General features: G+C 37.4%; 2 protein-coding genes and 1 non-coding gene across 3 annotated transcripts; all 3 read left to right on the top strand.

Annotated features, from left to right (window-relative positions):
- The first annotated feature begins 3153 nt into the window (after window positions 1-3153).
- LOC136053189 (interleukin-5 receptor subunit alpha-like) lies at window positions 3154-23088 on the top strand. Its single transcript, XM_065743886.1, has 10 exons — window positions 3154-3334; window positions 5626-5780; window positions 5914-6061; window positions 6619-6727; window positions 6881-7068; window positions 9855-9991; window positions 14008-14152; window positions 18481-18568; window positions 20268-20358; window positions 22511-23088. The coding sequence occupies exons 1-10, from the start codon at window positions 3235-3237 to the stop codon at window positions 22625-22627; spliced, it is 1278 nt and encodes a 425-aa protein (XP_065599958.1). The 5' UTR covers window positions 3154-3234; the 3' UTR covers window positions 22628-23088.
- Window positions 23089-31815: 8727 nt separating this feature from the next.
- On the top strand, window positions 31816-31979 carry LOC136053361 (U1 spliceosomal RNA). The gene has a single exon (XR_010622625.1). It is a non-coding gene; the product is annotated as a U1 spliceosomal RNA (small nuclear RNA).
- Window positions 31980-52798: 20819 nt separating this feature from the next.
- On the top strand, window positions 52799-65958 carry CRLF2 (cytokine receptor like factor 2). Its single transcript, XM_065743885.1, is given in 9 exon segments — window positions 52799-52850; window positions 53253-53348; window positions 57668-57779; window positions 58839-59011; window positions 60309-60448; window positions 61154-61316; window positions 63530-63644; window positions 64141-64225; window positions 65549-65958. Coding segments are annotated over 9 exon segments (1209 nt in total). The 3' UTR covers window positions 65822-65958.
- The last annotated feature ends 6131 nt before the right edge of the window (window positions 65959-72089 follow it).

Here is a 72089-nt window from a genome sequence, read left to right as displayed (position 1 = left end):
ATAACAGGACGAGAGGGAATGGTCACAAGTTGCGCCAGGGCAGATTTAGATTAGATTTGAGGAAACATTTTTTCTCTGAAAGAGTGGTCAGGCACTGGAATGGCCTGCCTAGGGAGGTGGTTGAGGCACCATCCCTAGCGCTGTTCAAGAAGCGTTTAGATGAGGTGCTAAGGGATTTGATTTACAAGTTTAGTGGGTAGGGATGGTGACAGGAGGATGGTTGGACTAGATGATCTTGTAGGTCCTTTCCAACCTAATGTATCTATGAATCTAGTGGATGAGGGATGTTGCCTACCTGGACTTGTGCATGGCCTTTGACATGATCCTACATCAGATCTTTATCTCTAAATTGGAGGTGTATGATTTTGAAGGCTGAACTATTAGGTAGACAAAGAATCGGTTGGATGGTCACAGCCAGAAATTTGTAGTTGTAGTCAATGGCACTGTGTCCAGGTGGAGGCTGGTCACAAGTGGAATCCCCCAGAGATTTATCTTGGGATCAGTGTTCTTCAACATCTTTATCAATAGCATAGACAGTGGGATTGAGTGCAGCCTCGGCAAGTTTGCTGATGACACCAAATTGAGTGATGCAGTTAACACAATAGAAGGGAGATATGCTGTCCAGAGAGACCTGCTCATAAAGTGGGCACGCAATAACCTAATGAGGTTCAACAAGGCCAACTGTGAAGTGTTTCACTTGAGCTGAGGCAGTCCCAGATATGTATGAGTACAGCCTGGGGGAAGAATTCATTGAAAGCAGCCCTGTGGAGAATGACATGGGAATCTTTGTAGACAAAAAGCTGGACATGATCCAGTAGTGTGTGCTCGCAGCCTGTAAGGCCAGCAGTATCCTGGGCTGCATCAAAAGAAGGGCAGCCAGCAGAGAGAGAGAGGGGATTGTTACCCTCAATTCTGCCCTTGTGAGGCTCCATCTGGAGCACTGTGTCCAAACCTGGGGGCTGCCAGTACTGTCAGAATGTGAAGCTGTTGAAGGAGGTCCAGATGAGGGCTATGAAGAGATGATCAAAGAGCTGGAGCACATCTCCTATGAAGAAAGGTTGAGGGAACTGTGCTTGTTTAGGCTGGAGAAGGCTCCTGGGAGACCTCATTGTGGCCTTCCTGTTCCTGAAGATTACAAGCCAGGGAGACCAACCTTTTACACAGTCAGAACAAGGAGAAATGTTTGTAACCTAAGAGAGGAGAAATTTAGGTTAGACGTTAGGAAGAATTTTTTTGCTCAGAGGCACTGGAACAGGTTGCTCAGAGAGGTTGTAGATGCCTCATCTCTGGAGGCATTCAAGGCTGAGATGGTTGAGATCCTACGCAGCTTGATCTGGTGGCTAGCAATCCTGTCTATGGCAGAGGGTTGGAGCTTGGTGGTATTTAAGGTCCCCTCCAACCTGAGCTATTCTGTGATACTTTGATTGTGTATAAACATTAAGATGTGACTTGTGGGTTCATCTCAGCATCCGCTATTGGTCTGCAGCAATGGCAATAGAAGGTACCACTCAGATATCACCCACAACACTGGCCAAATCTTGCACCCAGAGTTTCTGAATTAGAGATGTTAGAGTATATCTTCCAACTTTTTAAGTGTCTTTCCACAGACATGCTCTCCACAAGTTTACTTTGACCCGTCCTCAGCTTGTTGTTGTTGTCTACCATGATAGCTTCCATGGGATCAGATTGCTGGAGTTCATGGAGCTTAGAAATAGGGGATTGCCTTCAATGCCTTCAGTGCTGTACAAAAGGTACTCCTAGGATCAAGTTGCCTCTGGGAAACAGCAGTGCTTTTTTCTGAAATGCCCTATTTTTTGACTCAAACTGGTGGTTGTCTTTTGAAAAATCATTCTGATTTAGAAACCTTCCTCTCTACCACGGTTTCCTCTCTCTCTCTGAATTCAGTCAGTTATATTGCCTCACAGATTATTACTATTTTTGTTCTTAACACTGACATTTCCTTCTTCAAGATTTATTTTGTTCCTTTTCCTATTTTAAGTCTTTTCACTCACATTTTCCACAAATGTCATAGTTCAAATAGCTACAAATATTTTGTATTTTACTTTTTGGTGTATTTCACCCTATTTTTCCCTTTCTACTGATTTAAGTACATATATGTTCCCAGGAAAAGTTTTGTTTGCTTTATCACAGGATTGGATAAACAAAAGTGAGAACCTGAAAACTATACAATTCATTACATTGTTTACTGCAGTGTATCAAAATAACATTATAAATGTACCTATATGTGCATGTTTATGTATATATGTATATGTGTGCCCAGGTAACTTTATGTGTAAACATGTAAAATTTTTTGGACTGTGCTAAACATTCACACATATTCCTCTACACAGCCTGTGTGTCTTGTTAATCAATTTATTGAGAACATTGTGATAGACAATGGCTCCTGGAGTCCTTTTGGTATTTCTCAGGTGAAATATGTAAAGAATGAACGCTTATGGTTTTAGTACTGAAAAAAATCAAAGTCAAGATAAATGAGTTTGTTGGTGAATGAAAAATCCAGAACAAAGAGACTTGTGCTGTGGAGAACTGTCTGAGAACAGATTTTACATCGAGAGCCTTTGAATGAATATTTAGCTGTCTGAGCTGTCTGATTTATATATCTTTCTAAAACCAACTTTAACCAGTGCATAGTCTGTTTACCATATCCCTAAGTTAGCAAACATAGTACAATCTTCCTGATACTCACTTTTTCAAATGCCATGATAAATCTCTCAGATTGTTATAGTTACTTGGAATTGATAATATGAATTAAAACTCGGAAGTGATAGATGGTCTTCTCCTGTTAGAGGCTCGGTCACTCACACAAATAGAGCTGCTGGTTTTGTAGCTATCCAAAGTAATGTCAGGTTATTCCCACTCAAATTGTCTGCTATCAGGCACTATCAGTATTGTAATTTCTGTGATCTTAACATACAATCAATCCAACATTCCCAATTCAAAACCAGCTCAGAATGATACATGCCCTCTTTGACCATTGTGCACCAAGTACAGGTTTAAATACAAACATCCTAGTAATAGAAAGCACTGACGAGCAAGACTCATTAACAACATATCATTTCATGTTTAATTTCTAGGCTTCTGACATCACTTCAGTGGTTAAGTGACTGTTTCATATTATTTCACAGATGCAAAATGAAAACATCATGTTCTAAGTGAACCAAACTTGGAACTGAATTCTCAGTTTCTACAAATCTGCGACCCTAAGCACTTAATATGACACATGTTACATATGTTCCTGTTGTGCTGATCCTAAGCTTTTTCCAACATAAGATGTTTTCCACTGGTTTGTCAAGAAGACAACCAGATATAGTGGGTAAGTAAAAAATTAAGTAAAGTCTCATCCTGTGCTAGCCACCCCACTTGTCCAATCAGAACTTCTTGTCAAGTCTCTTTCTACAACCAATAAGGAAATTGTCCAAGACAGATAAAAATGAATTACCTAACATTTCAGGAGATGTAGATGGGTAAACATGAATCTCGCTATTAAAGTCACTCATAATGTTGAGTGTGACAACCTACTCTATGTGAGACCGGAGCTCCCAGGGAGAGCTGATGAATGTGAAGGCCTTACTGGGAGACAAATCCTTTGTGTATAGAATCATAGAATTTCTCAGGTTAGAAAAGATTTTCAAGATCATCAAGTCCAACTGCAACCAAACCATAGTGCCCTAACTCTAACAACCCACTGCTGAATCATGTCCCTGAGCACCACATCCAAATGTTTCTTAAATACATTCAGGGATGGTGACATAAACACATTCCTGGAGAGCCCATTCCAGTGCCTAGCCAACTTTTCTGTAAATAAGTTTTTCCTGATACCTAAACTCAACCTCCCCTGGCACAACTTGAGGCCATTTCCTCTTGTTCTGTCACCTGTTACCAGTGAAAAGTGAGCAATCCCACTCTCACTGCAATTATCTTGAAATTATCACTGAAATATCTTTCAAGTATTTGAAGGGAGCAATAAAGTATTCTCTGAGACTCCTCTTCCCCAGACTAAACAGACCCATTTTCTTCAGTCTCTCCTCATAGGGCATATTCTCCAGGCCCTTCTCAGTCTTGTTGCCCTTCTTTGGACCTGGTCCAGCACCTCAATGTCCTTTTTGTACTGGGTTGCCCAAAACTGAACACAGCACTTGAGGTGGGGCCTCACCAGTGCCAAGTACAGGGGAGGATAACTTCCCTAGTCCTGCTCACCACACCATTTCTGATACAGGCCAGGATGTTATCGGTCAGCTTGGCCACCTGGGCACACTGCTGGCTCACGTTCAGCCAACTGTCCATCAGCACACCAAGGTCCCTTTCTGTCAGGCAGCTTTCCAGCCACTCCTCCCCAAGCCTGAGGTTATTGTTATGAGGTTACTGGGCCCTATTGAAACCTTGGCCCATCAATTCAGTCTATCCAGGTCCCTCTGTAGTGACTTTCTACCTCTGGCAGACCAACACTCCCTCCCAGCTTGGTGTTGACTGCAAACTTACTGAGGGTGCACTCCATATCCTCACCAAGATCATTAATAAAAGTGAAGGTGCTTTGGAGTACAGTGACAAAAGCTTAATGAAGTCCAGGTAGATCGCATCAACAGCCTTGTCTTCATCCACTAAGCAGGTCACCTTCTCATAGAACAAAAACAATTTTGCCAAGCAGGATCTACCATTCATGAACCCATGCTGACTGGGCCTGATCCCATGGTTGGGATCCATAGCCTCTGGCACTAAAGTGTGACTGATAGGTCTGTAGCTACTAGGATCATCTTTCTGACTCTTTTTGAAGATGGACATCACATTTGCCAGTCTCCAGTCTACCTAGACACCCTGGCTAGCTAGGACTGTTGAAGGATGACAAAGAGTGGCTTGGCAACCATATCCACCAACTCCCTCAGCAATCTAGGGTGTAATCCATCTGGCCCCATGGACTTGTGAGTGTCTAGCTTTCAGAGCAGGTCCAAAACTATCTCATTATGAATTATGTAGGGCCTATTCTATTCCCAATCCCTATCTTCCAGCGCATGGGGCTGTGCCCAAGGACATACAATATATATATAATATTGTATATATACATTATATTGTATATATATATATATATATATATATATATATATGAGGGGTGAGGGGTCTGAAGCACAGACCTTATGAGAAGTGGCTGAGAGAGCTGAGACTGTTTAGTCTGGAGAAGAGGAGACTCAAGGCAGACCTTATTGCTCTCTGTAACTACCTGAAGGGAAATTATAGCGAGCTGGGGTTGGGCCTCCTCTCTTGTAACTAGTGACAGGATGAGAGTGAATGGCTTCAAATTGCAGCAGGGGAGATTCAGACTGGATGTTAGGAAATAGTTCTTCTCTGAAAGAGTGGTCAGGTTTTGGAATGGGCTGCCCAGGGAGGTGGTGGAGACACCTACCCTAGAGGTATGCAAGGGACATTTAGATGTTGTGTTGAGGAACGTGGTTTAGTGAGAACTATTGGTGATATGTGGATGGTTGGACTGGATGATCTTGTAGGCGTTTTCCAACCTTGGTGATTCTATGATTCTACAATTCTATACATATCCTTATATATTTATAGTCAGGGATCACTTTTCCTCTCTCTATAATGTCATTATAATTGCAGATGAATTTCGGCTACATAATGATCTGCAGGTTACCAAGAAAGAGTCACAAGTTATTCTGTACTGGAACAACAATCTGACAAAAGAAGAGACAGAGAAATACACTGTGAAGTATATTCTGAGTTACATGTTCTTTAATACATCTCAGGAAAGGAAAGTAAGTTGTTCAATGGTTACATGTAGTTTAAAGTGAAATCATACATTACTTCAATTGGTAGATGAATTTGCATAATTTGCCTTTCAGTCATTACTACTGTCTGTCTTCATGTAATTCCTTCTTCCTCTTTTAGGAAAGACTACAGGAAAAGAAAAAGAGAATACGTCTTGAGCTACATACTGGTTTTAAAGCTAAAGTTAAAACACAAGTTTTTATGAAAGAAACAGAAGACTTAATTAAGGAGAGTGGCTGGACAGAATGTACATACAGGTCTCCGCCAGGTCAGCTATTATTTGCGTGTCATTAGGACATACAAACATTCATTGTAATGTTCTGTCTTACTTGGATACTTACAGTTTTTAAAAGCTAATTTTTATCTTCTACCATTATTATTATTAGTAATTTTTACTATTCATTTATGGGAATGACATACAGCATCTTGGAATATTGGTAATTATTTAAGACATGTTCAGATTCAGCTCAGCTGACTGAGAAGTCAGAACAATGTTCCAAGTATCCATCCTCCCTAACTCCTGTCTCAGTTGAAGATTGCCTTTTCTATTATCTGGTTTCAGGAAATCTTAGGGCAGTAGAGTTCTTTAAATAGTATTCCAGAAATTTTTGTTCTTTTTAACTAATACAATTAAAGGCTTTTGTCTGTAGCATCAGAAGTGCTTCTCAGTTATTATTGCCCCAAATGGCCATTTGTTCTTACCCAAGACTTATCCACCCCTCTAAAAATAAGGATCCAAACAGGTTTTAATGTCATCCATTAGGTTCCTAAAAAATCTATGTAACAAATATCACACTTTCTTTTTTTCTCCATTCTTTGTTGCAGTATATATTCAAAATCTTTCATGTATCATATATAATATTTCTTTTTTCAATTGCACCTGGCATATTAAAGCAGAAGATCCTGCAGATGTCCAGTACTTTTTTTCATACAGGTAAGGATCTTGTGCAAAATTAGTAAATTAGCATGAAACTATTGTTTGTTTGTTTGTTTGTTTGTTTGTTTGTTTTTAAAGACTAAATTAATTATACCTTTTTCTAAAATCTATTATATGTTGATCTGAAAGACTCATATTTTCTTCCCAAAGACACACAGAAAAAGATTTCGAATGCCAGCAATATATAAAAAATACAAGGAATAAAAATATTGGATGCCACATGAAAGAAATATCTTTCCAACCACTGAGAAAAATCATTTTAAATATATCTGTAGTAGATCAGAGAAATAATTCAAGAAGACTGTCTTATTATAAAGGCTTTACACCTCAGAAAATAGGTAAGTATTGACTATTACTGCCTCTTATGAAAAACTCATTTATTGGTTATTTCACTGGTATGGGATTAAGGAAACAAAAGAAAGAAGTGTGATAAAGTAAAAATATTATTTCTAACTTGCTATACTTTTATATCCCTGGGAATTTTACATAAAGATTAAAAAAAAAAAAAGAGATTGATTCAAAAGCATTTAGTTTTATTCTTTGAAGTAATATCGTTGTTTATCTGTAATTGCCCTTTAGAAGATAATAGGATACTGTGAGAAAATATAAAGATTTGATTCCATGTAATTTTAAAAGCATTAGACTATACTTTCCTCCAGTTTTTCTCTTTGCCATCATTTCTTTCTCTCATTGTCCTGAATAAAACAAGTTAAAGTGGAGTATAAACACACATCTATCACTAATAACTGCATTTGAGAATATGAGTGTTCTGAAGCATTAATAACATCTCTATTTATTTATGAGGCCATTTTTAGTTAAAAGTATTTTGATAGTGATTTTTACCTTCTGACAGTCAAATGATTATATACATTTGTTTTTCCTTACTTGTCTGTGATGCTTGAATTAATCTCATTAGTAAGAAATTCTCCAGAGCTTTAGCGCAGATTACAGACTCAAATATATTTCAAATTATGAACATATTGGTCATATTCCAGACTTGTAACACAGGAATCAGGATAACTCAAGTGAAATCAAAAACTCAAACAGATTTATCAAAATTTTTTCTGAGCTAGATTTGATTTACTGAATTTTCATACATTAGAACTATTGGATTTACCTTAGTGTTTACACTGCAGTCAGAAGCAGTTAAAAGCAAGATGTTCTGTTTTAGCAAAATAAAGTATCTTCAATTTTTTTTTCCTGATAAAATAAATAAATAAATAAATAAAATTTCAGGAGGGGAGAACTAATCTGCAGGAACACTGTGCTAGGTGTTCCATAGCCAACCTGGCAGAGCTCACTGCCCAGCTGGCTGCTGAGTCCCTCCTCACACCAGGCCCTTCTGCAGAAAGCTGCCATGGTGCATCTGCTTGCAGCATCGCATGCTTCCCTGTTCTCTCCTCCCTCCTGTTCAGAGCTCCCTCCTGTTCAGTGCTATCACTACCCCCTCTTTTTACCCCGAGATCAAACAGTGAGAATGTCCTCTCTGCCCTTCCTGGTCTTTCCATTGAGCCACTGACCCAGCCAAATGCCAGCCACAGCTGGTTCAGCCAGCAGCTTCCCCTCCTGCCTCAGTGCCAAGAAGGAAACCGTCTTATTTCTAAAATGCACTGCAAAGGTTTCATGGCACACAGCAAACTTACCCTCAGCTTGGGTAAGCTGGAAAAGACCTCTAAGATCATCCTGTCCAAGCCTCAGTACACTCACAGCTGGGGGTTCATCCCCTGGAAATAATGTCTTAGAGGTGAAATATATGTCTTTACCACTTTAGAGGCTGAACACAAAGAGGATGTACTTACCATGCTCACCTTTCATGGCTTGTGGTGCACCTTGACCCATATGGTGAGCTCTGGTCACTGCCAATAGCATCAGATTTGGGGGCAGGACAACTTTACAAGGCTGAGGTTGGGATAGATGCTTTTGTTGACTTTGTGGAGCCTGCCAAGGGCTCGTTACCCAAAGATGAGACTCCTTGAGATGGGAAAGGCAAAAATAAAAGACAAAAAGGGAACCTCAGCACATACTTTCCAATAGAGCAAGACAGGGCCATGTAGCCACAGCTGCAGGAAAACACTCAACACCATATTACAGTCATACAGCCAGCCTATCCTCACTTTGTGGTGAATACTTCTCTGCTGGTAGGGCTGATGAGAGAACTACAACTGTGATTTGTCCCTTTGTGGCACTGCAACGTCAGCTGGGAATGGCTCCTGCTGCCTGAACACCCTGTGCACACCAGTATCCAGATCAGTGCCGCAGTGGATTCCATGCTAGAAAGTGGCTGTGAATTTGCTTATCTAAACCAAATCCTAAAACTCTTGGAACAAATGTCCCTTACTTCCAAACCAGTTCACTTTCCCTCTCTGAAAAAAACACATGGCCACTGCACACCTTGCACTTAGTGATGGGCACACAGTGTTTGCGGTGGTGGTATTGTTTGATCACCTAGTCCAACTCTACTGCAATGAACAGGGACACCTACAGCTACATCAGGGTGCTCAAAACCTTGTCCAGCCTAATCTTGAATGTCCCCAGGGATGGGCCATCCATACCTCTCTGGGCAACCTGTGCCAGTGCCTCACTACAGTTATTGTAAAAACTTCGTTATAACCAGTACAATTTTCTCCTCTTTTAGTTTGAAATCATTTGTCCTTGTCCTGTTACAAGAGGTCCATGTCCCTTTTTCATCTCCTAAGCTTGCATTGCTCCAAAGGAAAAACATTCCTCCATAGCAAGTTTTATTCTGCTCATTTGAAAGAAGAAACAGATGTTACAGTCATATGTAATGAACTTGAGAACATGTTGTCACCACTTCAGTATCTCGTGTGTGAGTGAGAACTGAAACTCCATTCTTTTCAAAATTATATCACTGTGTTCATAGACAGACCTGGGGTATCCCAGAAGATGCAGTGGAAATACTGAGAAGAAAAAATCTTTCCCTCTATTTTGAGGCAGAAATGAATGCCACTCAGAGAGTGACAATTTTAAAGAAAATGTCTCATTCATTGAGTATTTTCTTTGCAAGTGGTAACTCCAAAATAGTCAATTGTTTGTTTCGAGGACTGATGCACATAAATATGAGAGATAACACAAAGTGCAGAAACCTCTCTGTACTCATTTTCAGAGAAACTGAACCCACCGATCAACATCTCTGTTTCCCTTGAAAACAGAAGTATTAAAATTCACTGGAAACCCCCGCCTACCATTGGTTCAGGAGGAAAAAAATGCTTTAAGTATCAAGTGAAAATAACAGACAGAAAGGTAATCATATTTTTGGTAATGCGCTTACTCCACATAGCATAATTTATACAAAAACTAGGCATCTCTTGTGTTTTAAGGAATTAAAATTCAAATAAACTTTGAAGAAATCCCAAGGTCTTTCATAAATAATCCAAAATTTGTTGTCTTTCTCAACAACAAGAGAAAAACAGCATATTTTACCACTATTTCAGGATGATGCTTGCATTTAAGTGGGCTTTTTTGTTTGTTTTCTTTTTCATTAATTTGACTGTTACATTAACATCACTTAGATTTGTGACTTTTTATTATTGATAAGAGATTCTAACTTGTAAATATTGAGAAATGAAAGTAATGGTAGGAACCTATTTTTCAGAGAGACAGTTTTCAACTGGGAGAATATGTTATGAAAAATTTTCCAAGATTATTCTTTCTATATCTTTTCTTTCCAGAGGTAGGACTTTAACATTGAATTTTTTTCTTCCCTTAAGGAAAAACTGGATCATTACTGTTGCACTGTAAGGATACTATATGTTTTGCCAGGAAGATGCTGGCCTATATATATTGGGCAGATTTCATCTTACCATGTTTGTTTTGGATTTGAATTTATCTTCTTTTCTATAGAAATAATATATAGATTTATTTACCCTTTTCCTTGTATAAATACGCTCAGTTATTTTCAGAGTTGTTCAGAAGGAAATTAAAGATTTTAAAATGTTATCATACCTGAAGTATATGTTTGATGAAGACAGTTATTCCAACTAAAGAACACATTTTAAATCTAAAGCATGTACTGATTAAAACCAAAAGTAAAAAGGGAAAAACATTTATGTGAATTAAGGATGGTGATGAAGGATGAATTGGAGCACTTATGAGGGAACAGCTCAGAGTGCTGGAACTTTTTATCCTTAAGATGAGGAGGCTCAAGGAGGTTCTGTCAGTGTGTATAAATATCTGAAGGGAGGGTGCAAAGAGGACATGTCTAGCCTCATGTCAGTGGTGCCCAGTGCCAGGACAGGAGGGCATGGGCACAAACTGGCATGCAAGAGCTCCCTTTGAGCACCAGGAGCACTCCTGTGCTGTGCAGGTGATGGAGCAGTGGCACAGGATGCCCAGAGGCTGTGGGGTCTCCTCTTTAGGGATCTCCAGCAGCCGCCTGGATGTGGGCCTGAGCACCCTGCTCTGGGTGGCCCCACTGGAGCAGAGGCTGGGCCTGAGGGAGTGCTGCCCAACTCAGCCAACCTATTAGTCTTTGAAATTACTTTTTTTTTTTTAACTTGAATGTAAATAAAATTCTATCATACATAGAGCATTTTGAATCTATTTCTGCCTGGATAGTATCTCTTCCTTCTTGATGTCCCACATGAATTTTGAGATAACATGTAAAAGCATCGTATTAGAAAAATGCTTGTAGATGTATCAAAGCATTCTCTTTTCTAAACAGAAACTTAAAAAAAGCTTGATTTGAAATGTAGCTGGATAACCCTGCATTTTAGAAGGAAATTAATTAATTGTAGAAAGACAGTATTGATTAAAGCATGTGATTTTCTGCCATGGAAATAGAACTATGTCAGCTTTCAATGTACTCTTCAAAATTAATATATATATGCTAATTTAGATTGCAATATTAATTTGTTCCTGAAATTTGTAATCAGGCTTCAGCCTTGTAAAGATTTCTTCTCATACTTAATTCATGTCTTATTCAGTGAATAATTCATGTGAAATCCATGTGAATCCTTGCAGGATTGTGCTTACAATTTACATGTCAATATTGTTATTTCTACATACAGAAATAAAATAATCATTCCTGTTATTGGTATATATTATATATATTTAATAATCCTTCATAGTGTATCAGCAGCTTATTTGAACAGTAAAAATTAGAACAGTATTGTAGCTTAGCTTATGCAGCATGGTGGAAGTATGGTGACATTACCACCTGACAGTTTAAAATTATAATTTTAATAGTAGTAAGAGCTGAAATGTTTTCACACAGCTTCTTATTTACACTCCTGAAGAGTAGAAAGCCAAGCACTTAACTGAACATACGATACTGAGAAGTTCAGATGTGTGTTTGATTGGGAATTTTCTGAAACTTTGGTGTTCAAGCTGCTTTTAAGCTGTGTTTTCCTTGAAGCACCTATATCTTTGTTAACATACCTGAATGTTCAGTGCACTAGCAATAATTATCTCATCTACCTGCAAACAATTCAGAGACAATTAGAGTCTGAAATAAAATACGTCTAAATTAACATATATCCATTCTTTGACAGACACAGTAGAAAGAAATGCAATAAGATAGACACATCACTGGGCATATAATATCTTCATAAATTACAGCAGGGCTTACTAGTTCAGATGCAGTACTAATGCTGATAGACAGCTGCCAGAGTTACACTGGCTCTTCTTGTATCCCCCACTGAAACACATGGAAAAAGAGCTTGGGTCTCTAAGCGGATATGTCAAGGCTCCTCAGTCCTACTTTTTATTTTCCTGAAGACAGGTTGTTCCCTTCAAGGCCACCTCTGCATATAGATATCTTCTTAATCAATCAAAAGTGTAACACTTCAAAACCTGTGCTGGATACATCGAAGGCTAAAATTGTCCAGCATCTTTACTGACATGGAGTAAATCTCATCTGCTTCTCATCTCTTACAAAGCTCTTCATTTGTTTTGTATACAGCTGCAGGGTATAAATGTAGGAAAGGAAAATCTTCGGAGCATAGAAGTGATTTTTCTTAGATGGGATGGATGGGGAGATGGGGAAGTCAACTAACAATTCAAAAAATACATGTGAGAGCACTTGCTAAGTGAGGGAGCCTTAAGGTAAGTTTGAGGAGAATGAGCACCAAAGCTAGTAGTGATAAAGAGTAGTTATGTGGTTAAGGAGTACAGAATGAGAAGGTGAAGGTAAGGAAAAAAACAACAGTGATGATATGGGTAGAATAGGAGGGAGGAGAATGGAGCACAATTGAGGTTCTGTGTTAAGTGTTAAAAGGACATCCACAAGCAGAGTTATAGATATTTGTTGATAGACAAGAGGATTATGATCAAAATATGCGAGTCTATATTTACTTATTGTGAATACCAAAGAAAGTAACTACATGAATGCTCATGTGCACACATAATTATATTACAATGCAAACAGATAAAGCTTAAAAGTAGGGAGTAAAGTCTATAGATATCTGAAAGCTAGGAAGGGTTAGAAAGTAGTACAGAAAATAAGATTTGAATTTGAGATGATTAAATCTGAAATCAACAAGTCAAAATTCAGCAATAAGAACAACCCTATTTTTAGGAAGTATAGGTCAAATATACAAAATCCAAATGAGGAATTAATGTGTAGGCAGAAATGCAGAAGAAAAAAGTTCTGTGGATTACAGGGAACCACAAACTGAGTCAATAATTCCACTCTGTTGCATAAAGGTCAAATGTTGTTACAGTGTGCATGATAGGCATGTCATATGTAAGATGCAGATTATGACTAATTCACTCTTTTAGATACTAAGTTTGGCTCCAGTTTTTGTAGATGGTCTGAACAGTCTGTTATGGACACATCTTGTGTATTTTTTATCCTTTGAAATGACATACTTTCATTTGTAGGTGCAATTAAAGATGTTTCAAGATGTTTCAAGTCACTAAAGTAATGGAAAATCCTCAGCGTTAGACAGCTGTCATTTTTTTTCTACCAGAAAACCAAAGGCAACAACACTACCCACAAAAAAAACTAGGAACTTATGGTTCATCATTACTGTATTCACTCTACACTTGGCATGAGAAAAAAATGGAAGGGGAATCAATGCTTTTAAATACTTACCATTTGATCAGAGCTGATACGTCAATCTTATCAGTTCCAGCCTCTTCTTGATTTTCTTGAGTTTAAATGCACACTATCAAAAAGACAGAATCTGTCTGAATATAAACATTGTTTTCTGCAAATCTTTTTCTACTAGATTTGAAATATAAATAGTAGTATTTGTCATCTGTTTTGACTGCAATATGAAATCGCTAAAAATAACTCCCTAAAACTATCTTGATAGATTGTAGATGTCACTGAGGAGAAATATGAATATCCACTTCTTAGGCCAACAAAAAAATGTACAGCACAAGTGAGGGCCAAGAAAGAGGTATGCATAACAAACAAGATTTGGAGTGATTGGAGTGAACCAGTGATTATTTATGATGGTAAGTTATCACATATTTACTATTTGTAACTCTTATTACTATATATGTTAGTATCATTCAGCATATTTAATTTCTGTTCTTTGCTGCATTACTGTACTGTAGCAGTACAAAGAGATCCATGCCATGCACCAGGCCTCACGTCTCTATGTGCTGTGGGGAAAGAGAGTCCTTGATTTAATAGGTTGTATTTCCTTGCTCCTCAGTTTGGCACAGGGCTATTCTCTTAAGGCAACTCTTGACAGCTTTTAGAAGGTAAAAATAGCACACAACACCTACCTGTGTTTTCTGCAATGGACATTTTTACAAATGATTTCAGCTGGATTTGGTAAGCCAAGAAAATCATGAATATCATAATATTCATTAAATCACAGCCCTTAGGAACTAAATCTTAAATTTCTATTACTATATATTGTGAATATAATCTAGAGTATTGAGTCCAGTTCTGGGTCCCTCAGTTCAAGAGGGACAGGGAACTGCTGGAGAGAGTCCAGCACAGAGCCACAAAGATGACTGTGGAAGTGGAACATCTCCTTTACAAGGAAAGGTTGAGGAGGCTGGGAGACATTAGGTTGGAGAAGACTGAGGGGTGACATTAATGTTTATAAATATGTAAAGGGTGAGAATCAGAAGGATGGAGCCAGACTCTTCTTAATGATATCCATTGAGAGAACAAGAGGCAATAGGTGCAAGCTGGAACATATTGGACGTTCCGGATAAATATGAGAAAAAAATTCTTCATGGTGGGGGTAACAGAACACAGGAACAAGCTGCCCAGAGAGGTTGTGGGGTCCCCTTCTCTGGAGACACTCAAAACCCGCCTGGATGCATATCCGTGTGACTTAATCTAGGTGTTCCTGATCTGGCAGGGGGATTGGATTAGATGATCTTCCAAAGTCCCTTCCAATCCCTGGTATTATGTGATTCTGTGTTTCTGGGAATAGTTTCTCATCTGACAGAGATAAGAAATGTTTAAGCTCTAATTCAAGTACATGTGCTCTTGGATCCCACTGTTTGCTAAAGTAGAAATTAAACAAAAGCCATGATTTTTCCTTTGCCTCCTATGACTAGATTTTAACATCTGTATGCTAACAAGGGAAGCTGGTACTTTTAATGATTAGAAAAATGCCTCCACCTACAGTAGCTTCACGATGTCAGGTAGGGTAAAAGGGAAGTAGACAAGTCAGATGGATAGCACTCGATATTTAGGTAGAGAAAGTGGTGCATAGACTCATCCCTGAACGATGACATGTAAAAATGTTCAATACTATTGTTAATAAAACAATACAGTATAAATATTTAATACAACAGACTGTATTTTGGAATATGCCTTTCTGATCCATTAAGCTTCAGGTATGTGTTTATCTGAAGAGACAGAAAATGCAAGAGCAGGCACTGCTACATTTGCGATAGATTGAATGTAAATTCAGTTACACAGTTTATAGAATATTGCCTGCCTACTCTGTCAGATGCTTCACCATGTCCCACTGTTCTGTTGGCACCTCTCAGCTACCATCTCTGTTAGTCTAGATTCACTCACTTCATTTCAGAAGCACTTCACTTCTGAAATGCTTAGAGAAAGGAGCTTCATCTGCTCACTGTGCTGAAGGAGAGGACGTACTTCCACCTATCAGAGGTTTGAATTGTCCATCCGAAATTCTTACCTCTTCTCACTGAAGAGAAAATGAGCAGAGAGGTCTGCCTGGTGCCTTGTGCCTGGCTTGGTCCATCTGATCTGAAGTATAGATAGTGGAGGGAGGGGAAATTTTAAGGGCTTTTCCTAGTGGGAGATGTAGATTTACCCATTCCCTGCCAACCCCTCATCTGAAGAAGGAAATGGATTTGGGCAGTCACTCATCCTAATTCCAGCCTTCAATACCTTGCTTTCAGCAGCTGCAACCATCCTTCAACTGTTTACAAAACCAGTGCTTTCCCAACTGCTGTTGTCGGCGTTAACAATCACAACTTGTGTTCTCTACTTTGGAAAAGATCGTAGTAGACAGGACTGCCATTGCATATAATATGTCATATCTCCATGTATTTGGTGCAGTTGATTTACCTCTGGAGCATGTAACTGCAAAAGTTCATGTAAAACAGCAATTTCCCTTCTTCCTTCCTGTATTTGAAGAAGATGAGTGGCTTTTGTAATATGAATCTATGGAGTACATTAGACTGAGGGATCACAGACTCAGGCAAACATCTTTAAACAACTCCTTTGATGCTCAGAGAGGGTTTTCTGTCTGTTTTGTTTTGTATTCAGCTGAAATGGTTTTAGCTGTTTTTTACTGGGAAAATATATAATAAGTGGACATTATGAAGTATATTTTAATACTGCCTGGACTTTTTTTGAAGACTGTCATTAGTAGTATAATTCATGGTAATTTCATGGAAGCCCCATACCTAATTTTATAGACACAGTGATTTTAAAAGATTGAGACATTCTGTTGAGTAAATTGAAAGGAAAAAAAAAATACATTCATTCAGTATTTTTATTTCAGGATGTGTCAGTTTCTCTGCTGAAATCTTGAAGCAACATGAACTGACCTGCTTTTTTTTTCCTTTTATTTCAAGTGACATTCCAATGTTTCATCTAAAAAAACTACATTTCTTTGAGAATGCATTTTTCTTTCTCCATTTAAAAAACCTAATACATCAAAACGAAATAACATAATTCAAAACATAACTAAAATATTTGTTCTGAAATGTTCCTTTGACATGAAAAGAATTTGTTAATTTTCTCATGGGAAACATATTCATTTTCCACCAGAAAATTAGCATATGCCCTTGAAAAATAAGACAATTTAAACTGAACAGTATAGAAACTTTCAGCTAAAGGAGAAATGTTTGATCAGCTTTATTCATATATAAAAACTTGAAATAATTGGTCTAATTTTTGGAGCTTCTGAGCACTCATAGATCACTTTGAAGTTAATAACAATTCAGAGGTGTTCTGAAATTTGCAGACCAAGCCAATTGTTTCGGTTCAATTTACTGTTGTATGTGAGTTTAAAGAGTTGCATCTAAAACAAACAAACAAAAAATAACCCAAAAGAAAACTAAACCCCAAAGCATAAAATAACCTAACTAAAAGAATGTGTGCTTCTTTTTTTCCACCTGTCTGAAACATACGAGGTAAGAAAACGAGAAGACCAAAACAGTTTGTGGTTTGGCTGCCATAAAGACCACTGCTTCCTCTTGTCTTGAGTGTGTACGTGATATAGGATTAACAGCAGAAGGATGCAGAACAATCACCTCAAAATAAAGAATTAATACTGCATGGTCCAGAAATTGTTCAATACGTGTTTTCTGAGCACTCAACCTGAAAGACAGGGGAAAACTTCCTTTTCAGCTTAAAGTGAATGGAGAATAACTTTGTATTTTAGTATAATATAAAGGTTTTTCTGCTCAGGAGTCTGAGATAATTTTGTTCTGTTTTCACATTAATTTTGTGGAAAATGGGTTCAAAACATTTTGTTCTTTGAATTTTGTCTAGACTGGCCACAAAACCATTCTGACCTATGACTACTAACATTTTAAGAGCTGTTCCTGCTGGTCTTTCTCCGAATACTTAGTTCAAAGTCATGGTTATAAAGTTAGGAAATAAACAAAAACATAATGTGACAAAAAATACATTTTTTGATTGGGTTATCTCAGAGGAAAGAATACAAACTACAAAGAAGTAATATTTTCTGAATGGTATAAATAAGTATTTCAGAATGTTTGCTTGCATTTCTTTAGATAAGTCTAATGAAAAAAAATATGTTTCTTCTTGATTCAAAGACTGTGGTTTTTTTTTGTTGTTGTTTTTGGGGTTTTTTGGTTTTTTTTTTGGACAAAAAGATTTTGTTTTCATTTTGCCTTAAACCAGTTACAGCTGTGAAGGGGTGAGCAGGCAGAGGCTGGGGGTGTGTGGAGAAGAAAGGTGGCAACAACAGGAATCCAGAAGCAGCAGGAGCAGCAGCAGGAGCATTAGCAACAGACAAAAGAGCCTGATATCCAGGATGGATGGAAGCATGTAGTGAAATGACTGGCCATACCCAGCATAGGAGAGCAGAAATCCAGGGAAAGGAGCTAATGGAATCCACTGGTGCAGAGGAAGATGGGGAAAGTGAGGGATTAAGGTAGCAGCAAGGCTGAGGGCTAAAAGGAGAAGGAAAGAACAGTGTTGAAGTCAGAAGCCCCACTTTCCCCTAAAAAGCTTGGTGAAAAGATTCTTTAAATCTGTAGCAGCTCAGGAATGATGAAATATTTATGAGTCATTAATATATAATTCATCAATTTATGAACTACCCTTTCCCATATTATTAACATTATCATCTCTTCTTTTTAAGAAAGATCTGTGGACAGCATAGTGCTAAGCCTCACATTGTTTGGCGTTCCGGTTTTCCTTGGAATTTTGCTGATATGTGCGTGTAGAAGGTAATATACATCTCTGAAAGATAATATACATTTTTGGTGCAAGAAAGGTCAGGAAAGAAGAAAGCTGGCTGTGCGTATCAACAAACCACACAATGGATTAAAGCAGAATACCAGTATTTTCAAATGAAGTATTATTTACAAAATTCAGTTAGTTGTTCAGTAACAGCTATTGCTTTATCAGAGGTGTGCTCGAGGTAAGACACTATTACTGAGCACCTCACAGATCCCTTCACTGTCTCTGGAGCTCCAGCCTCATAAGATGCACTCAGCTGTATCTCTGCCACTAACATGACTGCTGCCTCTCAGTATGGTTTTGCACCGTGGCTTTGTGGATTCTGCATTCAGAGCTACCAACAATAATCACACCAATGATGAATTGCATTTCCCATGTTGCCCAACTTCATTTCATAATTCATGGGTATTGCCTAAAGCACTCCTTTCCTCTAAGACAGACAGCTTACATGAAATAAGTAAAAAAATGAAAGCCAGGCTGAGAGAAGGAATTTGCTTTGCAGTACCATTAGTGTCCCTACACCCACCATAAATTAATGCAGCCAAATGACTCCATACCATTACTTTTCTGCTCAGCTACTTATCTCTCCTATTGACATAGCACAGAAGGCTTTCTTGAACAGGAAAAAGAATAAATCAGGATAAGCTGATATCTCAAGATGCCTTAGTATTTGGAATGTGTGATACAAAATGGGAGTCATGTTAAATGTAAATTAATTAATTAATTGAAAACTAAATAGAAGTTCCTGTTTGTGATAAAAGAAATTGCCATACACTATATTTTATTTTGTCAAACAAGAACACAGGGAACTCTGGATATGAAACTGTTAAATACAGCATAAAATGCTTCCCCTGGCACAAGGAAAGCAATTAAAAGCCGTTGCATCTAAACATAAAATAATAAGATGTGCTTCTGGTCTCAGTTGGTAGATCTCTTCTGTGGTAAATTTACATAGTACTGAAAACCAACATATAACCATTTGTGACAGCATAAAATGTTTTCATGGTTCTATGCAGACCTCACTCTCACTCTACTTGAATTGTCCTAGATTTCAGTAAAGGAATTAAAAGACATTTCTGACCCTATGCCTGCCCCTGTCCTCTATGTTTGTTCCTATGATGGTCACATTTTATATGTAGTAATTTTACTTAGTAAAACAGGAACATTTTTCCAGCTATAAGTATGGTAGCATGCCACAGACTCTTGTTTTTGTTGGAATTCAAATGCATGAGCATATCCAATATAATGGTTTTAAAACTCTAGTGCTAAAGTTAAAACTGGTGAGGTGAAAGAAGAGCTGAGAAGAATGCTGAGCAAAATGTCTGTAATGGAACTAAAGAGTGTAGAATAGCTTTAGAAATGGAAGACGTGCATCTAATGCAAACACCTAACTTGTTATTTTTTTGGCACCTACAGAGACGATCTCCACTGAAGTGTCTGAGATGCCTTTCTAGTCAGTGGAAAGAGCTCAGCATCTCTGGAGGCTATAAGGGAGCTTCTGACCACCCAAATTTAGATGTGGTTGTTGCATTCATACAATCTTTCACACAGACCACAGATCCTCTCTAAGTTTCTTACTCAGTTAAATTGCTACCTGGTGTCTGTTTCAGATGAATCTATTCAAAGTATAATCACATAATTTGTTCCTGCAGGTATTCTAGAGTTCTGTGTCTGTCTCTCTTGTAGGTATAGATTCCTGGAAGTTGTAACCGTGCCCTTTCCCAGTCCTACAGATAAACTCACAACTTGGTTAGCTACAGATGAGACTCAAAACCAGGTAGAGTGTTTTTTTTCTCTCACTTCAGTGAAATGTATAATTATTACCTGCCACAATTTTTATGCAGTGGATCAGTTTTAAGAACTGGGAAAAGGGTATGCAGAGTGTCTTTAGTGAAGCCAAAAGAGAACAGAGTGTTTGTGGAAAATACAGGACAATGATTTTCTTAGAAAGGATAGAGACAATCATCAGGAAATTATTACCTTAAGTGTGTCTCAGAGAGAAAGTGTTTCAGCATTTTTACACTCAGTGAACCACTCTTTCAAGGAACAATCATGACTCCCTCCAGAATAATCAGTTCTATGGTCTTACAGGTATAAGCATGTGGGAAAGTTAGGAAAGGGAATTTCTTTGAGAAGTGCAAGTCATTAGTTATTCTGTAGTAATCATACACATATTTAGAGCAGCTAAGAGGAAGCTCAGCAATACATGAAACGTAAGCTACCACAACAGTGCATCTGCTGCAAGACAAAATCATTAACAGAATTTTTATTTTGGAAAATATGATATGTGACATAAAATTCAGATTCTGACATCTCCTAGCAAGTTACAAATCTTAAATCAACCGGACAAAACAAAAAATAAATATTTCCAATGTTTGTGTGGCTTTTCTTAATAGAGCTCCATGCCTAACATATTCAGTGCTTCTTAATGCTACATGTGGTTGTGAGTTGGAGGAAAATGTGCTCTGGTCAGGCAGTACTCTAGATTCTTATATATCCAGTGGAGCTACACAATGAACTGCTCTCCAGAAAGCAGCAAGATTTTCTCTTATCTGGTTCTTCTACAGCACGTGATGAAAAGATGGTGTTCCCAAACAGTGATTTTTGGGGAGACGTAATTGAAAAAGAAAATATCCTATGTATTTAAAACATTTGTTGGAGAGCCTTTGTTTCATTCATTTTTCTCTAATTACTCAACTCTGTTGCTGTATACTTATGCTACAGTATCTAAACATCTTCTGCAAGTGCATTCACTATTGTGACTGACAGTTGCCAATGAGAGCTATACCTCCCCTCCAGGGGAAAAGAAGTGTGCTTCTCAATGTTGTTTTGTTGTTTTTAATAAATATACGTACATAGCTGCAAACTCTGACAGCAACCATGGCCCATCAAAATTCATGAATCACAATTAGAATTTTGAGGCAAAGAGAGTGATTTTTTTTGTTTTGTTTGCTTTTACCTTCTTACAGACAAATTTATGGAGAAGCTGGTGTGCATATGCTACATGCTATAATGATAACACAAAATGATGAGATTGATGGGATGTGTTTTGAACTTTCACTTTCATTCTTCAAGCCTTGTGCTGGTTCACAGAAATGTTCTGTGCTCATCTTATTTTATAGTTAACTTCTCAGAAAAGAAAATCCCAAGAGAGCTCCAAAAGTTATCTATATTATGCTAAATTATACTAAATATTTAACTTATCTATATTATACTGAAGTTATCTTTTATTGTCAAGATTTGGTCATTTCTATGACACATCTGGCCAAAAATATCAGACTGAATTTGACCTAAAGTTGTCATATTTGCAACCTCTTCTATGCAAAAATCTTTTGGCACCCTTTCCACCAATAATTTACTGATAACTACTTCAGTGACTTTTGAATCAGACTACTGGAATGTAAAAATAAATTATCATTAATCATATTCTCTGCATCTCCTAGCAACCTACAACTGCATTCTCTGCTATTCAGGTGTCCATTTTTATTCATTATATAGATAAAAATTTGCAACAATCAATGACTAAAAAATATATATTTGCATATTTTGGCAGATTTTGGTTTTGGACATACCATAAGAATTAAGAAGATTGGGAGGAATGGCACTGAAAAATAATCTGTTTTATCCAGCACATAAATGTAATGTTTGAAAGCTAGATTATTATTTTTATGTAAACTCTAGGTCAATATCCTGAAAGGCAACAAGCAAAAAAATATGGGGTCCAGAACAGTAATGTAAATATACTTGTGAGCACCTTTTAGAGGGAGAGAGTAACTAATGTGATCTCTGTATTGCAGTTATTAATATGGAGGAAGTAATCAGTATTAATCCTAGATACATCAAATAGATAGCATTCTTTTAATAAAATTCAGACAAGAATTTGTAATGACATCAAATGTAGATGTACCTAATGCATTTTTTTTTAACAGAAACAAAATTCAGTGCAAATGGAAATACCGTCAGAGATCATTCTGAAAATATCAGAAGATAGTGGAGATGAAGACATTCAGCAACCTAGACATTTGAAAGAATCTGAAGACCTGTAGGAGTGTTATGTTTTTCTTTATTTTTTGTCTTCGTGAAAGGTCTAACTTTTTGTTAACTGAGCTCCCACTGGTCCAAGAAAGGGTGATACTGGATTTTTGTCCGACCCAAATGGTCTGAAATATTTTGAGTTCTGACATTGTGCAACTATTAAAATGAGCTTTGGATCAAATACTATATTGCAGTCTGTCTCTAACTACTACTGATCTTCAGCCCAGTAAAAGCACAGCAGATCAGGCAATATAACTGAATGTTTGAATCTACTTGGGTCAAGATGGAGCTAGAGTTAGTACTGCATTAGCTTCCAAATAACATCCACTAGATCAATAACTTCGAAGACATGCTCTTTATACAAATACTGTACTACCTATTCAATATCTGATTAAAGTAATAAGTGATGGAAAAAAAAACATTTCTGGAAACTGCAGCAGAAGCTTTAAAAATCATCATACATTGTGTGAATAGGTATTAACTAGAGTGAGTTACATGTGAAGACATAAAGTCTTTTAATGTTACAGACCTATCCTTTTGCATTTAGGGAGGGGAGGAAACCTTATACAATGTAAAAAAGACTGTTTTTTAACCTATTGTTATTTAAATAAGTATAACTCAGAGAAGGTACAGCTTTGAACTGAACAACTATTGTTATTTAATTTTTCCTATCTTTGTGAAGAAATCTTCCTCTCTATTTCCATTGACTAGCAATCCATACAAGTTCATACATACAAGTTCATTCATAGTGTAGAAAGGATGACCAATGGAAATACTACCTCTTAGCCTTATCTCTGTGCCCGGGAAGATCATGGAACAGATCCTCTTGGAACCTATGCTAAGGCACATGTAAGAGAGGGAGGTGATGTGGGGACAACCAGCATGGCATCACCAAGGGCAAGTCCTGTCTGACTGAATTAGTTACCTTCTATGTAAGTGTATCTACATCAGTGGACAAGTTAAAAGCCACTGATGTATTCTATCTGAACTTCAGTAAGCCCTTGGACACTGTCCACCACAACACCCTTCTCTTCAAACTGGAAAAATATATTAGGTAGACTGTCTGATGGACAAGAAACTGATTGCAGGACCATACTCAGAGAGCGATGGTCAATGGCTCAATTGTATGGATGGAGACAGGTGACAAGTGGTGTCTCTCAGGGGTCATTACTCGGTCCAATACTGTTTAATACCTTTATCAATAACACTGATAGTGGGATCAAATGCACCCTTGGCAAGTTTATGGAAGACACCAAGCTGTGTGGAGAAGTCCACATGCTGGGTGGATGGGAAGCCATCCAGAAGCCTGGACAGGCTAAAGCAATGGGCCTGGGTGCACTTCCTAAGTTTCAATAAATCCAAGTGCAAAGTTTTCCACCTGCATAATGGCAACCCCTGCTCACAATACAAGCTGAGAGTTGTAAGGACGAAGCACAGCCCTTCTGAAAAGAACTTGGGGCTACTGGTGGATGGCAAGCTGGATACAAACCAGCAACGTGCCTACTGTATCCTGGGCTGCATCAAAAAAAGCATGGCCAGCAGGTTGAGTGACCCTGCTTCTCTGCTCTGTGCTGGTGAGGCCTCACCTAGGGTACTGCGTTCATATATAGAGTCCTCCATATTGGAGAGATGTGAACCTGTTAGAGCATGTCCAGAGGAGGGCCACATAAACGATTCAAGGGATGAAACACCTCCACTACAAGGACAGGCTGAGAGAGCTGGGGCTGTTCAGCCTGGAGAAGAGAAAGCTCTGGGGAGACCTTTCAGTATACAAAGGGGAGCTATAAGAAAGAAGGGGACAGGCTCTTTAGCAAGGTCTGTTGTGATAAGACAAGAAGAAACGGCTTCAAACTAAAAGTGGGGAGTTTTAGATTGAATTCTTCTTTATGGAAGAATTTTTTTATGATAAAGGTAGTGAGGTGCTAGAACATGCTGCCCAGAGATCTGGATGCACTATCCTTGAAGATTTCAAGATTAGTCTTTACAGGTCCTTGCACCGCCTGATCTACCTGTAGATATTCCTGTTCATCGCACAAGAGTGGGACTAGATGAACTTTAAGGGTCTCTTCCAACTCAAACAATTCTAGGATTCTATTTTGAGTTATTCAACCAATGTAGACTATTCTAACTGCTAGCTGAGACAAAGGAAGGAATATAGGGCCTTGATTTTGCAAGGAAGGCATATTTCAGTAGATTTTTTCTATAGCAGAGCAATACAAGGTACAGATGGATTTAATTTTATGAAGGGATAGGATGAAACCTAAAAAATCCATGGTTTCTCTCATGTCCCACTCAGTGTGTATCAAGGGAAGTGAATCTTTTTCTGCCTCCTGAGCCACATCTTCCCTAACCAGCAGAGGTCACTACTATGACAGAGTCATCCAAGACTCTGAGGAATTATACAAATCAATTTACTGAGATCTTTCTAATAACAAATACTATACTACTTGGAGGTAAAATTGGCTAATTGGCTACTAACAATTTATAAGCATTACAGGTAGGAGTATCTTGGTGCAGGAGTTATTTCTGTGCTAAAAGTTCTAAGACAATATTGGACAACAGCTGCTACAAGGAATGAAAAATGAAAGAATATAAAGAGAAAAGGTAGAAAATGGGAAAAGAGAGACAGATGGACAGATATACAGACATGCACAAACACAGCAAGACAAAAACAGTTCACAATTCCTTGATGCAGTGATGTCTTGATGTTAGGGGATGCTGATCTTTAGTTGTGGATTGTCCAAGATGTGATGATCATTTAATGACAACAATAAACACACAAGTTCTCTTACTTATAGTCCAGAGCGGTTGAGATGGCTTCTTGGAGTGACAGCTTCTGGCTTCTGGGCTCTCAGCAGGAACTCTTTTGTTCCTGTCTTCTAGGCCTTGCCAATTTAAATCAGCAGAGATAAGAGAAAGCAGGGAGATGCCAGCTTGTATCTTGCCTTCACGGGATACAGTGACATTATCTAACTTCTTGCATCAAACTGAAAATATTTGCTTCCAGCCCAAGTCTTCAAACAGAAAACAGTCTTGGTCCTTCCATACAAAAGCATATATCCTGTGGCTCCATCCAAAGGAATGTTTTGAATGCAAAACTGTCCACAAGGTGTTACTGATTCTCTCATGTTAATTTCTGACAATGCATTCCTTACCAGCCTCACACGATCTCCTTTCTGGTAAAATTTCTTCGAGTTCAGAATAATTTTGGTTGAAGAAACTACTTAATTCCCCCTGAAATATCAAATTTTGTTTTACTGCAGGGAACAATGTCGAAATTTTATTTGCAATACCTGCCTCAGTTTCGTTTGTTTGTTTGTTTGTTTGTTCCAGAGAAGGGAAAGGTCACCTTACCTTTGAACATTAGTGCTCTTCCCCAGATAACTATGGAAATCAGCAGGGAGGAAATGAGTGGTAGATTTGAGGTACTAAACCAGGTTTCAGTACTGACTACTCCTATAATAACAACTCCTTCTCTTCCTGGAGTGCAAAGGAAAAAAAGAGCAATCGGTGTATCTGTTACACTCCTGGATGACTGGACACCTTGTCTGTAGGCAGTCAAGGCAGTTTATCCCATTAGCTGCGGTCTAGACCTGATTTCAGAAAAAGGGTGGGAAGAATTACTACCTCAGATAAAAGTTATTTCTGGAGTCAATTTAGAAAACATCAGTCAGGAACTTATAGATTCTTTAATTGATGAGAATATAGAACTGGTAAAAGATAAGAATCAGAACATATATTTACTGAGTGGGGTGGAGAATACCACATATTTACCAAACACATCTGGAATCCAGACTTCATATATTGAAATCAGGACATAGTGAGTATTATGCTGTTCTTTGAAATATATTTTATATACAAATTATTTATATAGTTTTAATTTCAGGCACTTGAAGCCAGCAGTCAGTGCCAGGATTTAAATTAAGATAGAGAACCTCTAGATTAAAGTAATTTACCTGAAAATAGAATAATCCTTTGAAATCAAAACTTCTGTACTTTCAAGAGGCCTCAGTCTTGGTCAAAACATACTTCACGCACATACATGTGTCAAAGCAAATTGGCACAATCAGATAATGAATACTAAAATATATACAAAATCTCTCTCAGCTGGATTGCTTCTGTGAATGAATTGGTTACCTTCATAAGACTACATGTTAGGCATTTAAGTAGCAGTACATGATGAGACAGCAGAAAGTGCATTGCACTTAGAGACGTCTCTCTTTCTCTCTGTTTTACATATGTAGAGCACTCTGGAGAAAAATATGTACTTATTTATTTATTTAGACTTGTAAAGCCCTGTGATTTATCATGAGTGGCTCTCCACTCCAAGTATTCACTTCAGCCAAGAGTACGTAGCACAAAGAGATTTAGAGCTAAACGCATTATCTTGCAGTTATGTTTCTTCCTGCACATCACTGACTTTGCAGATAATTTTTGTGTAGCTTTTGGAAGCACAGCTGTCTCTTCTCTTTGCTTTGATAGAAAGATAATTGCAAGATGGAAAGATGAATAAATAAAACAACCTTCAGATCTGAGACTTCCCATGAGAGCTGGTCATGTTGTCCACTGCTACTCTCTATAGTGCACATAACCTGATTTAAATGAGAAATATTCCTGAGAAGGAACTTTGAAAACACTTCTTAAACTCACCCAGTTTATCATCACTGTGAAAATGTGGGGAAATTCTATCAAACCTGGACTTCTGGTGATAGTACAAACATGGATTTATCCACATACGTAATTTCAGTAGCTTCTTGAACAAGAAGATGTTCTTTATAGAACAAAATATTTCATTTAAAATATACTGCATGGGAAAGATTTATACCTAATCCATTTTGGACATGTAATAAAAAGAAATAGTGATGCATATACCACAGACTATTCCAACATCTGGCAACAATAGAGAAAGGTGGATACAAGCAAAATTTTGCTCACTATCAACAGGCTGAGAAGAATTTACAGTAACATATATTCATTACATTGTGAATGAAGTCAGCTTTGATGCATTGTAAAGCTGTCCTGCTTGACTGAAGTCTGTGAAGTATGAGGTATTCAAAGCTATATAAAAACTGTAAGTTATCCTTACATTTCTCTATTTATTTAGTTATGAAAACCAATAAAGAATAAAATAACAGAACACCTGTTCCATATGTAGCATATATTCTGGATTCCTTTAGACAGTAAATTGTGTATGTTAAAGGGAAAGGCTCTTCTATTCTTGGCAGGCAGTCAGTCTTGGTAATTAGAAATTAAGATACTTCTCTTAATTTGAAATTAACCTACTTGGGGATATTATGTTTTTGATCCTGCAGAATTCCTAGCATACAGAGTCATACTAAATGTAATGAATCACTTTCTCAGCATTGGAAACTGGGGCACTGTGGCCCACGTGTACCCTGGGGATCTCCTGAGCACAGAAGTGCCAGAGACACTACTCTAACAGTGGTATATCTATTCATTCTCAGCTCTAGAGACACAGTTTAGTCTTAATAGCACAGGAAGGTCTGAGGTAGAGGCAATTCTGTTCAGAAGATGAAGTCAGGAAAAACATGGTGAATTTCAAGCCTTATTTTTGGCAATACAGTATATCTTTTTAAATGAAGCTTTTGTAGGGAACCTCGGCATTGGAGTGGTATTTTGAAATTACTGAGAGTTCTTTCTTCTCACTAAAATACCTTTTTTTGTTTGACTGATTGTTTTTATATACACTAGTGGGTTTTTTCATGTGAACAGGTTTAAACACTAGATGTCAGTCAATCACCTCACAAAAGCAAATTCTCAAGCCATAGCATGTTTATCTTTGGCAGCAAAAACATTTACAGGGAGTATTAACTATAATTAGACATCCAATAATAACTGCAGGATTGACAAATACAGTCACAGCAATTATCCCACAGGGCTGTTCAGCAGCCACAACTGCTGAGATTCCAGAGAAAGGGAATACAGAGAAAATTTATTTGCACACACAGTAGTGAGTACTCACACTGTCCTTGTGAAATCCTCATTAATCTGTCTAAAAGTCTAAAACTGCAGATGATTAACAAATTACCAGAGTAAAGCAGTCTACTTCAACTTCTGGAGCATTTGCAAAATGAGTGTTTCAAAAGAAAGGGCACCCATCAGCTAGGTTGAAGAACCAAGAAGCATTCTTATCTTCTGCATTTCCGGCTAGCTAAGACAAGACACTGGTGAGGGGCCATGGAAATGCTTTTCAAGAAGTTATGGACTCCTCTTGTTCTGACCTTTGGAGGTTGCTTCCCAACAGAGCTGCAGTGGCATACAGAAGCTGATGTCCACAGCCAAGCTACATCAGTTATGGCTTTGGTAACTGAGAGCTGCCTAAGCAAAATGCTTGCATTAACAATGGAGAACTTTTGCCAGATCATTTCCCTGGTGGTGAAGGACAACAGTGTGTCACTGGACTTTGTGAGTCAGGTCTCCTGGGTAGCTCAATGCTGAGGATCTTCAGTTTCGTGGCTCTGGATGTTAATGCTCTGGTACTGCAAGATACAAATAAACTGAATCTGTCTCCAAAGAATAATGATATACAAGGTTACCTGCTGACTTAAGTCCTGCTGCATGACTAGAAATAAACCATCCCACAACATGAATTCATATATCCTCACTGATCTCTCAGAAGGAATATGTGTGATGGGATCCTGTTGCCTCTCTGCTACGTGACTCAGGGACCCAGCTTTCCTTTTAGACTGTGTCATGGACCTGATTCAAACACTCACAGTTCCACTAGAATTTGGGATACATGCATCCTCTGAGGTATCTACTCAGTGTTTTAAGCTTAGCTTTATATCTACAGAGTTTTTTGTTATTCTTTTTATCTATCTTTTAATTCAGTAATCTCAGTAGGCCTCCAAAAATTACTTCTTCATTCTTGAAGAACTTTCAGACTGACTTTCTGTCATGGAATAATATATATGTAAGATTTTGAATACTCATCTACTCTTAAGACAATGCCACTGTGAATACTGAATGGAAACCTACCCCAGAGTGCATGAAAAAATATATTCTACAGTTTTGGTCTCTATGCTTTTATACATATATTTCAAATTACAGCATTTCAGTTGTGAGACGGAGGAGAAATGTCACATGCTGACTGCAAAGCAGCCAATTTTTTCATCCAGTCTATGAGGTTGCAGAGTCCTGGGGTGTGATACTTTTAACTATGCTATCCTAAAGTACTGCCAGTAGAGTTAGTGCAGCTGTTGCCACATGTCAGTCCATGGGAAGAAGGACCTCCTAGGACATATCATCAGAGGAGGCAGGTAACTGCTTTCAAGATAAATAACAGGGTTGGATTTTTCTCTGCTCTGTACATTGTGAGACAGAATACATCCATGTGCAGGCCTTCTCTGTGAGAGCAATTGTATTTCCACCCACTCTGCACTCATCTTGCCTGAGCATAGGTCACTGAAGAAGGTGAGGGGACTGGAGAGTCAGTCCTTTTGATCTCCAGATGATCATTTTATTTGGGTCTTTTAAATATTATTTAGTTGTTTGATCTCACATCAGGGCTCTGGTAATTTTTTTCCTGGTGATGGAAAGAAAGAACAGTGAATTAGTTCCTCATCTTTATACCTGTCTCTCTGCTGTGATCACTTGTCCATCCCCTCTTGTTCCCTTTACTTCAGTATAGTTTTACATGTGCGCATCATTGTTAAAGCCATGACAGCCCCTTAAACTGATAAAAGCAAGATATATTTGTATGGCAAGCCTTTTTACTGGGACAAAGGCTGCACTGTGTGCAACAATACCTTAAATACCTGGAACAATAGCTATATTTGAACTCAACCCACTTAAGTGTTGCGTCCTTGCTAAAAAAAAATAAAATAAAATAACAGAACCCTTCTGCAGCCCATGGAGAAAGACAGATATCTTGCACACATGGCTCATTCTACCTGAGAATATCTGTTTCCTTCTACTTTTTTTCCTTTGGTTGTAGAAAGATCGCAGTTTTACCACTGAACTCTAGTTCTATAAATAAAGTGAAATAAGGAAAAGACATCTGTGATATCAAAGATGGAAACTGTAGTTAAAAGTTGGAAAACGGAAAGATGGAGGAAAGTAGTATAGTGGTGAATGAAAAAATAGCTCTCAGATTTAATGCTTCTTCATACCTGCCATCAGAAGATAGCATGTCTTGGACATATATATCTGGTATTTTGAAACTTCTATCATTTTTGTGATTCTTCTTCCAGGAAGATACATGTGTGATTCAAGATTCAACCATTATTGAAAATGTCCTCCAAACTGTTTGAAATATCCATTTCTAGCTCCACCTACAGCCAGCTCAGAAAAGTGGGATGGATTTTGGATTTATCTGTCTGAAACCTAAGATTGACCTGGTGTCATCACTATCATCTCTGCCTGACTCAGAAACTGAGTTCAGAGCATGAAACATGTGATACTAAGTTGATTTGATCTGTGATAAATTTCCAGAAGATAAAGCTATGTTGTTTCAAATTATCTTCTGGGTCTTCTGTTGCAAACTAACCGTATGAAGTTGAATTTGGTGTTTTACTGCTAAAGTAAAAAAATGAGCAATGTAACAAAAGAAGTCTGTGTCCTTCACCTATGAGAATCCTTTGATGGCTTTAAAATTGTCAAAGATAGTCTGACACAGACTCTGCCTTCTCCCTTGATGACTACTTATTTAATGGCTGTGAAAATTGAATACTTATAAGACCTTTTACCTTTGGTAAAACTCTGAATCTGGCTAACAGGATTAGAAGGAAAAGGCAGGTTACCAACAGACAAACTCCATATACTACATCATGAAGCTGTCAAAGAAACTAAGTGAAATAAATGCTGATCTCTTTAGAAATAAATATGGGTTTATTTAATATCTGCTTTCAAAAGCATACAACCCATTTTTGTGTTTGCACACGTGCTAAAGATGTGTTCATTTCTCTCAGTCACTGACAAATAAATTTTGCGCTTGTGGTGAATGCAAGTCAAGTTATGTAAACTTCATGTGAGCATAGTAATCTTGTTCCCATTGTAATTAATACAAAAATTCTCATTGACTACAGGGACGTTTTAATTCTGTTGAAACAGTGGGAATTGTATGAAATTACTGCACAAAGCCTGACTGCTCACCACAGAAAAGCAGAGTCTGATTACACAGTTCAGCACCATCTGTAGAAAGAAGGAGAGGTAAAAAACTTTAGAGTGTCAACTCAAGATACTTACCTGGCAGGGGAGGCACCATGATCAGGCAGGTGGTTTTCCCAGGGTGAGGCTCATCCCCTGCACTCTGGGTGTGCTGACCCCTGTGATTTCCCCAAATGCGGGAAACTCGACTGCATAATTTGTGGTAGTGGGGGACTGTGTTCGCGCTCTCCCCCCATAAAATTTTCTGTTCAAGAAGCGTTTAGATGTGGTGCTAAAGGATTTAATTTAGTAGTTGGGTAGAGATAGTGATAGGAGGATGGTTGGACTAGATGATCTTATAGGTCCTTTCCAACCTTATAAACTTATGAACTTATGAAGGTATATTTTCCTTGCCTTAAGGAACCAGTATAAAAGTGCAAGCAACATATTTCATAACTAATTTGAGGCACCTGAAACAAATACGATTTCAATGCTGTAAACATTACATGGGAGTCAAGATTAAAACAAAATATATTTTTTGTTTATCTGTTTGGTTGGTTGATTGGGGTTTTGCTTTGTTTTAGTTTTGTTCCATATTTTTGTCAATGCTAGATGATACTTGATATAAAGCTGCAATTTCATTTTTGAATCATATCACAAACATCCTGTCGAGACAGTCAGATGGTTTATCTGTATTTTTTCCTGTATATTGTGTGAGTCTACTTCTTATCTATTTCTTGATTGGAGTAAATAGGAAGAGCACTGTAAAAATTCAGTGTTTTTCAGTGGCTCTACATGCAGTTTTAGTTGTTCCATCAAAAAAGAACATAGCAAATCTAGAAAGTCAACAGTGATAAAGGGCATGAAATGGCTTGCATCTGAGAAGGAATGAGGAGGACTAGGATCCTTCAGACTGGAACAGAAATAGCTAAGAGGGACGGTGATATTAGTCTATAAATATAGGAAATCAGATACACCTCTTCCAACTAAACTGCTAAAATGTGAAATCTTTACTGAAGTGTGCTATGGACACTGAAGTCAATATGACTGCAAAAGGTGATTTTAAAACCACACATAACAACTAAGTGTTCATCAAAAAACATTAAGCACACTTGTCCAACTCAGGAAGACCCTGAACTGCCGGATGAGGGAAGGTTGCCTTTTGTGTTTGCCCTCTCCTTACATTCCTCCTTTGGCCTCTTGCTGGAGGTGCTGATGGTGCAGTGTGCCCTCCTCACTTCCCCTGGGATGTCATCCTTGGCATGGTGCCTTCCAGGCTGGACTACTGATATTCTGCCATTCTGCCATTCTGTGTGGAGAGGAACAGGGTTTGGGAAGACCATGCCATGCCCTCCCACTCTCCCATGGAGGGAATACAGAGAAGATTTTGAGCTGAGCTCTCATATCTTATTTCTTGTGCATCTTCTGGTAAGGAGAAGAAAATAAATAAGACTTTGAAGCATAGATTAGTTATCATTGTTGATAAGGGCATGACCTTTATGGACCTTTTTTTTTTTCCTGGAATCTATTTGCTAAAGGCCTATAGAATGTTCCTAAAAATGGTGAACAAGCTCAGAATATAAGCAGACACAGTAACAACAAGCTGTTGAACATAAGCTGTAAGACTTTGGGCTGGGGCTTATGAATGCTGGGGCTGGGCTGTTACTGTGAGTTGTAGGAGTAATCACACTCCGGCTACAGAAGCTCACAACTCCACATGAAGACACATGTCATGCAAATGTGTCTCATCTACAACTGGTGGGTGTATTTCACATTTTGGCTCACTTCTCCACCTCCTTCCTTCCCCACCCCTACTGCAATGAAATATATTTACTCAAATGTGCTGCCTGAACAGAGATTATCCATTTTGTTCAAAGAAAAATTTAAACTTCCTCAGTTTAACTTGCTCTACTATCTCTGCTTTGTTGTTTGATGAAGGAGATAATGAAACTGGAGATAACAGAAAAAGGAAAAAGTGGCCTATCTTCATCTATTTTTTTTCCTTGTTAGTGCTCTGTGTTAGGTGCCACTATATTTTTTTCTTTAGCTTAATGTGAAGACATTTCTAGTCTCTTTTTTCATTTGTCCAGTTTGTCACCCTCACTAACTGGAATGTATTATTTCCTAATTTAAATTTGCATTTCATTGTAGAGTTGGGAAAGATTGCAAGCTTGACTGATGCTTAATTTGCTTCCCATGGCGAGAGGTATGACATGAATGGGCTGCAGCCTGGGCTGGCTCTGCTGGCACAGCTGTGGGCCTGCAGCTCTTCTTCTAGCAAGGGGTGGCTTTGACCCTCAGCAAGGGTGAGAGGAAAAACTCTTATGTCAAAGTTTCATGCCTGATAACAGACAGGTGGAGAAATAGTCTGAAAAACTTTTACATTACAGGTGTGCACTCAAGGCATCAATTAGCAGTAGGGAATAATGAGATAAAATCCAGTCATTTTCTTATAGTGTTCTTGTACATTCAAGCAGAAGAGCTGTGAATCAACACATTACGTGGCAGTCAGTACTCAGGCTGACCCTCTCAGCTGTGAGTAATGCTGTCCTGGTTTGGATCTCTTCAGAAATAAATGAACTAAGAAGCCTTCTGTTCTAAGAGCTGTGGAGTTCAAATTACGTTAATGAGTTTGTGTGGGAGTGGGAACAGTGGAGGTGGCAATCTTGTGGTTATTATTTCTTAATCATTTAAAATTAGAATTTTCTCCCTGTAGAAGCAAAGTGTTGATTTTTCTTTTCATCAGCAGTGCAAACCGATAGACATCACGGACCAACCTTTTCTAAGTGTGTGATCTCAGGAAGCATTTTTACTTAGATTCTCCTTGACTAGATTTTGTGAGTTCTCTGTATCTCTTAAGCACATTCTAGTGTAACCATGTAACTGAGGTTGGACAAGTATCAGACATTATTTTGCTGTATTGATCCATCAGATCCTGAAGTTCCATGGAGCTGAGTGGATTTCAGGGGAAAAAAAGAAAAAAGAGAAAAAAAAAACCACAGAATATAACTAGCTTTGAAATGTCAGTGCTGCATAAAAACTAGTTTGCTTACATTCATATGCACTGGGAATTTGTCATACCCAAACACTAAGTCAAAGAAGAATTTTTTCAGGGAAACCAGATACAATTTTTCAGCATAATTTTCCATATCAGTACCATATTTTAAATTGAAATAAGGAGAAAAGTACATCTTGAAGAGATGTTTGTTTAACAAAAGCAGAGTCCTCCTTTCCAACTCAAAAGCATTATCGTCTTTCCATGAGCCCTCACAGCCTTTACTTACACTCTCCAGACTTTTTTTTTTCTTTTTTTTTTTTGAGTACACTAAGAAAAAAAAGATCCCAAATTTTCTTCCCTTTTAGATCTAATTTGATAAACACTGCTACCCTCCATTCCCCAAATGCCTGCTGGTCATGGCCATCACAAAGTTAATACTGTTACAAGAAATGAGCTTAACTTAAAACATATGTTTGCTTGTACAACGGCATTTTAGAAAGCATGCTTATATTTCCCCATCCTCAACTTTTCTATGGTTTGTTTGTTTGAAAACATTTGAAATTCAATTACATTTACTACAATTCTGAGAAGGGCCCTTGTTTCCTTTTAAAAACAACTCACAGGAGAAAAGAAAATAGGGGCTATCAAGAAAAAGATCAAACTCTTGTAGGTGCAAGATACAGTCTAATTGACTGGCTTTTCACCCTTCTTCCTTTAAACGGATTTTTTTTCCTATTTAAGAACATAGTGCAACAGACTCACTTCCAACTAGTCTTACACTGAAAGATCCTCTCAGCAGTCAGTAATGACTGCAGCTGGATTGTAAGGAAGAAGGTACCCTGGATGAAGTTTCCCCCCCAAACCAGTATTAACAGCAGGTCAGTTGGCAATAGAACTGGAGTTGGCAGCTGGGTTTTGGGTTCTAACACCATGAGATCTTGTCTGAAGATCAGTCTCTGCTTAGGAGATGGAATGTACCTCATTAAGTTGGGCAAAGGCATTTTTGCCAATAAGTTGGTAAGCCTTATAAGGAGGACTTTATGCTAGGAAGGAGGGGAAGTGAAATGACAACCAGCAGCTCTGTAAAGGTGTGACACATAGGGCTCCTGAGAAAGGGATGTGGAATGATGTAGGAGGGAAGGTCTACCTCCAACACTTGCAGATCAGCAAAACAACGACTACATGACAGCTGTGCCGAGAAATCTCCCACTTTATAGCAACAGAAAGTTTGCCCCTTTAAAGTGTTTGTACGCCTACACATGCTCTATGTGTAATAAATATGTTAGAGATATGCATACTCCTGAAAGTAACTCCTGAAAGATGATAAATTCCATTTTGAAGTGATAGAACTAACAAGGAGAGGCTAGTTGGGAATATGGACATCAAATATATCTTTGGATATAGTGACTGAAATGGTGGAGTTCAAGATACTTAGGGCAGCAAAGAGATCACACAGCAAGATCACTGTTGGACTTCAGGGAGAGAACTTTGGGCTTTTCAAGGTTTTGCTTGGTAGAATTGCATGGTATAAAACCTGCAGGAAAGAAGAGAAGAATGCTGGATTCAAGGATCACTGCCTCCAAGCTCAAGTACGATGCATCCCAATAAAGAGAAAAGGAAGCAAAAACACTATTAAGCCTGTATGAATGAATTTGGAGCTCCTAGTCAAGCTCAAATACAGAAACAAAAGCCTAGAAATGATGAGAGCAATGACAGCGTACCTAGGAAGAGTACAGAGACATTGTCTGAGCAGGCAGAAATCAAGTAAGGATGGATAACTTGCCCAGATAGAACTGAACCTGGTATACAGCATTGTCTATTGAGTGTTGAGGCAGAACTGCTCATACTGAGACCCCAAAATTTTGGATGGTTGAACATGGTGTGGAAGTTCTTAGTAGGGCATGGTTAGTTAAATTGAGGATTTTCTACTATGCTAGAAAATAAGATAACTCAATCTTCATAAGTAAGTGTTTGAAAAAATATGTTTTGGAATGATTAAAATATCATGCATAAAGTACAAGTATTTTAGATCCTGTATGGACTTAAAGAAAAATGCTAACACTTTTATTGTGTAATAAAAGGAATAAAGAATGTAAAAGAAAATGATTCTGGCAGTGAATTTTTGTCACATTTTTCTTCTAAAAATCTGAATTTTGCTATAATGTATTAAACAAGCAAGCAAATAGTTCAAGTTAATATTAGTCTCTTTTGTTGTAATTGTTCAAAACTTAAACCAGAGAAAGACTGAATGAGTGAAGTTAATTTTCCACATGCAATTTTATTTTCATAATTTTTTGCATGCATGTGTTCACTTGATAACAGATGAAAGAAGTAAAACACCACAAGATCAACATAAATCAATGGAAATGTATTATCATTGGATAGTACATAGAAGAGATGTCTGTGATTTTCAAAGCTTCAGTACACTGAAAAACTTATTTTGCTACGCATAGTACTTTAAAACAATTTAGAGCTAAATAAAATATATGTCTATAAATAGAAACACTAATCAAAATTCTTCAGTAGAAGACAGATTGCTATTTATGCATAATCTTTGCAAATTATTATGAAAGTAGCTCAGGTGGGTTAACTTCTCCCCCCCAAAAAACAGTCTGAAAAAGATTTCAAATTATAAAACCAAAAACTATGTATTGATACAACAGAGAAGAGCTTTAAAAGTGTTTGTTAATGTTTTTTGGGCTGGTTGGGCCAGGTTCTGTAATGATTGGGGTGGAGGACCTGTGGACCCACACCCTGGGAAAGGGAAAAGGGAAAGGGAAAAAGGAGAAGGGAGATGAGCCTAAAAACAAAACAGCAGCAATGATCTGAGGAGAAAAGCTAATTTTCTAAATAAGATATCGGAATGCAAAATAACACAATATAATTGGAATTGGAGCTAATAAATCAAATAAAATGAGAGAGAGTGTCCAAAAACCGAAGGCCTTATGCTAAATGCTGAAGGCTAAATGGCTAGTGGGCCCCTGCTGCTGGGTCGATCCAAAAGGAAGGAGCCTGTTTCTCGGGACATGCAGTTTTTATCTTTCCCTCTGAGTGGAAAATGGAAAAATGCAAGGCAACACAAAGTCCTCTCAGGTACATATTTCTTCTCTTCTGAGACAGATATACCTGGAACCATCAATGATCCATGGAGCTGGAGCATTAACTCTTTAACTCACAATGCACTACACGATGTGGAATGCCAATAACAAAAATCATAAAACTGTAATAGTGTTGAAAAAAAAAGTCTGTAAATAGAACTTTCACATTTAAAAACTTTTTTTTTTTGAAAAATACACATCAGAACATTACAAAATGTTATTTAAAAAAATCCTTTTTCATTTTTTCATTATTTTTCTACAGAAAAAGCAAGCAAAATGACAGTTACCCACTAAAAAATTCCATCATAATCCTATTTTAATTAGGAAAATGTTACTGTTAAAAGCATTTAGTAAAGTGACAAAAAGTTTGCCAGGAAATATGTTTTAAGAAACTCACACATCTGGAAAAAAAAAAACCAAACGGAAAAAACACAGAAGCATAGATAGCTTTTGTGAGTCTGAAGTGGACACAACAATCTACAGGTGTGCAGAGGTGAAAAATTGCTATGGTTTTAAAGTATATTCATCAGAAATTTACAGTGAAAAGTGATCCATACACAGAGTAGAAGTGTCACAGGAGGAAGTGATAAGATCTTTAGCCTTCTGATAAAGAGAGCTGTTGTCAAATGTGTGCTTCAACAGATAAAACAGATTGACCATTGAAGGAACTCAAAATATATGACTGATCTGTTCTGAAAGCATAGTAAGGCAGTGTGAATCATTGTTTCCTTTATTTTGTATATGGATGAAATTAGGATTTGAGATAATGAGACCCAGCATATTTTTCTTAGGGGAGTGGGAAGGGAAGAAGAAAAAAAGAGGGAAATTTAAGTTATATTTTGAAGGGGCAACTGTTTTATTTTGCTTTTAAATAAAGAACTAGATTCTACCACATCTTTACAAGGCAACCAGTGTTCCAAATACAATTAATTTGAAAACAATGCTTCAACTTTCATTTCTCAAGTGTAGACATGATGAAGCATATGCTGTCAATACCTTGGGCAAAATGGAAGACAGCTAGATAATATACTTCAGTTCTCTTCTGTCCATGGTATATGAGTGCTTGTATGTTGGTTCTTATCAATATGTACTCTTCCTTTTACCAACTTCTAATAATTCTTAAATTGTAATGACCTTCAGATAATTTCCTAAAGATGTGACTTATCTTGCACAAATTGCCTTACAAGTGAAGCAGTTTCCATTAAAATTAATATTTACAGAGTGGGAAAAAATTGGGAATTTCAAAGTCTGCAAGAGTTGACTTGCCAGTTCTGTGGCCTTCATTCAAGAGTTCTTTAAATGGTACTGAATTTTCGTTTTTATTAGTTAAAATAGTTACAAAGTGAATTTGTCTAGATTTCCTCTTAATATTTACAACTATGTAAGAATTACTGATACCTAATAAGTATTGGGATTTCAGATAAAGCTACCATCAGGAAGAATTAGATACAAACTTTTGCTTTTCAAGTTGACCAAATTGTACCACAGTTTCATTTACAGCAAAAACTATAAACAAATTAAGATCTTACATGTCCATGACACTCTGAGACTTAGAAATCACTGTTGAGGTCTCCCAGAGCAGTCAGTGTTCAGAGCACTCTGAAGGACTATGAATTATGTGGGAGCTATCACTACAGTAAAGCACTGGTCCTGTGGCATCAGCTGGCAGCATGTCTCAGATTAGGCTTAAAAATGCAGTCTAGCAATCTGAAGATTGCTGTCAAACATCTGAAATAAGAAGGCATCAGCCATCACACTGACTAAAATTTAAGTTTCAGTATGTTAACTAACTAACTTCCTTCCGAAGTTTATCCAAGCTCAGCGATATTCACTCCTTCCTCTGCTGTGCAGTACTTGGGACTGCATACCCTGACAGTGGGGCAACTAAATTTCAGTTGAAAATAAAGAAGTGTCCACAGATAACTGTTTCTGCAAGATTCGTACACAAATCTTGAAGAGTGACAAAGAAATCCAAATAACTAATTATATGTTTAGCTAGGCACATGATTTACTGAGCTTATATCATTTTCTAAATCACTTTGGGGCATAAGCTAGTGTGAATGCAAGGAACTCATATAATGAAACAAGAATTTTATGCCTACAAAGAATGCCAAAATTCATAAACATTCCCCCAGCTAAATTCTCATTGCCTGATTTTCTGAATTAAGTGGTGGTAATTATATGCCTAATATACATTCCTAGTTAACATGCTTGTCTCTATGAATTCAACAATTGCTTATTCAAACAATACAACAGGCATGTAGCAGATAATTGACATACACAATTAACTAATTTGCATCAGCAGTTGCTGTAATTTCATGTCATTCTGATTATGCATGAAGTCATATGTGTATTTTTAAAGTAGCTGAAACACAAATGAAAAACACAGGCTCAACATAATCTTCTTATTTACACTTTCCTTCTCCCTCTAAAAATATTTTACTTTCACCACTATGGTCATTCTTGTGGTTTTACTTCAGTTTATTTATTTATTCTTTCCTTAGCCCATTGCCCTCTAACCAGGTCTGTAGAATTCTGTGAATAAATATCTCATGAGAAGGTCACCTCTGTCAGCTTAAGTATCCACCTGTGTTTGCTTAAGTAGTGCTTAAATTCTTTCATGAATGCTCAAAGAGGCCCTCAAATTTTTAGTAAGCATAGTCTGAATAATTTTTATTCAAGCATGGTTACCTTCTGAAAATGAAAGTTTTCTCTAAACAGCCTTGATGTTATTAATTACTGTCCATTTACTCCTCTGCATCAGCAATATTACTCTTACTGCTATTTTTGAATCCCAAAGCATTTTAAAATGTTTTTGCCATTTTGATTTTTTTTTTAATTGAAAGAAATTGGAACTTTGAGGAAATTGCAATCTTAGCATTTGAAAGTTTTACAATTGTTGATTTAAGTGCTTCAATAATTTAAATGTATCTAAGTTTAAATGATGTTTTCAGATGCATTTCTTGTACAAACTGAGTGAAATATTAAAATGGTAAAGAAGAAATTGAACTAATCCTTAGCTGATGGAATGTATTAAAGGAAAGTGTGCTCTGTTTTTCAGTGTGGAACGCAAAGCAGGTGGGAACAATTGAAGAAGTTTAAAAAGGTGAAACACAGATAGCCATGGCCTTGCCTGTGTCACTAGGGTGGGATAGCTGGAGCAGATTAGTTGTTCATGTGCCTTCAATTGACTGTGTCACAATTCTCGGCCCAGCTCTGCATGGGAGTTGAACTTAAAAGCTTAGCTTTAAAGTTTTAACATTTGGCTAGTTTTCAAGTTTTCACTGTCTCAGATATTCTAAGCCATTTTACTTCCTTATGTCCCCCAGAATATCTCCACTTTAGATTACCATGAAGCTACTACTTACCATCCTAACACCTTATCTACTGACAGCTTAGTAGTAACCTCAGTAGATGCAAATTTTTTAAGAAATCTTTGCAGGACTTCGCCCCCATACAATTCATCCATGTTTCACACCTGAAAAAGCACAATTTGCTGTGTTTTCCTGCAGAAGAAATTGCTGGTCAAAGCAACGTAGAGCTGCAGCTGAAGGGGTCCCAAGGAGAGATTCATAAAACATCTTCCTCTTTTTTGCCTGAAATCAAGTTGCAGAGTTTGATATGGAAGCTGTCAACTACTGGGTAGTAGTTTTGTCATATTTCTCACAAAAATTCCCTTTTAAAGGCTCATTTCGCACTGCTCTGTGCTGAAGGTGATCAGCACCAAGCAGGCTATCACACACAAAGAAAGGACTTTTCTATTGTCACAGAGTAGATGAAAATACTAAGAGTAAACTGTAGTGTTTTTCACTCAGTTGTGACAGCAAATTCCAGCTGTAGGTTGTAGGAGGCAGGATAAAACCTTAGAATAAGGTCTCCTATCACCTCAAGTAGAAACAATAATTAACAGGGGAAAATATTTTTACCAACACAGGAGTTTCTTCTTCATTGAATTCTCCTCAGGGTTATGCATGACTGGAGAAGTCAGAAGTAGCTCGATGCTTATACTCTGTAGAAGGAAAGATGGAAAGAATAATCTAAGTTGTATTGCAGAGGTGCTCTGCTAATACAAATAACATAAAAAGATATGACTTAAAGGAGGAACAATGACAAAATGACCAAATAATACTGCCATGATCTTGCTGCTATAACTGTTACTATGGAAGACTTTGGGATTATTTTTGATTAATTTTAGCAAATTTTACTAACTACATCAATTACTTATCTGAAAAAAGACAGTTTAAGAGATTATATTCAGACTTTGACCTCTTTAGTGTCAAAGAGACTCAAATTCCTTTTTTGTCAAAGGTTTTGCAAAAGATTTACTCTTAGATTTCAGGTGCTTCTGAGAAGACAGAGTTCTACATTTTATAATTCTTCTCTATTTACAGAATATGGTCACTGGATGCCCATCTTTGCTTATATGAATTACTACAAGGTAATGGATTTAGTAGAAAGCAAATCTTAAAACTAAAGAAATGGGTTGGGCAGTGACATCAACCAAAATCAAACAACACCGTCATTTTTTGCTGGATCAAGCTATACCACCACAGAAAACAAATTCTATGTATCTGCAATTGAAAAACTGTCTTGCCCCCAACACATCATCAGATTTGTGTTTGCAGTTTGGGAAATCTTAAAACACTCTGATTTTAACATTCTGGGGAAAAGTTATAAAAATACATCTATAAATAAAATATATTTATTTATATATTTATTGTTATTTATTTATTTATAAATAAAATATAAAAATACATCTATAAAAATACTTCACATGTTTATTTTTTGAAAATTAGATACTTCTAGTATTGTAGTTATTTTATGTCAAACCTGGTTGGCTTGTGAACTGAGTTTTCAGAGTGCCTCATTTCTTAAAAACACTTTGACATCCTTCAGAATTCAAACATGCTTCAATTCAGCACAACAAATGCTGGAAGATTTCCTTGGCTATTGGTTATCAGGAAGATAAGATTTCTCTTGATCTGTGCAATGCCTGCTCTCACACCAGTTTGCTCTCATAGAAGAGTACTGTTCTCCTCCATGAATAGCCCTAAGCAGTGCCTCAGAGAGCTGGACACTTGCTAGGCTGGGAATCACAGAACCATAGAATCATAGACTGTTTTGGGTTGTAAAGGATCCTTTAAGACCATCTAGTTCCAAATCCCGTGCTATAGGCAGGGGGACCCCCCTCTAAACCAGGTTGCTCAAAGCCCCATCCATCCTGCCCCCACATCTCCAGCCAACCTTTAGGGGCAATCTGTTCCAGTGTCTTATCCCCTTCACAGCAAAGAATTTCTTCCTTATATCTAGTATAAACCAACACTCTTCCAGTTTATAGTCCTTATCCTTTGTCCTGTTACTACATGCCTTTGTAAAAAAACCCTCCACAGCTTTCCTGTAGGTCCCTTCTGGTACTGGAGAACTTGTTAACTAGAAGAAATAAAGAAAATGAACAAGCAAACTTAAAACTTGAAGTCTGTTTATCTTTTCAGGTGTCGTGCTGCAGGTACTTTCTTGATCTGTTAGATCTGGCATCTACGTGCAGGGCATGTGTTGTCTACACCAAAAAATCTGTTTAAATTTTCTTGACACTGTGAAATGTGCAAATCAACCTCTGAGACTGAGATGTCTTCTTTTTTCTGATTGCAGCATCACCACATGGAGATTCTGCTCCCTCTGTATTTCCCCTTCATGGTCTCCCACTCTCATGCACTATCCTGGAGCTGTCCTAAATTTGTTTTTAATTTAAAACATATTTTAAATGAACACAATACTTGGCTTTAAGGACACGGAAAAGCTGTTCAAAATATCTTTGATGTTATCAGATTTTCTGCAAAATTTGAACTTGAGAGAACTGAAGTATGCTAAAACAACAATTGCATTATGGAATACTTCTAGTAAAGCATCAGAAAAAATGATGAAATGTAGGAGTTTTCAGAAACAGCAAATTTAGTTAGTTATGAGAGATTTAAAAAGTTATGAAGACTTCAATGAGAAGTTCAGAGAACCTCCATAGTGCTGAATTTCAGGTACTGGTGATGCAGATCTTACTCTGCTTTAATTTGCTCTTAACTGATCTCAAACTATAAATGTGGAAAGCAGTTAACTTGTTTCAACATCCCATCCATTGAGAAGCTGTTGAAACACTAACACCATTTCAGAAGTGAAACTTCCTTTTATTTATTTGTTTGATTGATTGATTGTTTATCCATTTGTTTTCTTCCATGGAAAGTCAGTGCAGGATGCAGAAGGAGCCCTATTTCATGAAGTTAATTCCCAGCTGGAAAGCACTGATTTTGCTATTGCTCCAGCTTGCACCATTGCAGTCATATAGATGCAGTACAAACCACCCGTCACTTGGTCTTTTTAAAAATAAAAGTTTCAGAAGACTGTAAATAACTAAACAGATTGATTTCATTAACATAATTTGACTCAGAATGTTAGCTTTGGCATTAGCAGTAGAAAAATCCAATAACTAAATTTTGTTATAACGTATGAAAGCAACAGCGTTCACAAGAAGTTGAAAGTAGCATGGAAAAAAAATAATTCTTAACATTCTTATCTTTGTTTCAGTATCTCCTGTACAAGTGCATATGCAGATGCTTCTCCGGAAGAGCTCTTTAACTGTGTCCTTATCTTGTCTCCATCAGTGTCTATAGCAGTGGAGTGGCGGGGGAGGGAAGCCTGCTGAAAATTCCAGGATGCATTTCTTATAGTTTCCCAGACCCAGTGGTCGCACAAGAACACGCAGAAGCCTGCAGTACCTTATGAAAGCACCACAATAAAAACAGCTCCTTCCCAAAGTCTGTTTTCTTTTTCCCTGCTAGCAATCTGCATTTAGCAGGCAAAATGTTCCTGGCTGCCAACCCAGCTTTCTTGCAGGTTCATCTCTCACTCATCATCTCTGGAGATGAGGGTCCCCTACAAATGTAGAAGCAAATCAAGACCAACTCAAATTCTTTCTCTCCTTTATCCTTGCTAACAACTTTTATTGAAGTTCCTTATCACATAACCAAATAGGAACTGAAAATGATTATACGAATCAATAAGGTTGGAAATGACCTTTAAGATATCTCATCCAACTGTCCACCTATCACCAATATTGCCCACTAACTATGTTCCTAAGTATTACATCTAAACATTTATTGAACACCTTTAGAGATGGTGTCTCAGTCATCTCTCTGTGTATCTTGTTGCAGGGCCTTACCACTCTTTGAGAAGAATTTGTTTCTAATATCCAATCCAAACCTCTGCTGGCACAACCAGACACTATTACCAGTCAATCACTATTATCTGGGAGAAGACGCCAACCCCCACCCCACCACAACCTCCATTCAGATCATTGTAGAGAGCAATAAGGTCTCCCCTTAGCCTCCTCTTCTGCAGACTGAACAATCACAGTTCCCTCAGTCACTTCCCATAAAAGCAGACCAGAATTACCAGACCCTTTTCCAGATCCATCACCCTTCTCTGAACACCCACCAGGGCCTCCATGTCTTTCTTGCAGTGAGGGGCCCAAAGCTGAATGCAGTACACTAGGTATGGTCTCAAAGAAGGTGAAACTGTGACAGTAACAGTTATGAACCTCTGTCTTAAGTGGGACAGTGAACTGTCTCCATATACTTGGGACAGAAAATCTTAATATTCACAACCAATGTTATTTCCTTCGCAACTTAAAGGACAGGTCAGGTTTTTGGTACTGCAACCCCAGCCACTGGATGACTTACAGGAGAGCTGATGAACTGACAAGACCTCACTCATCTGAAAACAGCTATTTAATTCATCTCATTTAATCTTGATTTCAGTCACGGTTCCTTGCAAGTATTTCAACTTAGTTTAGACCCTGGAAGATGAAATAGTGCTCTTACGTATCCTGATGTGATCTTCTGCCTAATCTAATCAAATACATGGGATGAAATAATTTTTCAATTGGCAAAGAAAAGATTATTGATTTTTTATTGGCTCTTCTTTTTGCACTGGAATCACTGGTGGCTAGTTTTAGACTGCTTATTATCTTTTTTTTTTTTCCAGTGTGGGAAAGGTACACAGAAAGATACAATCATTGTAATATATTTTCTTCACAGTTAAAAATGACTATTTATGTATATAGATACATAATTATTCTGCTGTATCCTACAGATTTTTTTATTGATCGTATGAAGAAAATCACATTGTCATCCTTTTAGTCTCAATGTGGAACTAGGACAGTTAAAATACTGTCAGTTGTAGTTGAAAGATCCTGCTTATGATATTAACATAGGTAGAGAAAAGAAAGAAAATAAAAAAGTGGCTGATGGTTAAATGTGTATTTGATGCAAAATACTTCAAAAATCTAAGATATCCCCAAAAGGCAACTTCTGAATTTATAATTCTATCCTTGTCTTTCCTGGAAAATAGAAAGATAATAATAAGAACAAAAAAACATGGTACTCATAACATATATTTTTAATGATACACATAGCAAAAATGAAATCTAACAAAATGATATGGTAGAAAGTGTGGAATACATGACTGAGTAGACTCATGGAAATAATTTTTTTAATTAAACTGGTAACCTTCTCTTCAATATGCTAAGTGGTCAGAACTTCCTATTTTATTTTGCTTACACTTTCTCCACTTTCTCATCATTTCACCACTTCATAACTTAAGCATCTCATTTTTTATTTTTTATTTTTTTTATGTTGAGTGCTTATTTGTGTCTGATTTATTCTTAAAGCTACTTCACAGAATCACAAAATTGCAGGAGTTGGAAGGGACCTTCAGAGATCACTGAGTCCAACCCCCTGCCAAAGCAGCTCCCTAGCCCAGGTTGCACAGGTAGGCGTCCAGGTGGGTCTTGAACGTCTCCAGAGAAGGAGACTCCACCACCTCTCTGTGCAGCTGTGCCACTGCTCCGTCACTGCACTGTGAAGAAGTTCCCATGCACAGTTCTTACCCCTCAATTTGTTACCATTTCCCCTTATCACCACACACCACTGAGAATATTTCAGTCTCATCCCTTTGCCTCCTGCTCCTTAGATATTTATAGATGTGGATCAGATCACCTCTGAGTCTTCATTTCTCAAGGCTGAACAGGTCGCTCAGCCTCTCCTCATAGGGGAGGTGTTCCACATCCTTTATCATCTTTGTAGCTCTCCACTGGGTTCTTTCCAGGAGATCTCTGTCTTTTTTTGTACCGAGGAGCCCAGAACTGGACACAGTACTCCAGGTGAGGCCTCACGAGGGCAGAGTAGAGGGGGAGGATCACATCCCTCGACCTGCTGGCCATGCTCTTTTTAATGCACCCCGGAATGCCATTGGCCTTCTTGGCCACCAGGGCACACTGCTGGCTCATGGCCAACCTATCATCCACCAGGACACCCAGGTCCCTCTCCTCAGAGCCCATCTCCAGCAGGTCATCCCCCAGCCTGTTCTGGTGCATGTGGTTATTCCTCCCTAGGTGCAAGACTGTATGCTTGCACTTGTTAAGCCTCATCTGGATCCTTTCTGCCTAACTCTCCAGCCTGTCCAGGTCTCACTGAACGGTAGCACAGCCTTCTGGCATGTCAGCTTAACTTCAACCATGGTGACCATTTAATTCAGTAAAGAGCCTTATTAAAATTATGAACTTGAAAACATAACATGTATCAGTCCAACTCTTCCCTAATTCTATACCACTGAAGTTAATTCTATGGATACCTTCTATGTTCTTTGGCATATAAAATGAGGTCTTAAATGTGGAAGAGTCCTTTACAATCCAGGTGTGATTCAAAGTAGCTTTTTTCTGCCTTTTGGACTCATATCTCTGTGATCAAGTTCTTTATCAGATGCACAGAAATGGAGATGAATAAATGGTTCGACTTATGCATCACTCTTCATTTGGATGCTTTCAAACTACTTTGGGATACTTTACTTTCCAAAACTAACAAGGATCTTCTACAATAATTTTTATGGTATGACTTCATCTACTGCTGCAGAACCTATGTACTTGTTCGGTGTTACACTTCTCCTGGTATAGGCATGGTCACCAGAAAAAAATAGTATGAGCCATGTATAATGCAGTGCTTAATGAGAATAACCTGGTAAAAATGACAGCTTTTGTGTATAGCTCTCTGCAGTGGTGAGTTCAAAGTTTTAACTACATGCTTACTGCAGCTACTACTAACTCAACAGGCAGTGCATGACAGTGAATGAAAGCTTAAAGTTTCCGATAAGTTCAGAAGGTAAGTGCCATTGAGCAGATAGTAATGATATCATTTAAATGAGTTCAAAGCAGCAGGAAACCTTCAGTGCTCTTCAGAGATACATCTCTGTAGAACAATCATGTATACAATCTGTAATTATGCTTGCTTGCATTTTAAAGTTAGAAAGACGGTATTCTCACACACAGATACACACCCTAATCTTTGCTTCATCTAGAACAACCTCACTATAGTTCTTCAGAGCAAATTCCTGCAACAGAGAGATCAGCCTGACAATCTAAGAGAAATGGATTTGACTCCCCATACAAAGTTCTTGGATGTAGCTGTTGCATATCAACACAGAGAAAGAAATAAGAAAAAGTTTGTTCAGATTTTGTGATTGAATATGACCACCTTGCCAGCACAGGATCGATGAGATTAAATTTACTGGTATTTTCACACGTGAAAAATCAGATTATTTGATCATAATCTGTTATTCTAACTCTAGGTCACATTTTGTGCAGTTTATTTTTCCTTCCTATCCATAATGATAAAAAATTCAAGTTCCTAATCATTCATCTTTTGATCGTCAGATCTTTTTTTTTTTTTTGAACTGAAAAGGTATTTTTCTCTCCTTCCTCTTTCATTCACCATCTACCTGCTTTTATTTCCTGCTTACTGTTGTTAGCTGTATCAACATTTCTAGATCTGACAAAAATATACTATCATTTGCAAAATTGCAACTTGATCCCCATGGAGCATAGACCATTGCTTAAAGATATATTTTCAGAAACAGTATTACCTGTTACTTCTAGGTATCTCATAACTGCATTTTTTAGGAAACCACAAGTAGTGAGAAAATGCAGTCGCTCCATCCTCGTTATTTATGAACTTATGGACCTTTATAAATTTTCCACCCAGCTGCCTTTTCTTCAAGTTGCAAAGCACCAGCCCCTTCAGTTTTAACTCCTACATATATTACTCCCTACCTCTGCTTTACCTTGTAGCTCTTCTCTCTTCTAGCTGTACAACATCCTTGGGAAATGGGGAAAAGGAAGGTACTAGAATCGCTCTGGAATTTCAAATATGCAAATTCAGAGGTGTGACATTGCCTGTTTTTTTCACAACACAAAATGATTGAAGTTGGACACGAATGCCTTGAAAACATTTTGTCCACCCCTCTGCACAATGGAATCCACAGCCCAGGACTGTGTCCCTTTGAGTTTTGAGCAACTTTGAATGTGGAGTCTCTACAACCTCCCTGGACGACTTAATCATGTTTTTTGACCGCCCTCACATTACAAAGTGTTTTATTCAGACTGAATTTCATATTTTCTTTCAGTTTGTATCCATTGCCTATTGTCCTGCTACTGGTCACCACTGAGAGGTTTGGCTCCATCTTCTTTACTTCCTCCATCAATTATTTTATCCACATGGCTAGGACCTCCCTGAGATCTCTCTACAATAAGTAGCCCCATATCTAAACCTTTTCATGTATGCTCCTGTCCTTTGTGACCTTGCACTGAACTTGATCCATTAAGTCTACATCTTTGATGCACTGGTAAGCTTAGAACTGGATCCATCACTCCAGATGTGTCTCACTGGATCTGAGACAAGAGGAAAGATCACCTTCCTCAGTCTGCTGGCAATACTCCACCTAGTACAGTATAGGAGATTATTGATCTTCTTTTCTGTGAAGGTGAATTACTGGCTCATTTTCATCTTTTTGTCTGTCAGGGCCCTCAAGTAGTTCATTCTCTGAATAAGGACAGCCAATCAGACCTCAACAGGTACTGATTCCCATTGTCGTGCATTCTCAGATGCAGGACTTTATATTTCATTTTCCTGAAGTTCATGAAATTCTCTGCCCAATTCTCCAGCTTCTCCAGGTCCTTCGGAATGGCTTCACCATCTGGTTTATCAGCCACTTCTACCAATTTCATATGGTCTGAATACTTGCTGAGGACGCAGTGACCTAGCATCAAGGTCATAAATAAAGATGTTAATCTATATTTGCCACATTATTGACTCCTGTGGTATACCATTATTTGCTGGCCTCCAACTGGACCTCATGCCATGAATCACAACCCTATGAGCCTTCTAGTTCAGCCAGTTTTCAATCTACCTCAACTTTGATCCAACCTAGGTACTGTCAATTTTCTAGTTATGATGTTACAGGAGATAGTGTTAAAGGTGTTACTAAAGTAAGTGCCCACTTCTTTCATCTTGCAGTAGAATGTCATCAGGACTGCTGAACATGATTTAATGTGTTTGGAAATGGTTTCCAGTTTTGGTGGTATAATTGTCTTTCCTGGCTGTATTTTCCCAGATCTTCATGCCCTATATTTGAAAATAGTGCCTCCTATTTACTTCCATGGAAACTACAACAAATACAAAGAACACAGTAACGCTATTTGATAGGGACTTCTCAGCTGCAAAACACTATTTGTTGACATAGTCACCACCATTTGCTATGCTTTTTCATCAGTGATGAGCAAGAGCCTGCATGCTTCACTCATACAAATCTCTCCAGCAGAGGTGACCCACAATTTCACAGCTGCTATGATGGCACCATTGCTAGTAAAGTGTTGCCTATACAATCCATCTTTCATTAACCCAAAGAGATGGAAGTAAGAAGGCTCCAAATCTAGACTATATGATGAGTGTGGTAGGGCAGCTCCGACTGGCAATGTGTGTCATGGTCTTCAAAGTGGTATGGGATATGGTATTATTGTGTTGCAAGAGAAAGGTTGTGTCTTTCTCTTGCCTAACTCTGGAAGTTCAATCATTTAGTTTAGTGTAATCATCACCACAGTGTGGTCACCACAGTGGTCAAAACTGATGGTTTATCCAGGTTCCAGGAAATCCAGAATGATCATCCTTTTCATATCCTGAAAGACAGCATACATCGCTTTACCAGCAGAGAGATGCATCTTGAACATTTTCTTCGATGGGGAGTTTACAAGTTGCTACTCAATAGATTACTTTTTTGACTCTTGATTCCACTACTTCCACACTTCCTTTTCAGATCTGAACTCAAATTAGGAGCTTCTTGCTCATTCACGCAGACCATCTTGCAATCTTGAAATGAGGGAAGTTTGTTAGTTTCCCCCATTGCTTTCCACTCACTCACAGAGAAGCCTAGGAAAGGCTAAGTTATGGTGATGCAAGAGGTAGCCAACAAGTGACATTTTCTGAAGTGATTGTACAGGAGCATGAATTTTTAGAATGCCAGAGACCTTTGACATTTAATTCCTTAAGCTTTCCCCATGAGTGGAAGATGGGCCCTGAAATGCACCATGGAAATCTCTACACATGCACACTTTGCAGCAGATTACCGAAGGAAACCAGATTCTGCTATGAGAATAAAAGGCTGATCTGACTATTGTGGACTGAGCTGATTTGTCATGGAGTGGTAGTATTCTCTGTTCTTTATTCCACAGACTCTAAACATGCTGGCATTATCTCCTGCTAATGTTAAAAATGAGAAGTGATCATCATTGTAAAAATGAGATTATCTATGTATTCCTAGTGTGTCATCTTGTGGACCAAGGCCAAGAGAAAGTAAATCATACTGAATGAAAGTTGTTCACAGGATATTGTTTGTTTAGGTTCTAGATGAAATGAGAAATAACTTGAGAAAAATTGCTTTGCTGAACTATGTGCTGATCAAAGACCTGTTTCACACTGCTGATGACCAAAGAAATGTAAAACTAGAAGGCATAAAAAGGAGGGAGGAAATGCATCTGAGAGCAGCTATCATGGATAGAGGACTCGTCAGAGGGTCAAGGGCTATTTGTGTAGTTTAATTCAAAGTCCAAAATGAAGACAAAAGCACTTCCTTTGTTTGGCTTGCAGAAGTTCTAGGTCAGGTCATAAACAAAAAAGCACCATCCTTCTCAGAGTGCATTCTTTGCAGTTGTCTCTACTGGCAGTCAAAATCACAATGATTGCAAATTAGCAGCTCTCTATCACTCTTTTGTTTCACCGTCTCTGAGTGAAGTTGCAGTATTAATATTTCTTCAGGCCAAACATGCCAATGCTGCATTGTGTAAGATCCATGAGGAGAATGCACAGCTCTGTAAACTCTGGCCTTGTCCTCACAGGAGCAGTGACCCTGAAAATGTGGTCAAGTTAATCAGTTACACATTTACAAACATAAACTAAGGGACAACAGAGCCTTTGGCTCATGGACAACATTTCAGTTTGCAGAATTGGAGAAAAATCACACCAGGTAATCAGAGATTTATTCAAGAAAGCAGAATCTATTTGGGCAAGTGGTTGGGCAACTTTCCTGGCATGAGAGTGAGCTAGGAGGTGCACAGACCCTGCTAGATTTTCCCATCAAGTTCCAAATCTGCTGTTTGTCAGCAGCTGCAGAAATAACTGAACCTAGTTCAGTATTTCAATTCTCTGTTTCTTACTACTTTCGTTCCAGGAATTAATGCCTCCTTAGAGGAACTTGATAAAAGCAGGAACAGGCAAAAGAGTACTGCATGTGTGTCAGACAGCAGTTTACAAGACTCACTGAAATTTGAACAGATCCTCCTGGCATGTGTAATGCATAAATGAGTGAAGAAATCCAACCGAAGAAAAGCAAGCAGTCAGATCAAAACTGGTACCACATCATCTGGCTGGGGGCTTTGCTGATGTGACAAAACTGATACGAGTCTATAGCAGCATATAGATGTCCAAGTAATACATCAGGAAACACATTCCTGTCCTACATCTTCTGTAACTGTCCTCATGCCTGGCTGCCCAGCTTTCCCTGTCACAGAAGACTCACTTCTGACTATAGTCTGTGGACAGAAATGGCTAATGCTATGTGAGGTGCACCAAGCATGTGGAGTGATATGAGCAGGTCTTATTAGTAAGGGGGAAGGCAGCAGGCTGCTTGTCCCTCACCTACCCTATGATCCCTGGGCACTATGAGGTCAGTGTGTTCACGTGTATGCTGTGGTCACAGCTCTTCACAGCCACTTAATCCTTGTCTGGATCGTGGTTGTCATCACCTGTGGTATCATTGTGATAAGATAAAGCAAAGCAAGTGCTGGTAAGATTGATAGTTTTGTTCTGTAAATTTATTCAATTATCATTATTACATAGCGCAAAGAAAGTGTGCATTCTGAAGTCCTACACTTCTGATTTGCTTGTTGCTAGAGACAGTCATTTTTTAATTTCCTGTAGTCATTTCCTCTAGTTCCCTCCTGCCCCTTGTATAAAGTGATCAAATAGTAAAGAACAAGGACTGCAATTATTCATCTCTTTACAGTCCATTGTGTCATTCAAACCATGAGACTCATCATTCAAGAATGTTCAGTGATCTTCACACTGGTAAACCTGGTGGGTTATCTATCACAATCACTTGGTAAGTTCAAATCCACTGATATTTATTTAAGAAATATATATATTAATTACTAATATTTCTATGATTATCCTATTACTTTTGTTGTTGTTGTTGTTTTTTTGTGTGTGTGAAAAGAATCAATGAAACAGAAACTGATATCCAAGAGAGGTAAATACGAATTCTTAGGAAAAAAAAAAACAACAAAACAATAATGATGATGAGAGTAAGAAAAATCTGCTCCATTTTCTAAATAAAAATAAAGAACTCTTATGTCTACTGCTAAAGAGACAAGTATTCAAATGTTTAAGAGGGAATTCCTTCTGTCCAAGGAATGCATAGATTCTGATAGAGAGGGCTGAATCTTAGACTACAATTTTCTCATTGAAAAAAGTTGGATAAAATGGATCCCAGTTAAGACTTCATCACTTACTATTCTGGAAGAATGAAAGGTTGGAAAATATTCAGCAGTATCTGTGCCTGTAAAAGCATCAAAGTAAAAATAGCTTTAGAAAGCAAAATTAACAAAAGCTTTTATGACTCGTCTACCTACATGCAAGAACATCTCTGTTTCATGTGTTTGATTGCAGTTCTGTTACGTATAGTTCACTAAACAGAATCTTGAATAAATTATTAAAAATCTTAAAAGATAGTCTGATAATTTAATATTCATTCTTCATTTTATCACAAGGTCCTCATCAATCAAGAACTCTAAAGCTATCCCCTCTACTTATCAGCCTATAAATAAACCCTGTTTACTGTTGTATGTATAAGTACTTTTTCAGCAGTGCATCACTGCTTAATTCTTCAGTGTTAATTGCTCCTGTGTCACTGACTTTCTTGAGAGGGGACATCATTCTGCCCTGAGATGTTATGACTTTGTAGGACAAAAGCTGAAAATTACCGTTCTGGTTCCTATTTAATGCAAAATATGGTGATGTCTATAGTTTGTCAAGCTTCTAGTAAAAACAAACATACAAATGAACGAACAAACAAACAAAAAAAGCCAAAAACACAAACCACAAAACTAACCCAATAACAACAACAACATCAAACACCAGACAAACAAACGAAAAACTCCTGCACTAATCAATATGATGAGATACAAGAATTATGCTATAAGGAGTATGCTTTGCTTCAAAATGTCTATCAAATGTTCTTTTACTGTCCTATTAATTCTATTAAAAATAAGTTTTCTACTCAGTCTCAGCCCTGAGCATGCATCTCAGCAACATTTAGTGCAAGGAGTTGCACTTTCACTTACATGTGTTCCAGTTAATGAAATGAAACCTTTCTCATATATGAGTAACTAGGCAGCAGGCTCAGTTTTGGGTGTTTCTCTGCATTTGTTTCTATATAGAGTAGTACTGCAATATGTGTAAGTTCAACATGTGGTTACTTATCAGGTTTCATCAGTGTGAGGAAATCAAAAGTGATTTTTCTTTTTTGTTTGGCTTCAGTGAAATTGCAGCTGTTCCTGTACATGTACATTCCACTGTTATCTTTGCAGATTTACATTCTTTTTCTTTTTTTTCCTTTTAGATCTGTTCCATGACATTTGGGCTTTTTACAAAGTTTCCCTTCAATAGTAAATTTTCTCTGCAATAAAGTTTGAAAAGTGGTTTGGAGGTGGAATGTAATTGCTCTTGTTCTTGCTCATGGTTGTGTCTGTATGATGTATTGCTCAAGGTGATTTCCCTTTTCTTCCTCTGTAATAGTATGTTTTGTACGCACTATAGCAGTATCTTCCATTCTTCTCTGTCCTGAGGAGCGCTGGGTGTCCAATAGTATATGTGAAGTTAAACCTAGTGTAGAGCGCTGCTATTTCCTCTCTGATTTTACTGAAAATTTAGACTTTGTTTATTCCTTCTGACTGTCATACTCAAGAATGATGCTATGTATTTATACTTCTGGAACATACTGTCATCTACTCAGCTGGACAGACTGAAAGGTCATCCTTGGACAGTTTCTGCCATCTCTCTTCAGACTCGGATGATACTTTCACTGTATTTTTGAACTTTCATCTATTATCATAACACAAAAAAATAATTATACATGATACTGTACTCCATAGGATCATGCTTTAAAATACTACAATTACTGTGAATGATCTGGCACATTAGCTGAGAACAATCCAGGTTATTACACACAGTTCTGATCATAAAGAGAGATGAATAGTCCTCTCTGCTCTTTTTCTCCGTATCTCTTTCCACTAACAAAAGGTGGAATGATTCTGCCTACTTAAGTGCAGGTGCTTAAAAATAACATAAAATAATAAAATGAAATAAAGAAATGAAAATCCTTTCCTGTTAAAGGCAAAGATCATCAGTAAGAAACATTACATGCAATCTGTCCATATTTTCTGAGTGCTTGAACTCAACTTAAACTAAACATTAAAAACCTTAATTAGGATTTGCATCTTTTCAAGTTAAAATATCAAGGAAATACAAATAATGCAACACCTACATGCTACCTTTTGAAAGGGTGCACATAAATATATATTGCTCACTGACACAAAAGGCATTTCATGCCACAATAATAAGACTACAAATCCCATTAAATTAGAAAGCATAGTAGAAAAATGGCACTATCTAGGGATGTGGAACCACAGATTTTAATAGTAACAGGTTTTTTTCAAAAACTTTTCTATATTATATAGCTGAACGCACTTCAGAATAAATAATGTCTACTGATTTCTGATGAAGTTATTTCAAGATAGAACTCAGGAAAAATATGTGTATATCACTAAGTGTTCACTACATTCTGAGTTCCATTTCTGGTAAATAATTATTTGTATTGTAAAGATATTCAGTAATGTTTTACTCTTCCATTTAATTACTGGAGTTTATATTTAAATGTTAAAATCTCAGAGTTCCAAATCATAATTTGCAACTTTTTTTTTGTTTGGCTTCATTTCGTATTTATTTTGAACAGAAAAATAATCTGACTTACAAAGATGGTTAAGCTGGTATGCACTGATTAATACTGTAGATGTGGACTACTCAGAAAGTGAGAAGCCTGTTCATAAATCACTGCTGGACTGGAGTCATACTGATATTCTCCTCTGTCATCCAGAAACATGCATTACAAATCCCACGAGTTACTGTTACATATAAAAATTAGTTCTGTACACTAACATTTCTATTCTGTTTATAGAACCAATTTTGTTTAATAGAGAATATGTAATTATATATTCAAATATGCTAAATATACATTTAGCTCTCTTTATAGAAAATCTGCATACAAATAGTCATTTCTTGATTTCTGTTACACTAATAATAACACTATACACTACATAGCACATACATATGCACACATGCTAAAATTTAGTTCATAAAAATTAAAACTTGTTAGTGTAGTTGTAGATGTCGGGCATTTTGACATCATATTGATGGCTTCAGTTAAAGACAAGATGATCTCTAAGACTTGCTGAGGGGTTTGGAGAGTAAGGAAACAAGGGCTAGTTTCTTGTACAGAGGTAAAGTTGTCTGGATAAAATCCATTTTAGGACAGCTTTCAAGGTTTTGAAGTTCTGTTTTGTTCAGTGCATTGACTACTCCATTCTTCAGAAAAACATGAAAGTTTTAGTTTGAGAAAACAATGTAGAACAAGTCTGTAGCCACTAGTTAGGAAACAGATGACTAATGTTCAAGACATTAACTTTCATAAGAGTACCATCTCTTTTGCTTAGAGCTCTGTGAGCTGCAAAACAGGAATCTGCAGCTAATATCTGCACAGTTGCTCTTGGATTTCTGTCACACCTGTTTCAAAAGAGATGTTGAGAAAATGATATTAGAACACAATGACACAATTTTTCCTGATCTGTGCTGGGATCCTGTGTATGTCTACCTTATCCATCTGATATCAACCTACGGCGTTAGCCCTTACTTCTTGATTAGGATTTACAAGCATGATCCATGTGCACTGGTCCACAAACAGTTCTCTTCAGCAGGAAAACCTTAACAAGTACTATAGAGAAAAGCTGTCTTCATTATCTAGGTCACATGCATGGCACACCAGTGAACCAATCGACACCTTTGGGCCCAGAAGTCATAGGATTCTTTCTGATGTTGCTGCACGTACTTTCCTTCTGCTCTTTTGAAATTCTAGTTTCAACTTCTCTAGGGTATTTTATTCTGTCTCCTTGCATTTTAGACATTTTTATGTCACATATATAATATGTACAAGTGTTATACAAATATATATACTATATATATTCTTATATATATATTATGATTATCTGAATCTATGGCATAGACATCTTTGAAACACCAATTAACTACAAATGTGGAGTTTCTCATACTCAGTGTTGAATTCAAATTCTCTGTAAATATACTGAACAGGTCAGAAAGATGCCATCAGTACCACAATAATCAATTTCAATAATGAGAAGATGGAGATCACATGGGCAACAAGCAAACTGTTCCCTGGCAAGAATGTGTCATTTTATTATACGTGAGTACTGATAATGCCTATGCTTCTCTTTCTAAATAATTTACTTTGAGAAGCTAAAATAGTGGAATTCATTTAAGTCACCTCTGAAATACACATTACACTTTGTTAAAATTTTTGTAATCACCCAAGATGGAACTCGTCTATATTTATATCCTTCTACAAGCTATGAAGTTCTACAAACCTGTAAACCTGATGAATAATCAGTTGTAATAGTTCACAGAATCATAGAATGGCTAGGGTTGGAGGGGACCTTAATGATCACTGAGTTTTAACCCCCTGCCATGGGCAGGGCTGCTGCTCACCAGCTCAGGCAGCTGAGGGCTCCATCCAACCCAGCCTTGAGCACCTCCAAAAATGGGACATCCACAGCTTCTCTGGGCAGCCTAAGCCACTGCCTCACCACCTTCTGACTAAAGAATTTTTTCCTAACATCTAACATAAGATTGCCATCTTATGGTTTAAAGCCATTATCTTTTGTGCTATCAGTATTAGATTGTGATAGATAATAGTTAGTAGATATGAAATCTTCATTTATTTTTTTTTGCTAAATGTTAATGTTAATTACACTGTTGAAAGTGTTTTTCTGCATATATTTTAGTATGCATATTATGCATGTTAAGTGATTATGTTTTTATATATTAAGTGGTGTTATTTATGTAACAGAAACTCAATATTTTGGTTGAACGTAGTTGTAGAGCTTCATGTTCTCTTTTTTTTTTTGGTTGATATAAATGAAGGAACTAACAGCACAGTCTTGAAAAAAGGTTTATGAATACAACTGTCTGAACAAGGCATTCTCTTTTTTAGAGAAAAACAAAATGAACAAACACAAAGGAAACTTGGTAGTTTCAGACTGGACCAAATCCAAGGACAGGAAAGTCACTAAGGTCATGTCAATGAATTGCTTCATACCATAATGAAATTTCCTTTTTCAAATTCCATATGCAGATTTATCTTTGTAGGACCACTGGAAACAAAACAAACCTAAAGATAGTTGCAAGAAGGATTTAGCTTTTACATACTGACATGACTGTTCATTAATAATGTTTTAATTTCTAGATTTGAAGAAGACAAGCAGAAATACTGGAAAACATGTCCCATGTACCTATTCACTCAAGGTTATATTTCTGGATGTCTTTTTAAGACAGAAGGACACAGCCTTGCCTTCTATATCATGAACAGCAATGGAAGTGAAGAGCTTTTTTCTAAAAGGCTGAAAACTGATTTCTATAGTAAGTATGTAAAATCACAATTACATATTTTGGTAGTTCTTGTGTCTCCATTTATTCACAATTTGAAATCATTTATCTGTCTGTATAAATACAATAAGCGAACTATCAGAATTTGGAATTATGGATGCTGATTTGCATCCCTTCCTGTCATCAGTAGTTAAATAGAATCATGTGCACCTTTAACTAGGTGGTATTACTTTGGGCAGTATGATTTGATCCAAAATGTAGTTTCAAGATTAGAATTAAAATAAAATGTATGGATATACTTGGCATATTATAGGTCTACTCAGTATTCATACCAGAAAACACATGCAACATGTTAATTTCAAGTCTTACTAGAAGAAATTTTATATTCCTGATTTTACATTTTCTGATACTATGCATAGTTACAGTGCTTAAAATGAAAGCTTTTTTTGTTTTTCTGATAAATATTAAGCAGAAAATTAGGCAGGCAGAAAGAATCTGGAAAAGTCATTATCTTTGAAATATATTTTTAGAGCTTATTGTGAATATTTTAGGGTAAAAGATTATTATAAAACCTGTTAAAATATTTAACTTTGAGAATACTTCTTGTATCTCATCTGGTTAACTATGGAAAATTGCAGCCTGGTTCCTGAATTTTTTCTATTCAACTCCCACTGCTACCAACATTAATCTTGAATGTATTGGATAACAAAACAGAAATAACAAAATACTGACATCAGTTTTGCAATTAGGAAGGCAAGGTTTCATAATATGAAAAGGAATCAAGAAGGACTGAGAAAGCAAGTAACGCTCTTCTCAACACTTTATTTCCCACTATTAAAGACTAATCAACTACACAGGTCAAACCACTGCATTCTCTTGGACCATCTGATAATAGCAAGGTATAGATTCAGTTGCACACAGGTAGACACCCAGTGTTTTAACCATATATCTCATCATAACCCACACTCCCTCCAGAAGATGAACATGTGTGTCTTGTAAGTTTCATGGTGCTGAATTTGTCAATCCCTTTCCAATACAGAGGTCTCTTCTTTTCTCTAGGCTAATGAACTGTAAGAAAATTAGAGTCCTTCTTTAAGTAATTTCAGTGGTTTCCTGCAGTAGGATGACATATTCCTTTGAATGTGGCACCTCCAATTGCAAGTAGTGTAATGGTTCGTTTTGACATTTAGTAAGGATGTTAGCTGCAAAAGTGCATCATGTAAGAAGAAATGTCCACCTTGCTACTCAGGGAAACGTGGAGAGATGGAAGGAATTAAAAAAATACTTATTTTTAAGAGGCTATTGCATGTTTTCTTTCTCTTTTCCTTAGTAAAGCCCAATCGACCAGAAAATGTGACCTTCTTCTGGAAGGATGACACTGTTACTGTTACATGTAATAAACCAGAAAGAGGCGTGAGGTGCTTGAGGCTTGAGCTTCAATACAAAAGCAAATTTGACAAAGGATGGCAAGTGAGTTGAATATGTGTTTGATCAATGTTGGAAGGAGCTGGAAATGGCATTTCCATAGAATATAATCTACAGTTGTTTTCTAATTGTTCTCCTCTCCCTCACATTCAAAATAGTTTGTAGGAGAACACTGTTGGATTTTTTTTTAATTGTAGAACCCCATCATACCAGAAGTCATTTAGTTTTTGATTTATATCTACTTGCTACACCATGAACTGAGGACAGTATAAGGGAAAGCTCATATATTCAAAATGGAGTATCCTTGGATGATGAAAGCAGAATGGAGTTAATAGAAAAACAGCATGAAATAAAAGGAAAGAAAAAAAGATGGCAGAGAATATTTATTCTGGCTAGTTGTTATCTAAATATATTTCACTGACTTAAATATTTCAAGTCATATATAACTTGTAAATATTTTTTGGAGTAAACTCTCCTTTTTGTATACTGTGAATAGCAACTGTAACCTAATACTCTGTATGATGACTGTTAAGCCCTTTAGCTCATCGTCAGATAATAACAGTGGGGATGAATAAGGAAGAATAAATAGGTCAAGAAGCAGAATTCCTCAGAATTCAGAGAAAACAGAATTTTATTTATGAGGTTTTGATTTTATCTACTCCTTGTCATAGTCATGATCATAATGGAGTGTAGCATTCTGAAGCTCTATCTTGAAAACTGGAATTAACAATTATACATCTTCCTTCTCAGTCCAGAACTTCTAAGTGTTGCAGAGTTGGAGAGCAAGGCTTTGATCCAAGGAAATGCTATTCTTTTCGGGTGAGACTGAAGAGGATAGTACCCTCTTGCAACGTAGTTGATTACAGCAGTGACTGGGAAGCAGAAACATTTTGGATGAATAGCACATTATTAGGTAACAGCTGTGCTATATTCATGTATTATAAGTGAAAAATGGTCAAAGGTGACTGCAAAAGAAGTTGAGAATGTGCTATTAGTTTTATGTTGCACTATCATGTTCCATCTTCTGTAATGAAAGAAACTTTGTACCTGATTACTCATAACACTAAAAATGCATGCAGTTGTCTATAAAGTTAAAAGTGTCCTTATTATTTGTGTTACAGTAGTATCTAGGATCTCTGAGTGACAGTGATGTGATGCATGTTGTTTAAATGTTTTGTATATATATATTTATATACACATATACACAAATACATGCAAATTTACATATTTATGCAAAACAAACATATGCAGGCACTCTGGTAACAGATGATGCATAAACATCAAAACTGAACTTTTAAGAAAAACGTTTATGCTCAATTCTTTATGACTGATTGCTTAAAATACATCCAGGAGAACTACAGAACCTGAGGTCATAACTGTCTGGTGCTCACATTTGCTGAAAATGAGGAAAATATAAAGTAGAAACAAAGCCAATATCAACATTGCTTTCCCATCAGGAAGACCCATGTAACCATGTATAATTGCCTTTAATTAAATCTATGATATAAACTACTTCTATTGGTTATCAGAACAAAAGAACAAATTGTAGAACAGACTGTACACTATCCCAAGGCAATACAGACTATCCAGGGAGTTGGTGGAGTGATAATTCCCAGAGGTGTTCAAGAAACATGTAGGTGTGGCTTCTGGGGACATGTTTTCTGGGCATGATGGGACTATGGCTGGAGTGGATGATCTTAGAGGTCTTTTCCAACTTAAATAATTCTATGATCAACTAACCACAGAATGCCACCCACTAGGCTTTGTTGGAATTATGAGATACCCAAATCACCATTCTACCCATATCTGAGTTTTCTATAATACAACTAACTCATCCAAAGAAAAAACAGTATACACAAAGCTAGGCTAAAATTCTGAAGCATAAGAATGTGCTGCTTGTGCACTAGTGGTAGGAGCAGTGCTGACCTTCAGAGAAGTCTATCGTGCCATGCATAATGTGAACCTGCTGTCCTCTGTTGTGGCTGGAGTGGTCTTTCAGAAACACAGAAGACAACGTGTAACTTTGAGAAGTGAGAACATGGCAGCTCTACCCACACCATTAGACCAGAGACTATCAGTAGGCATGTATGTGGATGGAAAGTGCAGAAGAGACAAATAGTTCAGTTGTTCTGACTGTCTCTCAATTACAAGTGACTTTGGCACAGCCCCTTCGATGGAGAAAACATTTCATTTCAGGACTTCAGAGAGTTATTGCCTCCATATCACAGGAAGGCATGATGAAAGCCATTCTTAAGAAATTTCATAATCTCTGAATGCCTCAATGGATGTTCACAACTTTTCTTATGGCTTTCTGGCAGGCTGAACAAACTGAACAAGTAATGGGCTGCCTCATGGAAAGGAGTGACTGTGGAGTGCTATTTATAAAGCCGTTGATCCTTTATGAATGATTACCTTAATTTTTCATAGTATTTATCTGAAGAGCAGAAGGTCAGTAGGAGAAAAAACAGTTCTGTGGTGTCCTTACAAAAGCTGCAGGAAAAACAGTGAGGAGAATACCAGAAGCTGCTAAAATTCATCAGTTCATATACATAACTGTTGAATTCTGTCACTGGTTACTATCCGGTTGTCAGCACTTATAGTTTGTGGACTTTTTGGTGTATAGGGTGAGGGATATCTTCTGTTTGTTTGTCTTATTGTGGGAAATTAGACATATAGGCTATGTGTAGTAGTCCACTTACAGCTTTTTATCTTAGGAAATAGGATGCTTAGTGCACATGTAAAATTAGTTGCAGCTCTGGTGACTGTAGGTAGGTGTATGTAAAACGGGCCTTAGCAGAGAACTGCTGTATCACCCTCAGTGCAGTGGGAGTGCACGAGAATCATCATTCTGAATGCTTCTATTCTTTGCACATATGCACCTTACTTTGTCTCGTAACAGGTCAGTTAAAACAAATAACACATGATTTTCTTTTGTTTCAAGGTTTCAGGAAAGTTAGCTTTTCTTTTCAGTTTCAATAGAAGAACTTATTTTTTCTCATTTGTTCCTAGTTCTTTATTTTATTTTTTCTTATTAATAAGAGAAGTCAATGTTCTAGCATGGTTAGGAATACTTGCTGTTAGAGCAAACAATAAGATTGTCACTTTCTTTCTTCTGATTATTCCTAGATTCATGTGAGGATGAAATAAAAGCCCAGTCCAACACAGTAATTCTTATAAGTTGTATGATGACACTACTTCTAATGATATTTACCCTCTTGATTCTTCTGTGTAAATGGCAGAGGTAACTATAATTTCACTGGTTATTCCTACTGTAGAATATATAACTTTTCAGATTATGAATTCTTTTTTTTTTCCTCTCCATATTTCTATGTTTACATTTTTATTCACTAACTCAGCCAGAACATCCAGGTTGATTTGCCACCTTCCCCATCCTAAAGAATGTAGCCAAGAGAATGTAAAGCTTTGACAACTACATAGAGCAGAACACTGCCTGCTGACCAGCTGCAAGTTTGCATGCATTCCAGATTTTATTAGTCTGAGTAGCTGAAAATCCATCAGAAAAATATCATTTTTAGCTTGATGGCCTTATCATTTTGTTTTACTGTACTAATGTAGCAATACCGCCTTCTGACTTTAACATGTATTTAAAAGAAATCAAGCTGAGAGTATTGGCTTGCAGGTCTTATTTGTGGCTTCAGCAAGGTATTGAAGTAGGTGTTTGAATGAATGACATCATAACAAAACACTTCTTTTGCATTTTTCTTTTCTCTTTGTAGACTTCAAAAATCTGTCATGCCTACTATACCAGATCCAAAATATATATTTACTGATCTCTTCAGTGATCATAATGGAAACTTCCAGGTAAACATTTACTTCATAGCAAACAAGTCTATGAACTTGGCAATACTGTGAATAATCTGAAAGCACCTATTAACACTTGTTCTGTGTTGGTGTCACTGCAGATGTCCTCTGACCCAAGAGAAAAGCCCTTCCCACTATGTAGCATCAACAGATCAGCGTTATAGCTTTGTCACAGCGTAAGAGGAATTGATGTAGAAAGTAACAGAAAAAAATCAAGAGAAAAATTTAAGGATGTTGAGAGGGTCAACATCTGGAGAGATGCCAGTGTGGTATTTGCATCAGTTCCCTCTAATGACAGCTTTAATCCACCGTGAAACTTTAATCCACAATGCTAATGTTGCATAAATCTTCATGTAAACTAATTTTGAATTTAGATTCAATCAGGACTTGGGTCAAAGAATGTGTGAATCTACCAAGGAAAGAACATAGGTTATGTTATACATCCCAGCTTTTCCAAAGGCACTATGCTCTGCTCTCTGGTGACAGGACTCGAGGGAATAGCATGGATCTGTGTCAGGGTAGGATCCAGATGGGGGTTAGGAAATGGTTCTTCACCAGAGAGTGGTGAGCATGGGACAGGCTCTCCAGTGCATGCCCTCAGGCTGCTGGAATTCAATATGTCTTTTTGTAGTACTCTCAGAAACACTGTTTGAGTCCTGGGTGGTCCTCTGTGGAGCCAGGAGTTGATAAGATAGTGGGTGACTTCCATTATCAGTACAAGCTGGGGTATGTAAAGATAGAGCACAGCCTTCTGAGGAGGGCTTGGAGGTACTAGTGGATGGCAAGGTGAACATGAGCCAGCACTAAATTGGATATAAGGAAGAAGCTTTTTACAATAAGGGCGATGAGGCACTGGCACTGGTTGCCCAGAGAAGTGGCGAATGCCCCATACTTGAATACATTCAAAATCAGTCAGGATGGGGTTCTGAATATCCTGATCTAGCTTTGAATGTCTCTGTTCATTGCAGGGGAGTTGGACTACATGACCTTTAAACACCCCTTATATCTCAAGCAAGTCTATGTTCTGTGATTCTACTCTATTCCCTTCTAACCCAGGTTATTCTATGATTCTATTATTTCATGATTTAATGGGTTCTCTGTAAGTCACAGGATCTTGAATGCACTCATGGAAACCTGTCTTCCTTACTATCTGTTCCTTGCACTATATTTTCTGCTTGCATGTGTTACTCCCTTTTCATCTTTTCCATTGTGTCTGTCCCTGGAATGATGCCATTGCTTAAAGGAAAATCCATGTCTATGCAGACAGATTTCTTCTGATTGACCACTTAGAACCTGCCACTATCAACCTTTTCGTTCTCCTAGGAATGGATAGATAAAACTGATCATGTAGTGGTGCAAAGCAAATTAGAATATGAAGAGCTAGAATGCATCATTGAGGAGGAAAATCAGCAAATAGAGAAGAAGAAAAGTGACAAGCAGGAACCTAGGGAAAAAATCTTCAGCTTTTCAGGAGCAACTGAAAATAACCATTCCAAAGCAGCTCAGAATGCCTGCCTGATGCCAACATTCAGTACTATGGTTTCCTTTGCTGGCCTCCAGAATGTAGCAAATGATGACATGTATGTCATGTTATAAAACCAGCATAATTCAGAAGGTGTGAAGAAATAATATGTAAGAACCTGATGAGTTTAGCAGAGAGGCTGAATAGAAATTATCATAACAAGTAGATATAAAGATACAAGTCTGTGTCATCTGGTTCTGTACTTTCCAAGGACTTAAGAGCTGACTCAACATTTGTCATAACTGTCTAACCATTTGCAGAGTTAAGATTTGGAATTCTAGTTGGTTTTTATCTGTATGATTTAACTAGGCCCCATTTTCATGTTATGACCAGGAGAGAACAAGAGCTGTTCCATGGTACAATTTCAACAGTCAAGAATTGGCTCTTGTGCTTATGTAGTGCAAACTACATCATTCTTCACAAATGAAGAGAGAAAAACAAAGTGTTAATCTTCTAATGGCCCTTTTTTTACAAAGGCCAGATCATGTGCTGTCCATTTTCGTCGGGATAACATACTGCTTTACTATATGTATCTCCTAATATTAGAAGTGCTTGCTTTTGTAAGCTGCTTCTCCAGTTGTGAATTATTTTTCGTGGCACACATCAACGGTTTTAGAAGAGAAAGAATAGGTCATGTGTCTATGAACAGAAAATGGAGGATGTACAGTGCTGAGTTACAATTTATCATTTAAGTAGCTCCAGAATAGCAAAGATTTATGGTCTGAGATCAGATCCTCATTATCTTAGTGTCTCAATATGACTATGCATCTTCTTGTAGAAATCAGTTTCATTTTGTGCAAAATTTATATTTAACTAAGGTTCTTTTATTTCAAACTATTTTTAACATAATGAAGTAGGATTTTAAACTGTAAATAAAAACTTTTTTCTCAAATTCTGTTCTAATGTTTTCTAAAACTTTTTGATGTCTAATTTTTTCTTAAAATGCTGCATACTACAGAGTCAGATCTCATAAACAAAATCTTAACTATTCTGTAAATTACCCTGTAACACCTAAGCTACATTTGACTTCAAAATAAATTTTGTAAAGATGCTAAGTGCTAAAATATCTGTGGTATATCTAAGGTCTTGTAGATATATTGTAATTATATGAGGAAATAGTTACAGATCTTTACATGAACATAAAACAGTGTTTGAATGATTTTATCAGTTCAATAAGCTTTTTCTACTGCATACTTTCATCAGTTAATTCATACTGTAAATTGCAGATTGCACATATCAGAAAATTACTGGAATTAGTAAAGTAATCTTAGGTCAGAATTTAAAAAACTTTAATGCCAGATATTTTTGGGAATTGTATACAGTAATGTAGATATATTAGTATCCAAAATTGTTTTCTGATGACACAGTTTGCCATACAAGGACAAATCCAGAAATTATATGCCAATATCTGCAAAACTTAACTGGGGAAACACATTTCTCTAGTTTCTCTTGACATTACCTTACACTTAGTTGTACAGTAACAAGAAAATCAAGGTAACAGAGGATTTCCTGAAATCTTGACAATATTTCTATATTTTCATATCTAAATCAGAATTGTGCAAGTTTTTCAGGGTCGTTTATACTTTAGTACATCTTTTAAAATTGATTTTTAATATAAAGATAATTATGTTATATTTAAATAGTATAGTAATAATGCAATGAACTTTAAACAAATGCAAGCTTTATATAATCTGATCAGCAGAATATACCTTAACTCAGGAGTTTGTAGCTCATATAAACTGGCATTACTGCATGAGAATCAAAGAATTTACAACAAATTACACTTCATATGTACCTGTTCCAGTAATGACTGAAACAGTGAAGTGGGAAATAAAGTTCAGAATGCATTGATGTCTGAACTACGCATACATTTGATTATCTAAAGAGCTCGATAGATACCTTAATTTAACTATTTTATGTTAACAAATATTTTTCTATCTGAATTAATTTTTTTCACATTATTTTACTGAAATTTTACTTGAGAAGAAAAAGAAGACACATGGAAATGAGTTGCTTCAATGACATTCCTGAAATGGAAATTTATAGTCATTTATATTTTTAGTATGAACAGAATCACAGAATTTTCAGGGTTGGAAGGGACTTCTAGAGATCATCTAGTCCAACCCCCTGCCAAAGCAGCTCCCTAGCCCAGGTTGCACAGGTAGGCGTCCAGGAGGGTCTTGGACATCTTCAGAGAAGGAGACTCCACCACCTCTCTGTGCAGCTGTGCCAGTGCTCCATCACTGCACTGTGAAGAAGTTCCCACGCACATTTGTGTGAAATTTCCTATGCTTCAGTTTGTGACCATTTCCCCTTGTCCTATCACCACACACTGCTGAGAAGAGTCTGGCCTAGTCCCTTTGCCTCCAGCACCTTAGATATTTGTAGAGAGTAGCTTGTATCATTTTTTATAGTCATAAAGTGTATTTTTGCAAATGTGTACAACCATAAATACAGAGTATATAACAGACAAGAAATTTAAAATACAAAAATTGCAGATATACAGACATTTATTTTAAAAGTTCTATGTGTATGTATATATATATATTGCAACATAGAGAATTAGCTAAATAATAAACTCCTCATCCTGATTGTCAGTTCTCTGATGGTTACATAGCCATGCAGCCTGTCTCAAGGTATGTTTTCAGTGACTCATGCAAACCTAGCTACAAAAGGGCAAATTAAATAGCCAGGAAAATGCCTGATCAACACCCCACAGAGAGAAGGGTACACGGCAGCTTTAACATCTTCCCTTTTTGTTTATTCAGAGTTGTTACATTCTTCCAAGGCACTAGTTCCTCAGATGCTACAGCTTGTTCCTGATTACATCCCTCAGAAAGGCACAGTGTATCATATGGTAGTCCAGACTAATTGAACTGTGCTTTTTCAACAGCAAAATAAAAAGATGTATATTTATACCTTTATAATTTATGTTCTTGCTATATCACTGCTGGACCAACTTGCATTGATATACCGCACATCTATGATGTGGCTTTTGATGTGTGATTTTCAGTGAGAGAAAGAATAAGAGGAAATTACTTTTAAAAAATAAAGGAAAAAAAAAAACAACAAAAAAACAAGTAACAGAACTTGCTGAGATCAGTCTTTCAACATGATGATGACAGAGGGGCCACAGTGAGCCTTGAAAGACAGGGCTAGATGCAACAATTATATTTGGAAAAGACATACAGATCTATATTTGTCCAAATACTCAGAACAGTCTTTTATTCACGTAGGAAAAGAAAATGTGGCCCTTACTTACACTTCAATCACTAAACCTCTAAGTAGAGATGCATCACTAACTAATCTACTTCACAATATCTTTACATGGTCAGTGACTGGCAGGCCTAGTTCCCACACAGTATTTTCTGTCAACTCCTGGCACAAGATTTTGTGGATCAGAATAGCAGGTGTACACTTGCTCAGCACAACAAGTAGTCCCTTCATGAATCTACACTTGCAGTGTGGCAAGCTTACCTAAAAGCCCTAAAACTGAAAGATGAGAAGCTGCAACAGTTTGGGGTTCCTTTTCATCTGCACGCAGCAGAGCCCATTTTCCTATACCCAGCATCAAAAGGGGAAGGGGCAGCAGAGCAGCTGGTCCTGCCTCTGTCTTCCCGAGTTGCTACCAAAAGCCACAGAGAGCCACTGAGCATCCACAGCGCTCACATACCACAGCAGTCATAGAGTAGGATTAGTGGGAGGCAGCAGCAGAGCCAGCAGACTCAACCACTCCTCTCTACCACCCCAAAACTTGCTAGTATGCTCTCATTTCTCCATCAAGGGCTGCAGCTGAGGAGCCTGCATCTGCTTCCTTGTGCAGTAATGTGATTTCTTAAACCGAAAACTCTGGCATTAGTAATAGGGTTTGTGCCTGCCTTTCCTTTGACTAGAACTACTGATTTTCTAGTCTTAGAGAAGTGTGAATAAGAGAGAGAAATAATATGCAGTGTATTAAATGAATCTCTCTGTATATACATAAGTAGCCTGAAAATGTTTTCAGAAGAGAGACTAAAGGAATATATTTATCTTTCTGGATTATATAACATAAAAAGTTTAAAAACAGGAGTGGGACAACTCTTCACTATATCTTGCTTTCTTCTTCTCCACTGTTCCTTATCTCAGTATGCTCATAGACTACAACCTTTTTGGTAAATGGTTTGTTGATGGATACTGCTCTGTGAAAGATATCTATCAAAAGGTAGCCTCTATGACTGCGCTTCTAGATGGCTGATAAAGGGAAGAATATAGTCGTGTTCAGCTTTAAAGAGAAAACAAAATGGGTTGATAAATTGTGAGCAACAGGTCTTGCAAGGAGAGAGAGATTGATCCAAGCCCTAGTAGCTGATTACAGAAGTTTCCAAAGGAAGCATTTCAGTACAATCCCTACATAAGATGAGGAATCCCTAATATTTGCCAATACGTATAACTCATATGACTCCTTTAGAAAGACCATTAGACTCCCATATGACTCCTTTAGAAAGCTCAGGAAGAGCTTAAACTCATCGTTAGTAAGATGGAGAGGGATATGTATTATCTACATTGCTGTTTCTTGGAATAGATAACTGTATTATCCAGCGACCCTTTAGTGTGATGTAGTACATGGAAAAAGGATCATTTCTCATTTTGGTAGGCCTTCTCTGGGCTGCAGAACTATATATCCTTCTCCTCTGAAACATCCAGTCTGAATGAGTTTTATTTTTGTGAAAGTGCTGAACTTCATTTGAAAGGTGAAGACAGAGCACATGAACACACAATGGTTTTTAATAAATATAGGAGGTTCTTCTCACTGAAAGAAAGAGTAATAAGAAACTGACTTCTGTACACTCTGTGAGTCCTCTAGCTGCTGAACTGTGAGGCTAAACATGGAGAGAGAAAGAAGGATCAATTCCTACTTTTCCCATTTGTGATGATGGGAAAATATCAGCTCCCCTTTCTCTCACCTGGCATTCTTTAGGCCTTGAGCACTCCATGAAAAAAAGTGTTCAGTGAAGCATAGTGTTCTCTAAAATGATCTAATGCTTTCAATTATACAAATCACAGGGTGGGGACTTCTGTATCTGAGCAAAGGGAAGTACATCACCAATATGCAAAAGTCTCTCAGTTATAGTGTTACCGTTATTGCTCAATCATGAACTCAAATGTTGCTCACCCGTTGAAGTCACTGAGAAATTTTGTCTGCACAAGAGGCCAAAACATTAAAGAAATGTTTCGCCAACAATAACAGTAAATAATATTTTCTATCTGAAATTCTTATTGGACAATTTTTCAAATATCTTTTCTATCAGTACTTAAATGCATTCACAGGGGAGATGGAACACCACAGCTACTTACCACAGCACAGAAATGTTACCCAGCTTTTGATGGCTTTATAGGGGGAAATACAAAGTAGGCCAGCAGAACTGGCATACAGGTCTGCTAGGTGAATAATCATATCTCCAATGTACTACATTGCCATAGACTAGATGAAACTAATGAAAACATTCAAAAGTTTGCCATTACTTTGCAGCAGATTTTGGCATGAAAATTACTATTGCCACTGGAAAACTGAGATTTTTTTGGGATTTCTGCCTCGTTAGGTAGCCAAGACCTCTGTCTTCATCCGGGAGCAGTGAAGATAAAAAAAGTCTACTATAGTTCAATCTGCCTATACTTGTTCCACTTTGTTGTATCTAACTTCTGCATATTGAGTTAACCCAGGGCTTTCTACATAATAAAAAAGGAGAGAACATCCTAAAGAGCCTGACTTCAGGTTTTTATGAGTCTCTAGAAAGGCTCAAAACGGCAAAGCCACTGGAAACAGATGTTTTTGTTTTGTATTACATTCAGCAGATGTTGTTCATAAAAAGACTAAGGCTGAGATGGGGGCCTTCTTGTGCAATTTTTCTCCATTAGTTTTCATTCCAAAATATTTGAACTTCAGTACAAAGAACATCAGTAAACAAAGGGTCTATAAGATGATTGAGAGCAAAGTTATCGTTCATGGTATCGCAGTGCATGCAAATGTCTTGTCACTTGCATGCTATTTTGCTGTTTTGCAGAAGATGTTAGATCACAATCAACAACATAAACAGGTACTGGAGAAGATCTCCACATCAGAAAAATCTCAGAGTTACCACCCTCCTGGACTAAAACAGGTAGCACCATTAATATGGTATAGATTGAAAACAGGAGATAATATAGGCAGGCAAAAGAGAGTCCGCAATTCCTCTTAATTTTGATTAAACTCGCAACTGTGTGGTCACACCATCTCTTGTGTTGAATCTAGTCAAATCAGAGTTGTTTGCAAACCTTACATCCTGACTGTGATGCAGCTTTTGCCACATTTATGGAACTCAATGG

This window comes from Cyrtonyx montezumae, unplaced genomic scaffold (genome assembly GCF_038088225.1).
Source record: "Cyrtonyx montezumae isolate F1298 unplaced genomic scaffold, pur_monq_1.0 scaffold_3, whole genome shotgun sequence".
Taxonomy (NCBI): Eukaryota; Metazoa; Chordata; class Aves; order Galliformes; family Odontophoridae; genus Cyrtonyx; species Cyrtonyx montezumae.
Note: the sequence above shows the minus strand (reverse complement) of the source record. Positions and strands in the feature narration are given on the sequence as shown.

Bases quoted from the DNA above. Each gene is read 5' to 3' on its own strand.
- LOC136053189 (XM_065743886.1), top strand. From the start codon at position 3,235: ATGACACATGTTACATATGTTCCTGTTGTGCTGATCCTAAGCTTTTTC. The intron at 5,781-5,913 runs GTAAGTTGTTCA...TTCCTCTTTTAG, and splicing joins ATACATCTCAGGAAAGGAAA to GAAAGACTACAGGAAAAGAA. The intron at 18,569-20,267 runs GTAATATACATC...TCTCTCTTGTAG, and splicing joins CTGATATGTGCGTGTAGAAG to GTATAGATTCCTGGAAGTTG.